A 72089-nucleotide genomic window follows, 5' to 3' on the forward strand; every position below is an offset into this window, starting at 1 on the left:
CCATCTTATTTGAAAACAATGCAATTATTTGATCTAGCCCCATCATCCTTCTAAAGCAAATTTATGCTCTTTACAGAAAAAAAAGCTGTAGCTGTGTCCAGTTTGTTAACATCTACATATTTAAGTCCAGAACCCTAATGCTTAACTGGTGATGCTGAGTCACTCTTTGGTGATCACTTGATCACAAATTAATGTCTACCTCTGTCTCTGACACTGTCCACTTAAAAAGGTCAAACTTAGGTTCAATAAAAAGTGACCCATGAAATCAGATGGATAGTGGAATAGTGGAATGTCTGATGCCACTGTGTCATGTGCAGCAGGCTTTCATGGAGTGATTAACTGAATCATGAAGTGATTGTGGACTTTCTATATACTGTGTTTGGGGTGTAGGGGTAAAGTCACCTATATTGTGAGAAAGATACTTCAGACCACCTGTTTTTGAATGATACATCTATTAATTAGTGTTCGCCACATAGCCACCCTTAGCCTAGATTATATTTTATTTAGGGAAACATTTTTGGTTACCCGTAATAAACATTCTACATTTAGGTTTTGGAGACTCCCACTTTGTACTGCATTCAGTAGTCACACCGCTGACCTGCGAGCTTCTTTTCCTAATTGTTTGAGAATACCAAGTCCAAAACAACTCTTTTCAGATGAGGTTTCTGGTCCAACTGCTTGAGGCTTCCCCTTACAGAGATTCAGGAATGATTCTGCTCTTCTGTGTGACTGCACTCAAAGAGATGCTGTCAGCATCTGACATGATAAACGTCCCCCACAACAGCACTGCCATTCTGTTACCCTAAGAAGAACCTTATATTTGCTTCTTATTTTTTATCTTCTCCCCAAAGGGCCATTCTAGATATAATCCCTCTGTGGAATGTGTTACCATTTTCCTTCATCTTTGCAACTCCATAGACCTCCTGTTCCCCATTGTTTATCTATTTGACCTACTACTGTAATGCCTAGCATTATACAGTACACTGCATCCCTATTTTATCTACATTGTTGCTCTCCTAAACTAGGTAGGCAATTATTTGTTTTATATTCCAGTCACAGATTTATGTACACCATGTTTTTGTTACTTCCAAAATATCTGAGCATTGTTCTTCAGTCAGAACTACCAGCTCAAGTAACTTTTTACCCAAGGCATAAGCAACAACACTCACTGCCTTCATTAATTTATTTTGCCTTGCCTTCTTTTTTGTATTAACATTGTATTGCTACTTAATGCCTTGTAATAATCCTGTAACATTGCTGTTTAATGCTAATTTTGTAATGAAAATTGTATAATATGTTGGAGCTTTTCTCCCCAGGCCTCTGCTGAAAAAGGGCTGTTCAGCTCAGTCGGACAATCCTGGTCAACAAATGTAAAATAAAATAAATTAAATAAATACATTTTGGCTCATCTACATGCATATTATCTTGGCTTCTTTCACCTTTTCCACTAATCTACTCCTGGGGGTTTTCCCCCAAAAGGGTCTTCTACCACCAACTAATTCTGTAAAGAAAACTCCATAGGTTCATAGGTTGGTACTAGGCTATCAGCCCTAGGGACTATACAAGCCAAGCCATAACAATTCCCTGGCTATTTCTTCCCACACTATTTACTTCCCTGGACCCCTGTCTAGCAGGGTGACTGACGTGATCCCCGGGGTGAATTTCCTTTCTCCCATCCAATCATCAAGGTTCCTTTTGAAGAGGGCCAGAGAGGCACTCTGCTTGACATGTATGGGCAATCTATTCTAGAGTCTGGGGAGTCTCTGGGTCAGGAACCTATCCCTCCAGCATGTTTTGTTTATTGTGATGACAAGGTTTAGATCCCTGGAGTGTGTGGCTCTGAGGGATTGGGATTTCTTTAAGTGTAGCATGTCCAACAGCTCTGGGTTTGACATGGCCTTGTATGTTAAGCAGAGCTCACCTCTGAGTAGAAGATATGCAACAGAGTATAGCTGGAGATTTTTAAGGTGGTCAGCACAGGGCATCTGCTTTAGGCCTGTGATTCTTTTAGTGAGGTATTTCTGCGGCCTTTCCAGTTGTTGCAGATGTCTTGAGAGGTACTTACCAAATGGGGCGTTGTATTCTATAATGGGTCTAATGAGGGATGAGTACAGTGGGACAATGACCTCCTTTTTTCTGGATGAAAAGCCCTTAGTGATGAGGTGTGCCACATAGAAGGATTTCCTGACTATTGTGGCGATGTGGTTATCGAAGGTGAGACCACTGTCCACCTGTGTCCCTAAGTCTGTTATCACACTTTCGGTGTTTAGTGTACTGCCACCTATATGGTAATTCATGGATACATGTTTTTTTCCCAAAGGGGATAACTATACATTTCTTGGCATTGAGCTTGAGCCCATGGCTCTGGCACCAAGCATCTGTTTCTGTAAGGCCCTTTTGTAGAGTATCCATATCATTTGGGGATTCAATAATGGCTCCCAGTTTGCAGTCATCTGCGAACTTTGTTAGCCAGAGTCCCTTAGTGTTGGCCTGTACTTCAGAGAAGTAGATGCTAAACAAAAGTGGTCCCAGGACTGAACCCTGAGGTACTCCACTTGTCACTTGTCTGAAGCTGGATTTGGAGTCGGCTACTTTTACAGTGTGGGTTCTATCAGTAAGCCAGTTAGCAACCCATTGGGTGACGTAGGGATTAATGCCCAGCTTAGTAAGTTTATCTATGATTCCAGAGTGGGGGATGGTGTCAAAGGCAAGGTCTAGATAGGCTGTGTGGACCACCTTACCCTTGTCCATGGCTCTAGAGACTGATTCGGAGAAGTCAGTCAGGTTCAGGAGACAAGATCGGCCCTTCGCGAACCCAAACTGGGTGAGGTCCAGTGTTTGAAGGTTGCCAATGTCTTTGTTTATAAGTTCCATGATAATATGCTCCATGGCCTTGCAGATAAGGCTTGTCAGACTGATGGGACGGTAGTTTCCAGGATCCAAGGTGGATCCCCCCTTGTGGAGTGGGATAACTGTAGCTCTGCACCACTCAGTGGGCACGAAACCTGAGGTGAGGGTATGATTAAACATGACACTTAGGTGAGGTGCCAGTTCATATTGTAGTTCATGTAGTACACAGCCCAGGATGTCATCTGGTCCCATGGATGCTGTATTCTTAGTTTTGGAGAGTGCATTTTTTACCTGTGTGACCGTTATTACCGGAATTTGGCAATCTTCCAGTATTGAGATGGGCCATTTAGGGGGTGAGAGGGGGGTGAAGTTGGCACTGAATCGATCTGCCAAGATATTGGCAATATCCTTGGGATCAGTATATTTAATGCCATTATGTTTTAGCTCAGAGCAGATCTGAGCATTGCCATTTAAATTCTTGACATAGTTATAGAATGCCTTGTGGTTGTCTTTGGAATCTTTGGCAATTTTATTTTCGTAACTAGCTTTGGAGGATTTTATGAGGGATCTCAGTTTCTTACTGAGGCTGGTAAGGGAGTTTTTTGCATCCTGGGATTTTCCTCTTTTCTGCAACAGTTTCTTCCTTTTGTTGTAAAGTTTGTTTATGGCAGGGGACCACCAGATTGGCTTCCTTTTTTTGGATGCGAGTATCTTGGTTCTATTTGGGATGGCACGATTCATGCATGAGTGGATGTGCTCGTACAGTGCCTTAGTGTAGGATTCAGCAGTTGAACTTTCAGTTCCCGTCTGCATGGGTGTTATGAAGTTTGTCACTTCTGACTTGAGTAGCATGAAGTTGGCTTTGGAGAAGTTTTTTATGGAGGTTTCCTTACTGGGGGGTGCGGTTGGGATGTGTATGTTAAAGGTGATTAGCTTATGGTCAGACCTGACTAACGAGGGGGTGACCATAGGTGTGGAGCATCGATTTCCCATGTTGGTAATGACCAGGTCTAGGATATTGGAGCCCCTGGTGGGACTATGGATTAGTTGATCCAGGGCATTGGAATTTATGAATTCCAAGAACCGTTGGGCAAAGGTGTTGGTACATGAGTAGTTTTCCCAGTTAATGGCAGGGTAGTTAAAAATCACCCAGTATTGGGGTGTTTGCTTCTATCTTAATATTTTCCAGTATGTTTAGAAAGGTGTAGTGAGAATCTTGGGTTATGGTGGGGGATCTGTAGCAAGCTACAATTTGGATTGCAGTCTTACCTCGTGTTAGTTGCACCTGGAAAATTTCAGACGCATTGTGTTGGTCAACTAGCCTATTGGTGTGAATATCCTTGGTGAATATTGACACTCCTTTAATGTTTCGGTCCTGGTTTGGTGGTCGAAAAGTGTGGTAAGAGTTGTAGCCTGGTATTGCAGGGGTGCTCTCTGGAGCCTTGAGCCATGTCTCAGTTACTGCACAGATATCGATGTTCTCCATTTTTAGGAGTGCCACGAGAGAGTGCATTTTGAGGTTTAGACTTCTAGCATTGAGTAGCATTACCTTCAGATTTTGCGTGCTTGTACCTGTTACGGTGGTGGTTTTGTCCTTTGAACTTTGCCTGAAAAAGGCACTATAGGGGTGGCAAGAGCGTTAGCCAGTAACCCGAATCCCAAGGGCGACAGGTGCAGACTATCTCTGGCAAAGCATCGTGGTCTGTCAATCATGTCGTCCCAGGCAGACAGATACTGGATCCCCTTTGAATGACACCAGAAGCTTAGCCAATTGTTGAAGTCAATCATTTTGTCCTTATATTGTGGTATCATTCTGGGCTAAGGCAGGATGCTACTCAGGGCTAGGGTCATACCTGCCTGGGCCACATGATCCGAGAGCTCTTCCATGTCTCTTTTCTCCCAGATTCTTTTTCTGACTTTTCACTTTACTAGATTAAATATTCATCAGTGAAACACATAGACCTATCATATAGGGTCCTAATTGCCCTTCCATGCCTGTTTCAGGCCATCATACTGGTATAGACTTGTATGTATCTCTCAAATAAGTCCAAAGTCCCTGTAAAGTTTAGGTTTGCACTAGCTGTAGAATAATTCATTGATCCTCCTCGTGTATACTATCTTTCATAGGTTCTCACATTCCTCTCACATACTTGTTCCCAATTTATCATTCCAGTTATCCCTTCCTATGTAGACAACAGCAAATATTCAGCTCCCTAAGCAGTGCCAATGCTCCAACAGTCCTAAAGAATTTACAGTGTGTGCTTCCCAGCTTAGTTTCTTGTTCCCTGTTTCTGTGGAACTATGAACAATGACCCAAGTAGAAATACTTTCCATGTTTGGTTGAGCTTCATGCCACATTTTCATTAATCTCTGCTTTGAAAGTATCTGTTTTTGTTGTTTCCACGGTAATGCTACTTGTGTGTGAAGCAACGCAGAAAAAATGCCACTTGTGTTGAGGTAACACAGCAGAGATGCTCTTCTGTTTCATCACCTACCCCTTCCACTGCTCACTCTTCTCCAAGTGTACCTTTTTCTAGGTAATATCTGAGGCAGTACAATTCGGCTGTTTGGCCTCTCAGTAGGACACCAGGTTCCTTGAATCCTTGATGTAAGTGAATTCTTCAGGGCCATATTGTTGAAGTGCAGATAAGTCCGAATAGCACACCTTTCCATCTCATGTTCTATTTGTGCAATAGGGCAAGGGTTTTATGTATACCTGTCTATTTATTTTTACATGGCTCGAAAGTTTTCTTTTATGAAAATGAATTATATTACGGTAATTTGTAGGTTTCTGTGTGGTACATGGCTGGCTGTCAAATTTATTATTCTTTCAGTCAAGCAGCATTTTAAATGTGTAGTATTTATTATCATATTCTCATCAGCCTTCAAAATAATTCTCACTCAAAATTAAATGTTTTATTTATTTATTTATTTATTTTTTGCTGTCCAGGTTAATCCTGCTAGAGCAGATTCTTTTTGAAAGGGAACCCAGGGACAACCCCCAAACTTACAAAGTTAGAAATACAAAACATACGCTAATAACAGGTTACAGATGATGTAATAAATGGAAGACATTAAAGTAAGAGGACTTCATATGGCAATAAACATTTGTATAAGCAGAAATACACAAGTATGAGGCAGTTAATATAAGACAATATATAAATAAGAATACTATATGGGGACATGGTGCAGTTTAATTTGAGACACTAACTTCGAAGTGTTGTCCTGCAGTTTCTTACCTGTGTTTTAAAATGGGCATTCCTGAGTAACTTTATTTTGTGTCATTTATCACATTCATATAGTTGATTCCATACAAACCTTCATTTGACAGCTGAAGGTAAAAAAAGTTAGGGCCTTCAGGTTTGGTTCTCACAGCTGCTTTTGTTGGCTGTTATTGTGTTTATATGTCAGGTTTGACAGACTCTCCCGACCTGATTTTTTTAGTTGTAGAGCTTGAATACACATGATTCTCTAGTCTGCTATGTCTGCAAATGAAAATATCATACAGAAAATGCAAGTGCAAAAAAAATTGGCACACATCTTAATTGCCGGAGTTTTAAACATTACATTTTCATGAAAAAGAATGTGAAAGAAATTTATTTGGAAAGGGAGGGGGAACACAGCTATTGAATTGTCTAAAAGATGGTTGTACGTGAGGAATGAGCACTCATTTCACAAGTGGTTGTTAACAACAGTACATGAAGGATATGACTGATCATTTTATTTATAATATCAGTTTTTAGCAATCACAGGCTACTGTTGACTGATTGCAGTGAAACTGGAAGTATGGATCAGTGTTAGGAGTGCGGGGGAAATGGGAGTTATAATTGATGTTTGTTTACAACAGTACATGAAGGATATGACTGATCATTTTATTTATAATATCAGTTTTTATCAATCACAGGCTACTGTTGACTGATTGCAGTGAAACTGGAAGTATGGATCAGTGTTAGGAGTGCGGGGGAAATGGGAATTATAATTGATGTTTGTTTTTTTAATTAATGTTCTTTGAATGAGAACATTGTATTAAATGTTAGTAAATATATGTGTGTGCATGTGCATTTACATGTGCAACCACATGCATGCATACACATAGATGCGGAGAGAGAGAGAGAAAGGATTACAGAGAGAAAAACAGAGGCACAAAAACTGGAAAGTAAAAGAGAGATAATAAAGGTTTGGGAAAAGTGTAACAGCACATTGTTTAAATCACCTGAAAAATAGAGGATTAACCTATAACATGCATTATAAATAATGTATCATATATACTAATGTGTAGGTCTCTGCTGTTGCCATCAAAGGCTAAGTGCATCCTGAATAGTAGCTGTCGCTCAGTCTGGTAACACTAAAACCCTGTACAGTATTAAGCAGTACAGATGAGAACTGCCAATAGCTCAAGAAAATTAAAATGCCTTCACTCAAACACTGCAGTTAAAGTAATATATTGTTAAACGAACACGTGATGGCATAGCTCAGATTACATAATTCATCATTTCAAAGACTGGTGGGTATTATTTATAATTTTGTTTTCACTATACATTGGATGTATTGTACATACAGACACACAGGGAGAGAGAAAGAGAGAGGACAGCTGAGAGAGGTTGAGGATCCAATGGAAAGATAGATACAGGCAGCGAGGCAGGGAGATATGCATTTTTTACTTGCAGAAAAGCTGTTGTTGCACACATAGCAGAGATATACATGACTCTATAGACAGTTAAATTGGTCTGGATTCTGAAAAACTAATGCTTAGGTGCAGGTGAAATGCATGTAGGAAACGTGGAACCATCAATTAAATAGGTAAATTTCAGTTCTTATACACCCATGAAAACTGTTTTCCCTTATAAACACAGGCATGGCCATGCTGAGTCTCACTTCAGGCTCAACATTACCCACCATGAGAGTTATAGCTGTCTTAAGCTGCTATACTGAATTTCAGAAGTGTTGCCTTCATTCTTCTTTTATTAAAGTGAAACATCCTGAACATGCACCAGTTGCACAACCAAGCACGTTTTCTGTCTGATGTCAGCATGACATTAACCACCATGCAGCCTACCACCAATTTATTAATTAGTCTTGAGGTCTCCATTAGTCACCATCTCTGTGAATCTCAAATTACGACTCAGCACTTACATATTTTCAAATCATTAATAATTTGTTTATTTATTTATTTATTTATTTTTGAAATCCAGTTCTGAAACTTCTTTTTTTTACATCTTATAGAATATGCATAACCACTATCTGGCCAAAGTACTGCACTCCGCTCTTACAGAATTATTTAAACAATATGCAGTAATTGTTTTTCTACCACACAGAGACATATACATAGGCGTACTTTGACTTAGGAGTGAGGTCCATTCCCGTCATGGTATTAGAAACCTGAAAAAGTTGGAGAAATTTAAAAAAAGGCAGTTATATGCATGATTACAGATGTATGTGCGCTTTCTTGCATGCATACATGTTAATGTTGACTTTCCCTTTAAGACTTTCTTTTGTCGTCGTATGATTAAAAAGTGGATGGAGCAAGGGGAAAGGAATCTAATATGTTTTAATATGTACACATTTTGTTTTGCATTTCTAATGTGTCAGAATGTAATATAAAGCTACTGCTGTTTATATTATTTTGAATCATTTGTAAAATAAAGAGCAATGTTAAATTAAAATATTAAAAAAAAGATGGATTGTGTAGAATTTTGTCATCTGTTCATTTTAACTGGAAAACAAGCAAACGAGAATTAATCATGTTTTAAAATTTAGGACAGTTGGGTGCATTTTCAGAATGTTTTAAATAGGTTTGATTAAAATCATGTTTTAAAAGTACGAGTGATCTTGGACAGAGAAGCAAAACATAATGACTCATGCTTAGAAACCATAAGCTGTTTTAAAAATGAATAAGCCATTTCCAGAATCAGTGGTCCAAAACTAGTATTTGTGTCTCTATCTTATAAAGACTTTTAGTTTAAAATAAATCAGCATGATATGCTTTGCATAACTATAATTCTTCTTTATCTGTTATCCTGGCACACCCAACTAACAGTATTAGCTATACATTTACAAGTAAACTGGAAAATACAACCAGAACTTCTTATATGCTATTTTAGTATTGTTCTGACTGTAAAGCTGAGATAATGCTTAAGGAATAGTATGTTTTTAAATTACTCATATGTGTCAATGGCATACCTCTCAACTGTTCAGATTTTTGCAGAATGTCCAGATTTTTGCCTGATATTTATGGTCTGTTACTCATAAAATTTGGGGTTTTGTGGCAAATCACAGAGGGTTGAAGTCACTAAATAATGACATACATTTGGGTTTCAGACTTTATATCCTTCAGGAAATGCATGCTAATGGAAATCCTATTATTTTAGCAACTTTCTAAGTTTATAAGAGCAATATTTTTTTTTTCCTATTTTTTGGACCTTTGTCCCCCCATTATTTTAGGCTTTGTCCAGATTTCTTGCAGTAAGAGGTTGAGAGATATGGCCATCGGAGCTTCTTTTTTAGCAGATAAATATGCTATGGGTGTGATGCATCCAGCCTCCTGAGGTATGAATATGGTCAGAGTCCCAGGAGGAGAACTGGAAACTCACCAAACCCAGTCAGTGACCATTAAACAACCAGAGGTTAGAGCTTTTATGTAGCAGAGGTACTACCTGCCCATACTGGACCGAGTACAAATAATGCTGAGCTGTTGAACTTCATAACTATACCTCCATATCTATATTTCACACGAAATACTGGGTTTCTCAGTACTGGCTGGTCCAGACTTTGTATGGCCTGAAAATGTGTATGTAAAGACATCCCCAGACTATTATATGTTGCCAACGTGCTGATATATCAGTGATATTCAGATCTGTTATATATCAACAGTATCACATGACCAACTTCTTGGTGGTTATAAATTCTTGTATGAGAAAGTATTGGTACAGACAAAGAAATAGTGCTTTCAAAATACATAGCCACCACTAAGTCCGAACTCTGAAACATGCCTTTTCATATTTTTATATTACAGTTAAGTCACCTGTATATATAAAAAGCTGGCGCATGCTGTGTTTGCCTTATGATCTGACCTCCTATGATGATTACTAAAAATATAATTATTGTCAATTTGAAGTTGGATAAAAACCAAGCATGCAAACAATAAATCCAGACAGAATATTATTGTTACAAACAAACCAAACTCACTGTAGCTTTATCGTGTAACAAATGAACTAGATATATTCTGATATCTGTTAAGAAACATTTGCATGTAGGTTTGTCTTTTGTATACTAATGCTAGACGTATGTTATGGACTCCAGCATTTTGGTACATCAGTATGTCATTTCTGTATACTCATGGTAGGTGTATGTTATGGATTCCAGCATTTTGGTATTTCAGTATGTCATTGAAAAGCACTATGTCAGCCTAGCTATTCTATCAGGTGAATATAACCTGAGCGCAGTTTTTGTTTGTGGGATGTCACTGCTTCTAGAAAACAGTCTTACATTTCCTTGTATGCAAATGACTACATAGCTTTATCATAAAAAGTCCATCTGCTAACACAAGTGTGCATGTGGGAATGTTATCACCCCAAGATATCCTACCATAATCTAAAGACATGCAGCAATATGGTAGTAGCATATAATGACATGATTTTAAATGGTGGTCAGTGGTCTCAACATGAGTATTACTGACCTAGAGTTGGTGTGAGTTCATACCAGTGTGTGCTGCATCCTTTGATTCCCTCATCCAACCTGTATACATACTAATACTTCCCAAGTATGTCCACTGAAAATGTTATGGTATGATGCAGTATCTTACAGTGTATGTGTGTGCGTGCATGCGCGCGCGCGTGTGTGTGCGTGCATGCGCGTGTCTGTGTGTGTGTGTGTGTGTGTGTGTGTGTGTGTGTGTGTGTGTGTGTGTGTGTGTGTGTGTGTGTATGCACATTTAGCTAGATGGTCAACACCTTAACATGTCCTTATAGTGCTCCTCTAGGCAATGCCTTTTTGGAAAATTCCCATATTTTCTGAGAAATGAAAAGTGCACAGTCATTTTTGTTCTCAATTATACTTTCCTTTCCTCAAGATTTACATTTCCAGTAGTTTGTTTTCCAGGTATATATAGACATTAAATGCTAGAATAAGACTTTTTTAGTGTGAGAAATGGAGACTGTTTTCATTATGAAACCATAAAGAGTGACACAAGGAAGCTGTCTTTTTAATTTTTTTTCTTGGAACAGAGGTTACATTTGTTATATAATTTGGTCTCTACAAGGGCATTTTCTCAGCTTATGTGTAATTCCCACTGCTACTAACCACAATATTTTGTGACTAGTGTCTCTGCATTCAAGGCCCTGGCATCACATGTCATGCATTCAACAGAAAAAAGTCATAGTCAGCTAGCCCTGATACCAAGTGTCAAGACTCCATCAGCAAAACAACTCCAAAACCTAGCTGTTATATTTTTGGTGTTTCACGGTGATACAGAACAGTTTAAATTAATATCTCAAGTAAACACTGCACGTTTAAGTAGACAGATATAAAAAGTCATATCCCTTTTGCTAGGACTGAGCAATTGATGAAAGAACCATATGTATTTTTACTGATACAAAGACAAAAATTATTATTATTATTATTATTATTATCGTTGTTGTATTTTTTATTTTTTATAATTCCTAATATTCAACAAGATGGACAGTAAAGTATCTTACTTTAGAATCTAGTTCATATAAAAGCTGCACATGTTCAGTGATCCCAGATTGCTCATGATGATGATTATTAAGATGAATTGAATGAATGCTGAAATCTACCCTTAACCTTAAACTCACAAAACCAGAAGACGGAGTTAACAGATAGTCACCTTAGATTGTAAACAGAGGAAACTTTTTTATGACTAATGCTAAGAAAATTGATTTTTTATATGTGTGGTTTATTGGGAGAGATGGGTAAAAATGCGCACTCCTGATGTCGACCTTCTATGAAGAGTTTGAATCAATAAAATTAAATTAATATAGTTCTGGTAAATGTAATGAAGTGCAATATTACACAGAATGCAATGAAGCTGATTTCACCTGTAAAACATCAATCTAGCTCACTTCTATGATTCATTGTGGTGTTGTTTCTCATGACAGTGTAATTAAACAAGTGAATAAGACTTCTTGTGAAATCCTCTGAAGCAAACTATGAATCCAAATTAACTTTCTCAACTAAGGACAACTATAAGTCATTCTTTAGTTATATCCGTAACCTAAAAGGAAAGGTCCAGATTTGTGCCAAATTGCTGGTTATTGATGCCACATATACTGAGCCTGTAGGCATAGCTAATCTGTTGGCCAAAAGGTTCTTTGAAAACTTCACTCCCCTGTCCCCACCACATGTACCCAATGACATCCCTGTCACCTGTTCCCTACCTTGTATCTCTAAAGAGCAGGTCATTAATGTCTTCTCTAAGAGCAGGAACACAGCATCTGTGGGATCTGATAACATCCCAGGCTGCATCTTCAGGGGCTCCACAAAGAATTAGCAACACCATTGGATATCCTTTTCAATCATAGTCTAAGCACCAGCTTCATCCCAGCTGAATGGAAAACAGCGACTGTTATTCCCTTGCACAAAGGTGGTGCTTCCACTGACTCCGGGAACTACAGACCTATTAGCGTGACTAGCTTTATCTGCAAGGCCATGGAGCGAATCATCATGGACCTTATCAACAAAAATATAGGTAATCTCCAGACACTCAATCCTACTCAGTTTGGATTTGTCAAAGGGAGATCATGTCTGTTAAACCTGTCATACAGCCTACCTAGACAAAGCCAGTTTGACACTATCCCACACTCAGGCATCATTGACAAACTCACCCAGCTAGGTATCAACCCTTACATCATTAGATGGGTTGCTAACTGGCTCACTGATAGAACCATACAGTAAAAACAGGGGAATCCACCTCCAACCGCAGACCTGTAACCAGTGGTGTTCCACAGGGATCAGTCCTGGGACGCTAATATTTGGAATCTATTTCTCCGAAGTACAAGCAAAAACTAAAGATCTAGGTCTGAAAAAGTTTGCTGATGACTGCAAACTGGGAGCAGTCATAGAATCTCCAAATGATGTCAGCATCCTTCAAGAGGGTTTTGCACAAACAAATGATTGGTGCCATAGTCATGGCCTTAAATTCAATGCAAAAAATGTATTATCATCCCTTTTGGTAAGGGTGGTGTTCCTGCTACCACATCAATATCAACACCTTAAGTATCCACTCAGTGGTGAGACACCTGGCCACACAGGTTGACAGTAGCCTCACCTTTGACCATCATGTCTCCACAGTGTTAAGAAGGGCATTCTATATTTCTTATTTCATAAGTAAGGGCATTTCCTCCAGAAAAAAAGAAGTTATAACCTCCCTGTACTCTTCCCTCATCAGGCCAATAATTGAGTACAACGTCCCTTTTGGTATGTACCTTTCCAAGCACCTGCAACAATTAAAGAGGCCAAAGAGTTTCCTCACAAGGAAAATTCTAGGTCTTCAGCATCTGCCCTATGTGAATTGTCTGACATCACTGTCAATTTATTCTGTTTCATATAGACTACTCAGAGGTGAATTCTGACCCTAGTTTATTGGAAATGCTGCATCTCTGTAAGTCAGATAGTACATAGGTTACTCACTCTAAACACCTTAACCTGGTATGTGACATTAATAGAACCTGCTTGAGGGACATGTTTATCTTCCAGAGGTTACTACACCTTTGGAACAGACTCCCACTTCATGTGAAACAGAGCACCTCATTGGCCCTCTTCAAATGCAATCTGGACGATTATATGGATAACCATAAATTCACCCAGGGGGTTTCACCAGTGTCCCTCCTGGACAGGGGCAATAGGTACTGATCACGGAAATAAGAGTAGAACTTGGCTAGGCTTGTAAGGGCCCTTGGGCCATTAGCCTAGTAACTTCCTATGATCCTGTAAACAAGACAAACCAAACTTTCTTTCCCAGTTACAGATTACAGTTTATTTTGTTAGATGCTTCATTCCTGTCCTTGGATTGCCTCATGGCTTCCTCTCAGTGGATCGTGTGAAAAACAATTTCAGCTGAAACAACTACCATCTCCATTTGAAGAAGCAGTAGTTGTCTTCCTAGCTTCTTCTGGGACACTAAGCTCCACAATCTATCATGAGAAGTAAGTATTGCAACACTGCAAAAAAACCTTATTTCTATCACTTACACCAATGATGTAGATTTTTGGTCACAACACCAACATTCAGGACACTTAACCAGCAATGGATTCAGATTAAACTGGACAAGTTTAAATTTGCCAATTTCTATTCCCATTTTGGAATGGTCCCATTGCTTTTAGCACAGGATTATCACTGCTGGTGCAGTTTGTATAGGTGCACTTTCTTTAGCTGTGCCATGTAAGGGATAGTATAAGTAAGGAAAGGGTGTGTGGGTTGGCAAAGCTTCCCTGCATGGTGGAAATGCATTTTTTGCTTGCTTCATTCAGCTGAGGTTTTGACAGATTGTTTCATCTCACCTCACTGCTTTGGCCATAATCACAAATGCAATATGGAGATTCATTTATGAAGCCACAGTAGTCTCACTGTTTTATAAATCAGTGCCAGTACTGTACTATCATACTAGCGGAGCCTGAAAACCATGACCCTTAACATCTTGCACCCAGGGCATTATCCCACTTTGCCATAGTTAAATTTCTATTAGGGTACAGTCATAAATGTAAAGGATCAAATGAGTGGAGAGTATGCTCAAAATAAGACCTAAGAAACAGATCCACAGTCATGAAAATAAAACATTCCTTTGTGACCTTCATTCAAGCACTCTGTTCTTTTCATTGATTGTTTCCCTTGAACACATTTTTGACACATAGTACACAATTCTTACAGTTAACATAATTTCTTTATTAAATGAATGTTATGTTAAAAACTACTGTTTTAACTGCATTCATATTATTTTTTCACCATTTTTTTAAATATTCAGTACGCCAAGGTATACTGAAATCCTGAGCAAAATATTTTTGACTGATTAGCATTTGTGACATCTTTTCTTGTTTTCTTTCTTTCTTTATTTTTTTTTCTTTTTTAATTGATAAGACGGATGGTCCGTTTAGATTCTGATGAAGTCTCTGTTATGTTATTGTGAATCAAGGTACTCGACTAATTATCATTGAAAGTGTGGTCTTTTCGTCCAAAAAAAGAATGTACTCTTTTTAAACATCCTGTTAAAATGTACTGTCAGCTGGCAGTGCTACCAGGGATCTCTGCTTTACAAGTCTTAAGTCATGATTGTATGTCGTAAAAATAGAAAAAAAAAGCAATCCATTTTGGCAACAACCCTGTAATAATTCATATTTGTTTCAGGACTATTTCAGTCTAATGATGATGTACACCTTGCCAATATCTACCCTCATGTTTTACCTCCTTTTCCAAGGAGAGAAACCAGTTAGTCCTGAGGTACATTTGAGAGCACCCATCCAGTCATCAAGGTTTAATTTGAAGGAACATTTAGAATTGTACTGTTTATTCAGAGAAAGAAGAGGCATTGGGTGATTAATCTATCTCTCCTTTGCAATCTGTTTATCTGCTTATGGATGTTCTAATCTCTGTTCAATTATTAGCCGACCTGTTTGTCTTACTGAGATACATACTTTCAAGGATGACCAAATCTCTAATGATGTGGTAGGCATGGCAGAGATTAACCATCAGGACTCTATAAGGCAGAGATACATGGGCAAAACTTTCAGTCTCTTGATAACTAAGGTTCCTAAGACCACAGATCTGTTTCTAAAAAGCTGTATATATTTTTTTTGAGTTTGTTGAGTTGTCATAGAGGGCTCAAAACAATGACTGGTCAGATCAGTGATGAATAGTGGATTATAATAACATCTATTTGGCTACTAGTTGTGCTAGTAGAAGTAGAAGAGTTTCCTGGCAACAATTGCCATATAATGAGCAAAGGAGAGGGAACTATAGACCCAAGTGTCCAGGTTCCTGACTACCTTTTCTTTTTGCACAGGTGAGTTATCTATACTGTACTCGATGTTTACTAATCAGTCATCAAGCAGGTTCTTCATTCTTAAATTCCTGAAAAGCTAGTCTGTTCAGTGTTCTTTACTTCAAGGAAAGCTATAGTTAAAGTTTTTGCAGTCCAATCCCATTTACCTAAAATACCTCTCTAACAAAATATCAGAGCAAGTTTTATTTAGCTTTATTTACCTTTTTTGTTGACTGGATTAGTCATACTTCTTCAGTGGGCTTTTTTCAAGGGAGATATGAGGTGTATTCATACTGACTAGTACATATTTGGCCAAGGCATGAAGGAGAAATTCCTCTAACTCTTTTCATTACTGTGGGACTTTTAACATCCTTATGAGATGCCACCAAATGAGCCAGAAAGCCTTAGTTTAACATCACCTCTGAAGGATGGTATAGTTGAGAGTCCAGGATCATCCCCCACCACCACCATCACCAAAACATGACTCAAAGTATGTGGGCTTAAAGTAGATCCCCCAGCCTTCTGATATGCCAACATCAGAGGTGGGTGAGATTCATCTCAGTCAAGGGATCAAGATTCATACTCTTTAAATCTTATTGTGCAGCTACTTATCAGACTGCTCACTATCGCACTTCTTTAAGTCTTCTTCTCAGTGGACCAACTGTACCATTGTCACGTCCACTGATCACATAGGATCATAAGAGGTTGCTAGACTAATGGCCCCAGTGCCCTTACAAGCCTTAGACAAGTTCAATCCCTGTTCCCAAGGGTGTCAGGTTCAAGCAGACACTAAAATCATCACCTATTGCCCCTGTCCAAGAGGGACACAGGTGGAATCCCTGGGGTGAATTTCTGGTTACCCATCCAGTCGTCCAAACTGCTCTTAAATAGGGCCAATGAGGGTCTTTGTTTAACATGAATAGTAAGCTTGTTCCAAAGGTGGGGCAACCTCTGTGAGACAGATCTCTCTCTCTCCAGCAAGTTCTGTTGATGTCACATACCAGGTTAAGGTCCTTTGAGCAAGTGACCCGTGTGCCATTTGATTTGTGAATGTGCAGCATTTCCATCAAAGCTGGGTCAGAGATTGCTCATTATGCAAGGCACAGGTCACCTCTGAGCAGTCTCTATGACTTAGAGTAAAGTGACAATGAATTCAGTCTGTCCGCATAAGACAGATCTTGAAGACCCTGAATTTTCTTCATAAAGAACTTTTGTGGTCTCTCCAATTGCTGCAGGTGTTTGGAAAGGAACATACCAAAGGGAGCATTGTACTCTATTATTGGCCTGATGAGGGAAGAGTACAGTGGGGTTATAACCTCTTTTTTTTCTGGAGGCAATGCCTTTACTTATGAGATAAGCAATATAAAATTGCATTGTGAAGACATGGTGATTAAAGTCAAGGTCACTGTCAACATGTGTACCCAGATCTCTCACCACTGACTGTGTGCTTAGGGTATTGCTATTGATGTGGTAGTTTGCAGGAACATCACCCTTGCCAAAGGGGATGATAATGCATTTTTTTGCATTAAGTTTATGACCATGACTTTAGCACCAGTCATTAGTCTAGGTAAGACCTTCTTGCAAGATGCTGACATCACTAGGGGTTTCAATGATCTCTCCCAGTTTGCAGTCATCAGCAAACTTTGTCAGCCACAGTTCTTTAGTTTTAGCCTGTACTTTGGAGAAGTAGATTCTGAACATTAGGGGTCCCAGAACCGATCCCTGTAGAATACCCATGGTTACGGGTCTGCCGGAGGACGTGGAGTCCCCTATTTTGACCGTTTGAGTTCTATCTCCAGGTTCATAATTTTTGACCATTATGTGAGTGGGATGGCCTGTTTTCTTATTGCCAAGCTCAATCAATTATCTTCCTGTTACAAAGTAAGGTATGTATACCTCTGCTCATAAATCTGTAAGGTGTAAAATTCTGTGTTATACATTTTAGTATTTGACCTATTGCTTTAGAATACTCAGTTCATAATCTTGATGTATTTAATCCAGAAATTCAAATAAATTTAATAAGCTAGAAAAAATAGTAGTTGGAGGTGTACCTATACTGTGATATAAATGAAAAGAACATGTACTCCTGCATAGCATAATTGTAGTTAATTGCATTTAATCCAAATATTATGTCACTATGACTGGAGGATTTTTTCATAATTTGACTTCAGCTTGCTTTTACGTGTGCTACCTGTTACTCTATGAAATAAATTAACTTTAGAAGTAGACCTTAAACATGTCAGATTTAGAAGAGGATTCATTAACTAGTGTTGAATAAAACATTAATGGCATTATTAAAAACTCAAAAACTCTATTTAGAAGTATTACTTTCAAATACAAAAGTGTCTGACAGAAGCATAAAAATAAACACGAGATTTTTTTCTGTTTGTTAACCATGTTAATTCAGGTGTGCTCTCTGATTAGACCAGTTGCTCAAAATCGCATACTAAGCAAATGGAATATGAGTGAGTCAAATCCAGAGCATTAATAAACATTTCCCTAACATGCCATTAATGTAATTCTCTTCACTAACTACCAAACTTCAAACACCCCCCCCCCCCTTTACAAATAGCCCCAGAGTAGGAAGACATCATCCCCGAAATTTTGATATGCGAATATGTTCCCTTTGATTCAGGGGTGTAACCAGAAATTTTGGAATTCTACTCCATCTTCCATAAATATCTCCTGCACTTCCATATAGTATATGTTTCCAGAAAGCATGCTTTTAAGTAATGAAAAAAATCCCTGAATGGCAAGCTGAAGCTAAAGAAACTTTCAGCCAAAAAAGTTGTTTAATTAAATCTAAAATTTACTAAGTTTAAAAAATAAATACTAGTACAACTCATTGCATAGTTTGTTTTTTCAATGACCCCAGATAAGTGTATGCTCTGCTGTTTCTAGGAATACTTGTAGAGTTACAGCCTCTATCCACTTCCAACCAAGAAGCCCCCATCCCTCCTGTATACCATTGTGAATAGTTGCAGTGATTCAGTTATAGCAACTGCCATCTCCTGATCTCCAGTCATTAACTGTCAGCAGCACAATTCTTGAAATGTAGAAACTGCTAATTTCAAAGAGCATGTTTAGAGAAACCTATGTTGTCATGGCAAATTCATTTCTGCCACACCATGCAAGTATTTCCTTTTTTATGAGTCTCATAGAGGTGAATAACTGCTTGATCAATACAAAATTACTCTAATCTCCATTGTGTTGTTACATTAAAAGTATATAATGTACCATATTGCAATGTACGTTTTAATAACTATCAGACCATTATTTTTCACTTATTATTTTCCATGTAGTTTTTATAATATTTAATCATCATTAGTACAGTTCAAGTCATGATGTTAGTGGACGGGATACCCCCCGTTTATCTATTGGATATAGTTTTCCGTATGATGTAAATGGGAATATCCGATCTCTGACTTGCTATGAGAGAGTTTTTAATTAATTAACAAGTGCTTAGTACTAACACAAGCACTGTTGAAGGCATATTTAAATGCTTATGGTGAATGTATTAATCTACGTTGGATATCTAAATGTACAATATTTAGCAATGTCTGACCCAACTATGCCTTTGTTTAGGATTCGCTTGATCTAAATCTTGATCATTATATATTATAATAATGAACCATATGCGATGTCATGGAATTGGTGCTCTATTTTGGTAGTAACGATTGAAAGATAAAGACGCACCTATAGCTACCTTTTCTAAAGATGGGCATTACTTCCTGTCAAATAAGATTTGCGTCTAGCAATTATGATATCAATTAAGGGAAGGTTATATACATTGTTACAAGCACAAATGAATAAACTATGAAATATTACGCATCGATGAAATAATGAATAGTATTGTTAGTTTGTCTGTTTTTAAATGGCATGTGTAATGTGACTGAATAAGGAATTTTGATGTTGTTTTAGAAAGTTAATGTTCTAAATGAATTTTAGTCAATTAACTTGGATAATTGAATTATTGCTGTTAGTGAATCATTATAAAAGGCAATGGTAGTTTTTGAAAGATTGTAACCTGATGAAGCGCAATTTTATTGCGTGAAAGCGCTTGTTCCTGTTTTATTTTCGTTTTATTTTCGTCATTAAATGCTATTTGACTCAGTTCGTGGTGGTTTCAAGCAATTTCTTCAGCAACTATCAGACCATAACATAGCCAACTGATTGCAACATGGAATTAACTTCATATCTACAGACAGAAGTACGTAAAGCCCATTTATTCTGACATACACATTTAAATTCTGTATGGCAATTTTCTAAAATCCCTTCTCAGTCATGTTCTGTCAATAGTCTGGGATCTCCATGAGCATGTGTATTCTCCTGGTTGCTATTGCAAAAGTTCAGGATCTGAAAACTCTCTGATAACAGAGTAAATATTCAAGGAGCTACAAGAACCTAAAGTTGTCACCAATTTCCAGTAACACCTTCTTTGGGCCAGATTCCAAAAGAACTTGAAGACTGGAGCAACAGACTACACCACTCAGTTACTCCATGCCTGTCCAAAACCTAAGGTTCAGACAGTCCTTATTCAGAATAATGTTAATAGGGACTACCACTGGTCTACAGAATTGGGTTTGCTGTAATAAAATACCTCAGAGTTATACAATGGCAAAGGTTGCCAATGTGCAACCCAAAACAATGGAGTAGCCAATTAGTCAAAGGGCTGTCTCATTTAAGCAACAGCCCCACTTGTATGAGGGGCTTGTAAATGCAGGCAATACATAGTGGGAGGCCAGACTGCTTGCAATAGCAAGTTTCACATACAGGTGGAGTTGCTGAGATGTCACATAGGTAGAGCTGTGGCACCTGGCCACTTTTGACCAACTTAGCAGGCCCACCAAGTCCTCAGAAAGGTCCATGCTATGCAAGGAATGAAATTTGTTATTCATTGCCATAGAACGTCTTACTACCCACTCTAAGTGTAGCAAGACTACCAGTCATTCAGTACCTCAGCATTAATTATGTTCACTCCTAGATTATCATTCCTAGGGGGTGGAAATCAGATTTGCAGTAAAAAAGCTGAATGGTGGAGGCTTTCCATAATGCTACTCCAAAACTTTTGAAATCAAGCCTATTCAAATAATGTAAACTTTGGTATAAAAATCTAATGTTAACCTAACCATTACAAAGCTGGCTTGTAATAAAGACTTGGGTACTTAGGTTCCACTGAGTTCAACAGAAAAGGAGGAATATTTACTTCCAGAGAGTTTTTTTTTTTATTATAGTACTAGACACAGCAGAGCGGCCACAGTGCTGCAGCAGTTAGCGTTGTCACCTCACAGCAAGAGGTTCTCCGATTCAACCCTCGGTTGGGGTGCCTTCTGTTTGGAGTGTGCATGTCCTCCCTGTGGTTGCGTGGATTTCCTCCGGGTACTCCGGTTTCCTCCCACACCCCAAAGAAAGTAGGTGGATTGGACACTCTAAATTGGCCCTAGGAGTGAGTGTGTGCGTGTGTGTGCCTTCTGTGGAAGGTTAGGTGCCAGGCTGGCAACTTCACACCATAAAACTCTACTGCCAATCATGAGCGGACAGATGATCCACTGTGTTGGCCCCTAACTGGGAAAAGCCAAAAGAAGAAGAAGATAGTACTAGACATAGCACTAGAAAAGTAGTACGAGCAGTTAGCATTGCCATCTCACACCAAGAGGTTTTCCGGTTTGATTCTCAGCTCGGGTGCCTTCTGTGTGGAGTCTGCATGTCTTCTCTGCGTTCACATAGGTTTCCTCTGGGTGCACCAGTTTCCTCCCACATTCTAAAGACATGCATCTGGAGCATTTCTCCCTAGGCCTCTCCTGAAAATGGGCTCTGTCCCAGTCAGAATTTCTTTGTAAATAAATGGTAAATAAATAAAATAATAAATAAATAATTACCTACAATACATACCAGGTATAAAATTGTGTAAATGTGCTATTTCATATTTTACAATGGTTCAGACAAACTAAAACTGTAATTGTTTCCTATGTTGTAAACTTCTGTAAACTACATGACAGAATTTCACATCTTATTTTAATGCTGCACTTCATTTTTTTGTTTATTAACCACGTTTTTTTCTGTTTCATCACGTTCTCTAAAACCATTTGCTGTGATGACATAAACTGTGGCAAGTTCTTAAAGATTCAACTTGTTTGCCCCATGTGGAATCTGTATGCAGATCAAGAAGGAAGTTAGAAGCCTCTTCAGGGGCATAGGGGCATAAAGCCTTAACTATAGCCCATCTGACCTGCATTCAATTAACAACTCAGGTGACCAATGGTGCGGCTTGAAGGGATGGGCATGCCCATCCTGGGTTGGAGGGTGCTCACTGATGATGCTCCTGAGGGGGAGGTATGACCGATAAGGAGAGTTGTCCTCAGATGTGGTGGTCAACAAGTAAGGAGAATGGGAAAATGGAAGTGGGTAGGGCATATAAAGGAAAAAACCCAGACAGGAGCAAAGACAGGAGAACCCCCAGGATGGCTATAGAATACACAACCAGCACCAGAAAATCCATAGTAAGCCTGAGGGTTTAGGAGACTAGCTGGTAGATCTGACATGTATGTGGGGCACTGGAGGTGGGCTAGTAAGAATGATGTGCAAGAGGGGTCAAAAAACAAAACAAACAAAAAAAAAAAAAAAAAGCAACAGTTAGAACTTAATATGTCATAAGTAACTGATTCAAGAGAGAGGAAAAAAGTACAGCAAGATGTATATTGTCACTTTATTTATTAATTTATATATTGACTATCATATGAAATGCCAGGTTAAATGAATCAGATACTGAAATCAAAACTACAGAAAGAAATATTAACAGCCTGAGATGACTGAGCATGATGAGGAAACAATGAGCATGTTGATGAAAGCGAAAGTAGAAATCACAAAAATTGGGTTGCTACTAGCAATCATTTGCAAACAGATGTAAAAGATGTGACAGTACTGACAGATTTTATTTTCCTAGTCTCAAGGATTCTTACAAACTGTGAATTGTGACCATGAAACTAAAGGTACTGCAACTCTAGATATAATATTAAAGAGCAACAGCAATACACTGTATAAAAAGATCCATATTGTTAATGTTATGTTTTTCCCAATAATAATGGGCTCTAATTAAGATTATGCTTAGAAAATCAATGCCTTTGAACTGTGGTGTTTATTTTTTTTTATTTTATGTATTTATTTATTTTTTTTCTTTGTTGTTCTAGTGTCAATGGCACAACACATAGCACACTCACCTTTGCTGCTGGGAGACAAGAACACTGTTGGTTCTATTCTTATTCCTGGTGATTGGATTGCTGACACTACAGATGTTAAACTGAGATCCCATCTGCTTGAGTTGGTGGCAGGTCAAGTGGATATAAAACATTCCATGGCACCTATCAAAAAGAGTAGAGGAAGTTCCTTATTGCACTAGCCAAATCTTGTAGTAAAAATACCACCTTGGATTTGTCCAGAAAAGAAGCCGCTAGCTTAGTGGGCCTAATCTAGTCAACAAATGATGAACAAATTACTAAGTTAGTCCCACTAGACCACTGTGCTCTTTTAGGGGAGACCAAAACTTGTATTTGTAGAGACTTGGAGAAAATGTTTAAGAACTCAATAGGGTACAAGATCAAATCAGTCAATACTTAAGGAAATAAACTCTGACTGTTCATTGGAATGCTTGGTAGCAAAACTAAGACTCAAGTCCTTGACCATATATTATGAGAAAACAAATTTCACAAGGGAAAAAATGATTCTGGGAAAAACTGAAGGCAAAAGGAGGAGGAACAGTAGAGGTTAGGATAGACAGCATTACTAAAGTAACGAATACAAACATATCAGAACTTAAATAAGAACATATAGGTTCATAGGTTGGTACTAGGCTATTGGCCCAAGGGCCTATACAAGCCTAGCCATAACATTTCCCTGGATATTTCTTCCCACAGTATTTACTTCCCTGGACCCCTGTCTAGCAGAGCAACTGATGTGATCCGTGGGGTGAATTTCCTATCTCCCATCCAATCATCAAGGTTCCTTTTGAAGAGGGCCAAAGAGGTGCTCTGCTTGACATGTATGGGCAGTCTATTCCAGAGATTGGGGAGTCTCTGAGTCAGGAACCTATCCCTCCAGCATGTTTTGTTCATTGTGATGACAAGGTTTAGATCCCTGGAGTGTATCTCTCTGAGGAATTGGGATTTCTTTAAGTGTAGAATGTCCAACAGCTCTGGATTTGACATGGCTTTGTATGTTAAGCAGAGCTCGCCTCTGAGTAGACGATATGCAACAGAGTATAGGTGGTGTTTTTTTAGATGGTCAGCATAAGGCATCTGCTTTAGGACTGTGATTCTTTTAGTGAGGTATACTTGTTAACGGGTCTACTTTAGGACCTCGAAAGTTGAATAGCTCGAATGCATATGAATCGAACCATATGCATCAAACTATTAAACAATCGAAGTCCAAAATAAAAAAAATACACAAAAAAAAAATTTAAACTAGTGTAGGCAGGAGGGCAAGCCCCCCTGTACCCCCCACAACCCCCGCTACTTAAATATACCAACTCCGAGATTGCACTATATTGAAGTAAATGGAAATCTCCACCTACGGAGATTTCCATTTACATTTTTGATGTTTTGTGCTTTCGGTGTACTCGTGTCGAGAATATCGTATTTGATATTCTCGGACTTCGAGCACATAAAGTGGATCCCTTGTTAACAATCAGGCCTGGTGTGCCAAATTCCTTGAGATCATGAAGGGATAAACTTGACTAAATGACAAACAATTATTTTAAGAGGCAACAAAACAAATTTGATGCAAGAGAAATCAATTATCTGTTTGGTCACTTTGTTAATGAAACAGAATTTCCCTTAGTTGGTTTGTGAATTTGAAAGTGGTGGAAATTTCCACTTTTTATTTCACTCATCATAACAATTTGTTTTCACTCTCAGAATCATTTTGAAATTAACTATTTTCTTTTTTCTACTCTGGAAATGAAATAAACTGTAGTGAAATTGTAAATAACTAAAGGCATTATTCTCTGATACAAGAAACTGATTCCTATTATAAAGTAGACTGAACAATTACTGATCACAATTGTTTTCAATGAAATGATGGGCTGTATTCTGACAGGGGTGTCAATCTTTTATGAAGACTGGTACTTTCAATACAAACAGTGAGATGAAAAGTGGTAAAAAAACATTTGAGTTGCTGAGATTCACAATACCGAGTCCCAGAATGTGGAGACTAAATGACAAAAAATATCCAGATTGACATTAAGTCTGAGATAAGTCTGAGATTGCCATTTCCCAGGATATTCCCTTTTCACTGAGGTATGACACTCTTGGCGCTGGTATTTATAATTTTGAGGGGTGTGAGGAGGTGTGGGGGAGTCTGCAAAAACAAGTGTGATGACCGTGCCCTGGCCCAGCAATCAGGGAGCCTCAATCCTCACCACTAACACCAGGGAGGTCATCTCCTAGAAGAGGGGAAAGGATAACTAATACACACGGTAAAGTACAATTTCCCTTAAGTGCACACAGAGCTCACAGTCAGTCTGGGTCTGGTTGCTCCCTTGCTCACCAGGTTCCCAATAAGACTCCCCACTGGCACAGCTATAGGGTCCAGGTCTCAGCCTAGCTGGGTAAGCTAAAACCTCCAGTACCCTCTCTGTCCTACCAGTGCTTCGTGTCCCTGCCCAAGTAGCCAACACAACACACACACACACACACACACACACACACTTTGAAATAAGTATCTTTAGAACTTCACAGACACTCCTGGGAAAGGCTGACACAGATTCTCCAGCTGTGCCCCTTTACCCAGACCATACGGTAGTAATCCCTGCCACCACCCAGCTAATAATATCAGCTACTAAAAGGCCCTTAAAAGGGTGTCCAATTATTACTGTGCAGTATTATTATCCAATGGTAATGTGACTATTCAGTCTAGGCTTATTTTAGAGTGGCCTATTACAATAACCTCTATAAATATGCAATGTACTCTAGAGCGTATCTCTACACAATCCAGCTACAGGTAAAGGTTTTTAAAATATTTAATAATAAATAATTAAACCACAAGACAAAACTACTACACCACAAAGATATCTAAGAGTTCAGAGATCACACAGAAACTTAAAATAATACAGTAGGACAGGTCTGATTTCAGAGAAAAATACCTAATTAATATTTAATAGCTTTAACTATTCCTACAAGAAATCACAGTGCTAAAAACTTACATGTGAGCATAAGGCAGAGTGCTGAGTTAGATATCCAAGATCAAAATGCTCCCAGTCTCTTGTGAGAAATAGTATTTAAACATTACTAGCAAACATGTCTCTAAGGCCCTCCCATTTACATAATTTTTGCCACTTAGGTTTTCCCAGTATTCATCTTGCATCATCTTAACACCTAGTCTGAGTTCTCAGGCCACAAACTGCGTTATTTAGCATTCTAACACCTGCTCAGAAACTTACAATACAAGGCATTTCACATATACACTCTAGCAGAAACCAGAGAAATAAAGCACCTTCCACATGTAAATTCTGGTCATAAACTTTAGTTTTAAAACAATGGGCATGAAACCTTCATCCAGATGCACTGGAACCGAATTCTAACATGAAAGGGTCACAACATGCTTCACTGGGCCAGTAGAGTGTAATGTTGTCACATATTTTGCAGTTCCACATTTCACAGTATTCTTTTACATTCAAGAAAACATGCCTGTATTTTACATTTATTTACAAATGCCAGAATTATATATCAAATTATATTTGACTAGGCATGCAGCCTTCACCCATCTCTCCCCAATGGTCACAACAGGTTTAAAGGAGAAAAGTTTAATTTGAATATTTGATTTTCTCCTTGCATTTTCAGTCATTTTTCAACATCTCAAAACTCAGCATTGCGAGTCCCGATATTTTAATAGGGAGCCATAGTGTTCCCTTATAATGTTTCTCCTGATGTGTAAACAGTGGAATAACATGAAATGTTAAAAAACTAATCACATATGAATTACTAAGTCCATAGTTTCCTGCCCAAGAAGGGCTACACATTCTACAAGATGCTGAACTTCAGAATTTCTTTCCTCTCACTAAAGATCCACTTGAAATCATCCACTGCATTTGCCTCTACTAGCCCCACTGAAATCGTAACCAAAGCATCTGCAGCAAATCTAGCAGTTTCTTATTTGAATGGCTCTGACTGTGTGATACACCCATTTAATTAACTAGTTTGGTGCCACCACTAATACTCAATTACATGATTTTTAGATATTTTCTAAACTGATTATATCTCCCTGCCCGCTAACTTACTTATATTTTCATCCCCCATACTTTATTAACATCCCTTTTTAGCCTACTGTCCCACCTAGGTTTTATCTTTAAACTCAATTAGTTCTACAGTTTCTTCTATCTCTCTTTCTTCCTTTATCTAGAGTTCTTTGCTTCCCTTTTCTATCTCTCAGATTTGCTCTCTGATTCACCATTCTATTATTTGTTCTTTTCATTTCCTATCTACTACAATTATTTTACTTGAAATTTATATTTTCCTGCAAAACAGCAATACAAACAATTGATACATCTTGTATTTCAACATTATTGCCTATTTTGTTTGGCCATTCTTGTATTTTTGTGTTAGTCCATACTTCTATGTTTATTACATTTCTGTCTGATATATTTGTATCCCTGTTTGGTATAACTTGATTCTTGGACTGGAGCTTTTTCCCCTGGTATCTTCTGAAAATGGTCTTTCATCTGAGTTGGATTGTCCCAGTCAGCAAGCAGATAGATAGACAGATAGATAGCTATATAGATCGATAGATGTTAGATGGATAGATAAATAGAAAGCAAGAACATTAAAAATCTTACATTTCCGTGTGCAGTAGCAGACATTTCATTTCCACTAATGTGTCACTTATTAAATAGCCATGCTACAGTGCATTCTTAAGCCAGTGTCATGAAATCAGGCCAATGTACATATCACCTATGATGTTTTACTTAAGGGACATTTGATGGTGTGTGCGTGTGTGTGTGTGTGTGTGTGTGTGTGTGTGTGTGTGTGTGTGTGTGTGTGTGTGTGTGTGTGTGTGTGTGTGTGTGTGTGATTGTAATCATCTGCCTCTCTCCTCAACATTGTTTATCTCCAGAATGTGCTTTTTTGACCTCCTGACCAACAAGCTAGGGTCCAACAATGTAATGTTCTTGCTCTAGATCTTCTGTTTACTATTTATTAGATGCTTATATCATGTAATATATATATATATATATATATATATATATATATATAAACGTAAATTATTGAACGAAAACTGTTGAAAACCAAAACTGAACAGTGGGGAAACTGTAAATTCCCAACTCACTGTACTGCGTTCTCACACAACTGAATACCAGCACTTTGTGATTAAATGAATATTTGACCAATAGTACCACGGCTCCAACAATTAAATAAACTGAGTATTGCATGGGTGCATTACATTTTATATACACACACACACACACACACACACACACACACACACACACACACACACACACACACACACATATATATATATATATATATATATATATATATATATATATATGGATCTACTTTGTTTGTTCGAAAATACGTTTCATCGAACAAAGTAGATGCTCACTTCAGCGAAAGTGCATTTCAACAAAACTGGTCACCAGATCAGCTGACTAAAAAAAATACAGAAAACATGTTATGCAGGGGGGCATGCCCCCCTGCACCCCCATGTGGGGGGCTGTGTCCCCCACAACCGCCCTACTTAAATATACCAACTCCAAAATCACACTACAGCGAGGAAAATGGAATATTCCCATTCCGCGCTGTATTGTTATCTCCGTACTTTTTTTTCGAAGTTTTGGTACTTCAAACAAGTGGTCTCGACCAAGTGGATTTCGAAGTACTGAAACTTCGTACAAACAAAGTAGACTCCCACACACACACACACACACACACACATACATATATATATATATATATATATATATATATATATATATATATAAGAACAAAACTATGAGTGTGTGTGTGTGTGCGTGTGTGTGTGTGTGTGTGTGTGTGTGTGTGTGTGTGTGTGTGTGTGAACCACTACACAAATATATTAAGACCACAGTCAAATAAGAATAGGTAAAAAGGAAACTCCATGGAAAGGTGAAAATATTAGCTACACAAACTACAGTCGCATAGCAAAATGAGCTAATTCAATATGTAGCCAGGGAGCTGTACCATTGGTGAAACAGAATCAGGGGGACTATAACCAGCCAGTTAGTTGCTGACCACATGCAGGTGAATCATAACCATAATTGGCCCTCTTAACTGTCCCTATTTATGAGGAGCATTCCTATTTTCAGACCTGATTTATCCTTGCACATGATGCACCTATTATATATTTTTTTCAAACACAAAATTTACGTTCATATAAAAGCAATCAAACTATATTAACATAACAAACATTATACTTCACATATATTGCTATATATCATATAACCTAAAAATGATTATGTAAATTATTCAATTATTGCTTTATCAAACAAGAAACATCTTCATTAAACCATCACTTACTACGTAGACAATCATATTGGACGTATGTCTTTTCACACAATTTTCTCAATCTCCCTTATCAAGTGTGATTTTTGAAGCTGTCTAGCACACAGAAAACCACACTACATGACCAACGCCCTTGTGGCAGCAATAATTTAAATAAAGAGGACACACATAACACCACATTTCCCTTTTCAGAAGCAAAAATAAATTACATTGTTCATCAGAATTTTGCAATATAGTGATTTTACATTGTTTCTTTGATGATGTCCTTACACTTACAGTTTTCCATCTTTTTTTTGTCACGTTCTGTTTTTTTCAAATGTATTTCTGACTAGTATCCCACATTAATAACACGATGTAGCTGAGGCAAAGCTAAGGGACCAATAAATCCAAAAACAATGCCTGTAGCTAAAATGCTCCCACAAAACACCAGAGCACACAACAATTAACAGAAATGTGCTTTAATTAAACAGTTAAATGCTTTCGTTCATGTCCAAACTTCTTCGGAACTAAAAATACAATGTTTTAAAACATCCTTTTATACCATCTCATCCAATAAAATAGTTAATAGAATGATTATCAACTTGATTAAAGTGCCTTAAAGCAACATCATCCTCATCATCACTGGATGAGATGGTATAAAAGGATGTTTTAAAACACTGTATTTTTGGTTCAGAAGAAGTGCGGACACGAACGGTAGCACTTAACTGTTTAATTAAAGTTCATTTACGTCAATCATCAGGTGCTGTGGCATTTTGTGGAATTATTTAAGCTAGAGGCATTGTTTTTAAATTAGTTATAACATATGTGGTATGTACATTTTATGCTAATTAGATATCTGGATTTTTGGCTGGATGTGCCTACTTTTCAAGGTCCTTTGTACCTATTTTAAATGCCTGCAGGTTAATTATATATACAGAGGTCCTTCTAGAAAATAGTTTTCCATTTGGGGGTATAAGACATCTCCCTCCCATAAGGAAAAACAACTGGGGTTGTCTACAGTGTACTGTTCTTTTTTTCTGGATTTTTTTAGGATTCTTAGCCAGTGGCTTCATTGCTCACAAGTACCAGTTTTCCCTGTAGTCTCCCTCTCTCTCTCTCTCTCTATATATATATATATATATATATATATATATATATATATATATATACATGTTATACCTGCAAGTATTTTATCACGTGGTGAAACACTGGTATACGATTGTTGGTACCGTTTATCAAATTATGTAATGGACAAAGTTCATTACATTGACTGTTACATAATTCACGAGGTTTTGACCTTCCTTCGAGTTTGTGTGGCTTTATATTAAATTACTGCTGAAGGAGAAGAGCCCACACATCAGGGAATGTGGTGTGTGATGCCTTCCCATGCAAAATTTGTGGTGCTGCAGTAGCGTTGTCGCCTCATAGTAAGACGCTGTCCGGTTCGATTCTCAGCTAGAGCGTCTTCTGCGTGGAGACATGCGAGAATGGGCGTACCTTCGTTGAAGGTTGTGCATCAGGCCTGGCGAGCCGGTATGTAAAAATCAACTGCCAATCATTAGTGGACTGGAGTTCCGCTGTGGCGACCCCTAACCGAGAAAAAGCCAAAAGACACAAAGTTTTACTTCTGGTAATCACAAATGTAACCTATTTTTACTTTTTTTGATGATTTTATTGGCAGTTAATGGTAATGTTAATCACCAGTGAGTTTGTTCGATGTTTTGTGTTTCAATCAAACTCACAGGCGATTATTCATTTTAAACTCATATAGATACATACATACATTTATTTCTTCTTTTTTAATATGATACCTTAAGGCATAATGAGATGCCTTTTAAGTATGATAACACATACCTTTTTGCTTGCTTGTTTTATTTTCACTGATTGCTCATGACTGATGATATATGAGACTACCTTCCACAGGTTAGAGGCCAAAGGGCACATGTTCATGCTTCCTGCATTCTGCTACTGTATTACCACAAGTATGCATGTCAGAGTTACTGTTGATGATTATATTAGATAGGCATTCCCACCCAAGACTGTGAAGAAAATGAGCATTGTTTATCAAGAGTTATCCAGTTAACACAGTACATAAAATAAATGAATGTCACGTGCTGCACTTTAAAAGTGAAGAGAGACAGGAGATCCTGATTTATCTTATCAAACAAGACTTTGATGGTAACAAGAAAACTGGTACTTGTCAGAATGAATCATAACCTTTGAACAAATACTCAAAAGCTTCTTTTCTTTCCTCTCTTCTTATGTGTATGTTTTGCCTCCCCTTCATAAAAGTAACTTTTTTAGCCCTATGAAAATAATCTAATCCTCTACTCATCCTATTATATCTCTGATACCTTTCCTATCTTTATCCCACCTCTTTCTCGCTTTATCCTTTCTTTTATTCTAAGCTACCTTTAAAATATTGTTCTTTTGCTCATTTCAGAAAAAAAAAATGTATATATCTTTTTTAGTTTTTTTCTGTTTACTGATTTGACTGTCTTAACTTTTATGTAGACTTATTTTTTTTACTATGTATTAAAACTAGGAGCTTTTCTCCCCAGGCCTCTACTGAAAATGGATATATATCCAGTTAGACTAGCACGGTCAACAAATATAAAATAAATAAAATAAAATAAATTATCGTAAGACCGCTATTTCATAAAACAGAGCATAAGTAGCTAGATTATTTTGACTCCATTTTAGAACCAGCTCTAAGAGCCTGAAGTAAAGCTATGTCTTGTAAAACTTAATATACACATGTTGTACTTAACAGGATATTATCTCCCCCAGACCTTTGATTTCTAAGGTGTTTGTATTTCAGACTTTTGGTTTTAGCAAAACCTGTGCATAGCCAGAGAAACCTGGCAACTCAGTGGCACTTTGTTCTCAGTAGTAGTACAAAGCTTGTTTACGAATGATTGACACAGTCATTCATAAAACTTTGTCTGGATTATAAATGATTGAGAATTGGTTTCCCGGTACAACCAGACAACTGATATCAATTCAAGCATTTCAGCAGGAGGGCAAGCTCACTCCCTTGCACTGCCCATGTGAGAGAACCCCCCTATGTATACTAACACCGCAATCATACATCAGTGGGGAAAGGAGACAGTCCTCACTGAAATACACAGCAGTCTTGAACAGTGATTTTACTGGGTTTAAAGCACATGTTAATCTACAATGAGCTGTGTTTGGGCAGTCAGCACCCAATTAACTGGTAGCGTAAACAGTACAGCTTCTGGGTGACCACCACCCACTCACAGCAGATCAACAACCCATTTCATTAACTGGTACATCATCAGCTTTAGTGGGTTGACAAGCTAGGTGGTCAGATGTGCAGTAACAACGCAGGGAGTTGAAGACACCAGTAGAACAATATATATGCTGGTATATGAGGGGTCTTAAATTTTGATAGTATAAGCTAACAATGGCTTCTTTTTCATCAGACATTGGTGTGTCAGAATCTGTATTCTTATACTGTTATTACACAGTATTTTACAAAGGAGGTTGCTGCATGTTGTAGTTTTCCTTTTTCTCTAAACACCAGTGACCATAGATTTGGCAATATAGGTTGTTGGGGAGTGCATGAGTTTCAGCCACTGCAGAAGGTCTGCACAAGAAGAGTTTCTAGATGTTAAACATGTATTTCTGTGTTTTACTGAACTTAATAAGAAAGGTTTTGATGAAACGGTATCATGGTTAGTTAATACTGTCTGACAACAAACTATTGAATAATAGTCACTTACAAGTAGTGAGTCATTTCAAACTAGACTTTAAAAACTACCAGCTAGAGACGACCATAACTAAGCATTATAATACATACCTCTAGTAGTACTGTAAGACATGATTAACAAATTAATAATGAGCTTATTTTACAAAAAAGGTTAAGTTTTGTACATGTATTTGAAGCATTGTTTGCTTCCCCAGCAAATTATCAAGATAAGATAATTTCTAACCAAGCCATTGGTCATACATGGCTGACAAAGCAACTAACCATACCTCCAATTATCCCTGAGTTTGAAAGATATTTTTGCCGTGTCACCCTGTAAAACTTTTAATTTTCAGGTAAATCATAGAGTATTATAGTTCATCAATAATTCCAGACACCAGAGTTTCACACTTTTTATTGTTAAGAGAATTCATGTTGATGTAAAACTTGTTGTTCTATAAACTTTTTAAGTGAGTTATAGTAATATTCAACAATTGTCTCTGATTTTAGGCCTTTGTCCCTCCCCCAATTATTTTTGGCTTTGTCCCTGATTCTTGGCCAAAGACGTTGAGAGCTATACAACTTACTTAACAACCTTCATACCCCCCAGCACCCCACCTGCTATACTAACTGCCAACCAAGCCAGTTGAATTTGTTAAGGGCAGATTCTGCCTATTTAACCTGCTTGACTTTCTTGAGAAGATTACTGAAGCAGTGCATGATAGCAAATCAGTACACACTGCGTATTTAGATATCACAAAGATGTTCATCACTATCCCATACTCAAGTACACTGGTTAACTATCCCAGCTAAATATTAATCCCTATGTCACTTGAATAGCAACTTGGCTAACAAACAGAAAAGAAGGGTGGGTGGCTCTACCTCCTACAAAACACCTGACATTACAAGTGTACCCCAGGATCCATTCCTTGGGTCACTCTTGTTTGGTATTTACTTCACAAAGATCAAAGCTACTGATAAAAGTATATGGTTTACCAAGTCTGCAGATGAGTGTAAACTTGGTGCCAAAATAAACTCCCCAGAGGACACCAAGATCCTCCTAGTGGGTCTTTCCCAATCCAAAAGCTGGTGTTAAAACAATGGACTAAAACTAGAAGCCAATAAATGTATAATAGTATGCTCTAGCAAACAAGAAGTCCCTTGTAACTATTATATTGACAACACGCCCCTAAAAAATGATCCAGTGACTAGGAACTGGGAATCTATGTAGACAATGAACAGTTCTTCGATAACCATCTATCCACTATTGTAAGAAAGTGCTTTTTCATTGCATAGCTTATTACTAAGGGCATGGTGTCCAGATCCAGGGATGTAATCATTCTACTGTAGTCTTCACTCATCAGGCTAATCACTGAGTATAATGTCACCTTCAGTATGTACCTGTCCAAACATTTGATACAATTCGAATGCCCACAATGCTTTCTTACTAAGAAAATCAAGGGTTTAAATCATAAAAGCTATGCAGGCCATCTCAAAGCCTCGTTCCTCTTCCCTGTATCATACACTCTACTGAGGGGTGATCTCTGACTTGTGTTCGGAGCCTCAACAGATCCTATCCTGTTAGACCTACTATAGATTCACAAGTCCAATGGGGGCATAAACCCTCAATCAAGAGATTTAACTCTCTTTGGTAGCACAAATGTAACATTGTAGAGGGACAGATATGTATCACAGAGAATACCACTTATTTGGGATTGCCTTCCTCTCCACATAAAGGAAAAGTATTTCACTTACAGAATTTAAAGTAATCTACATGAATGGATGGGTAGCCACAAATTCACACCTGGTTTACTACCCTTGTCCCACACAGATAGGGGCAATATGAAAATGCTCTGCTTATTTCTGGGTTATTTGTACTTTAAATAGAAGAGCTAAAAACTTAATGGGAATAAATATATGCAAAGCTTTTAAAAATCGTCATGGACCAGTGCTTGTTTGATTTGCTGTTCTCTACCTAATTATTCCTGATCTATTTCTGCATTTTATTTTGGATTGAAGTTATTCATTTAAGGTTTGGCTACTTCTAGTTTTCATGTTTTCTTATATTGCATTTTGTTTTGTTTTAAGATTTTTGATATTTTTAGAGTTGTAAGAGGTCTTGGTTAGGGTCAATTAGAAAAGTATTCTTTTGCAGACTAACATCCAGCTGGTTAGTAGGAGGAGCCAAGAACTAGCATTCCTCATTTAACTACAAATATTTAGTGGCATCTTTATTTAGCTGTGTTGCTTGTTGGACTTATTGTTCTCTACCTGAATATTACTGATTGCTGTCTGCATTTGATTTTGTATTGAAGTTATTCATTTAAGGATTGGTTACTTCTATTTTTTTTATCTTTTCTTATTTTGCATTTCGGTTTGTTTTAATTTTTTTTTTGTTCTTTTTGGAGTTTTAAGAGGTCTTGGATAGGGTTAGTCAGAAAAAAAATATTTTGCAGACACTGAATAACATCCAGTTAATAAGTGAGTGGAGCTTTGGAACAACATTCCTCTTTTAACAATATTCAGCAGCATCTTTAGATCTACTGCTTGTTTGACATGCTGTTATTGCCTGACTACTGCTGATCTCTGTTTGCATTTGATTTTTTTCCACCCACTCATCCTGCTGCTCTTGTACTGTTAAACTCAGTGGCTTTTGAGTTGAGCACTCCAACTATAAATCTGATTTTGGACACTCCTAACAGTCTTATCTCATCAGCTCATTCTACTATGCACTGAGAGATCAGCTGAAAAGGCCCTCATCTTATCTCTTAAACTTGAATTATTTTCTGTTTCCTACCTTCCAACTAAAAAGTGCACTTTATTCAGCTGCTTTTACTGTATTTGGCTTTTTTAGCTTTTGCTGCACTTTCTTAAAGTGTTCAATTGCATTTAATCTACTGCATTTATTACTGCTTGCTAGTAGTCTGATTACATTGTAACTGTTATTCTAAACTCCTTAGCTTTGATGTAAGCACTTAGGCTTCAAACTACTTATATTACATAAGGAAGGTTTGTGGTCTACACTCTTGTGGCAGAACAGGTAGCTTACACTCTTCTGAGTGGGGAGTTGCTGGTTGAAGGCTTATTGTGCCTGTTATTCTAAGTGTGTTTGTTCTGGTTTAAGCACTTGGGCTCCAAAACAGTTATTTTACATTAGGAAGGTTTTTGATCTACACTGTTGTGGCATTACTATCTAGACAGACTTTTTTAACTACTAGACCATCTAGTTTGTATATAACTGAGCATTGCTTATCAAGTTCCTTGTCTCATTGACCTAATCAGTATTTAAATTTCCCTCACTCCTCCCTAGTAAATCAGTAGCCATGGATATGTATTTCCCAACTCTCTCTGTGGCTAGTCTGGTTGAGATGGGAATTCTGAAGTATTGTAGTAATTGCCTTATGTACACTGACAACCCACTTACTTAACAAAACTGATAAAGTATGCAAGAGATATAAATACACTTTTAACGCTGAAAGAGAAACTCTCTCATACAACAAAAACTAATCCTATAGAGATTGTCAGTGACACCTCTGTACAGGATAAATACCCTACACATAAAACTACTTTTGATGAGGTACTTACAGGTAAATTTCCTAAGCACTAAGACTTCCTGCACAGTACAATCAAAGAAAGGGTCGTCAGCCATCACATAAACACTCTGTTAAAACACCACCCACAGGTACACATACTAACACTGTATCCATTGCCTCTACTGTTAAGCTCCAAAGGCAACCCAGTGCACAGCCAAATTTCCTGGTCATTGGTGATTCTATAGTGAGGCACACTGATGTCCCCTTCACCAGACTGAGAAAGGAGAGAGTCACTGTTAGCTGAATTTCCGAGGCTAGGATCCATCAAGTCACACAGGCATTCAGGACATTCAGTCACAAGTACCATTGTGACTCTGTCATAGTCCATGTGGGTATTAATGACATGAGATATACCACCCTTGACTATATGAAGTAAGACACGATCGACCTTGCTGGTTATGTGTCACAGGTATTGTTGAGCCTAGCACTGAGCAGCTTACTACCTTCTCCAAGTATGACGCCATACTACCAATAGAAAATGATCGGTTTTAAAAACTGGCTTAGCATCCAGTGTCAATCCGAGGGGATAAAATATTTGATGGCCTGTGAAGACATGGCTGACAGACCATGCTGCTCTGACAGACATGGTCTATACTGATCCTCTCTAGGTTTTTGAACATTGGCAAAGACCTTTTCCACCCTCATAGTGCCTTTTTTAAGCAATGCCAAACTGATAAATCTAGCAACTTAATGGAACCTATGAAGGACTATCTGAAGGTGGTACTGCTCAATGCTAGAAGTCTTAGCAAGAAACTCTACTCCCTGCAAGCCTTCCTCTCCCTGGAGAGTGTAGACATCTGTGTAGTAATGGAGACATGGTTTAAAGTTGGACAGAGTACCCCAGCAATACAAGGTTGTAAAGTGTTTCCACCTATAGATCATCTACTGCACAGGAGGGAACTAAAGGTAAAGGAGTCTCAGTCTATGTTATAAACAGCCTCACATCCAGATCAGTTAAAGTGTATGACCCACTGGAACTCATACATGTGCAACTCACCATAAACAGGGTGTCATACCATTTACTTGCAACCTATAGGTCCCCCTTCATGTTCCAGGAAACCCATATGACCTATCTCATAAGTTCATAGGTGTTCATAGGTTCATAGGCTCATACAAGGCTATCTGCCTTAGGGCATTTATAAGCCTAGCCAAAGTATGTTTGGCTTTCGCCACCCATTTTAAATTAATTTTGCTATGCCCTTTTTCGAGGTTAGTATACTGTGCCTCTGTCTAACAGTGACACAGAAGTGATACCCGGGGTAAACCTACGATCTCCCATCCACTCATCAAGATTCCTCTTGAAGAGAGTCAATGAGGGACTCTGCCTAACCTGGACTGGAATTTTATTCCAGAGTGAAGGGAGCCTCTGGGTTATGAATCTGTCCCTCCAGCATGTCCTATTTATTTCAGTGCTGAGGTTCAAGTCTCTCGAGCGTGTAACTCAATGGGATTTGGATTTTTTGAGGTGCAGCATGTCCCTTAATTCCGGGTTGGACATGGCTTTATACGTCAGGCACAGGTCGCCTCTGAGCAGGCAGTATGCCACTGAGTAGAGCTGGAGTTTCTTTAACTGTGCAGCATATGGCATCTGTTTGAGCCCTTTGATCCTCTTGGTGAGGTACTTTTGGGGTCTTTCCAGTTGCTGCAGGTGTTTGGTAAGGTACATCCCAAAAGGGGCATTGTACTTGATTATGGGCCTGATGAGGGACGAGTAAAGAGGCACGATGACCTCCCCTAATCTAGATGTGAATCCCTTCATGATTAGGTGGGCTATATAAAATGTTTATATATTATTTTATAAAAACTTTGGCCACGTGGTTGTCAAATGAGAGATTGCTATCAACTTGGGTCCCCAGGTCCCTAATTACTTCTTCTGTACTTAATGGATTTGTGGGCACTTTGTTTTTGCCAAAGGGGATGACTATACACTTTTTGGCGTTTAGCTTGAGGCCATGGCTCTGGCACCAGTTGTCAGTTTCTATGAGGCCCTTTTGGAGGATGCTTGTGTCGGCTGGAGAGTCGATTATGGCGCCCAGTTTGCAGTCATCTGCGAACTTGGTCAGCCACAGTCCTTCTGTGTTGGCCTGTACCTCCGAGAAATATATACCAAACAAGAGAGGTCCCAGGACTGAGCCTTGTGGGACGCCACTTGTAACTGGTTTGGAGTCTGACATGGCTCCAGCAATTCTAACCATGTGGGTTCTATCCTTGAGCCAGTTTGCAACCCATCTAGTGACATAGGGGTTTATATTTAAGCTGGTTTGCTTATCTATAATGCCCGAGTGGGGTATTGTATCGAAGGCTTTTGCGAGGTCCAGGTAGGCTGTGTGGACCACCTTCCCTTCGTCAATCACCTTGGTGACTGTTTCAAAGAAGTCGACCAGGTTTAAGAGGCAGGATCTGCCCTTAACAAAGCCGAACTGGGTAGGATCCAGTGTCTGTAGGTCCCCAATATCTTTATTTATGAGGTCCATGATGATCCTTTCCATAGCTTTGCAGACCAAGCTAGTCAGGCTTATGGGGCGATAGTTTCCAGGGTCCGTTGAGGTACCACCTTTGTGGAGAGGGACCACTGTTGCTGTACGCCACTCTTTGGGTACATATCCTGTAGTAAGGCTGAGCTTGAACAGTAATTTTATGTTTGGGTTTAGCTCTTCTTGGAGTTCATGTAGGACGCAGCCCGGGACACCGTCTGGTCCCATTGATGCTGTGTTTTTTGCTTTGGAGAGGGCGGCTCTTACCTGAGCATCTGAGATGTCAGGGGGGCAGCACTCTGCTGGGATAGATATTTGCCCTTTTGCTGGGGGGGGGGGGTTGCGCTGAACCTGTCAGCTAGGATGTTGGCAATGTCTGTGGGTTCGGTATATTTTTTGTCATTTTGGACTCATTCTGAGCATATCTGGGAATTCCCACCCAGGTTCCTAACATAACTAAAGAAAGCCTTGTGATTATCCTTAGTGTCTCTCGAAGCTGGCCTTAGATGGTTTTATGAGTGCCCTTAGTTTTTTGCTAATACTGATCAGAGATGCCTTCCCTTTTTGGGATTTTGCTCTATCATGTAGTAGCTTCCTCCTTCTATTGTATAGTTTGTTTATGGCTGGGGTCCACCAGACAGGACGTCTGCCTTTGGAGGATTGGGTCTTGGTTTTATTTGGGATTGCATGATCCATGCATTCCTGAAGGTGTTCATAGAATGCATTTATAAAGGATTCTGCGGTCTGGGCAGATTTTCCACAGGCCGGGGCTTTGAAGGATTCTACCTCGGTTTTGAGGAGTGTGAAATTTGCTTTAGAGAAGTTTTTACTGTGGTTTTCTGGGCAGGGGGTGGGGTCGGGATGTGAATATCCAGTGAGATCAGTTTATGGTCTGATCTTATCAGTGAGGGATACACTTCTGGTCTGGAGCATAGAGTCCCCATGTTGGTGATGATCAGGTCCAGTATGTTTTCCCTCTTGTGGGAGTGGTAACAAGTTGTTCCATAGCATTTGAGTTTATGAATTCTAGGAACCTTTGGGCTAGGGTGTTGGAGCTAGAGTAATGCTCCCAGTCTATGTTTGGGTAGTTGAAGTCGCCCAATATAATGGTGTTTGGAGAGACCTTCATATTTTCCAGTGTTCTCAGGAAGGCTGAGTGGGGTTCCTGGGTTTGGGAGGGTGATCTGTAGCAGGCTATAAACTGGAAGGCAGTTTTACCCACTGTTAGTTGCACATGGATAGTCTCTGATGCTTCGTGCTTTGCCACCAACCTGGAGGTGTGGGTATCTTTGATGAATATCGATACTCCCCATCCTTTTGTGGTTCGGTCCAAGTTTTAGGGCCAAAAAGCATGGTATGAGGTATAACCTGGTAGTGCTGGGGTGCTCTCGGGAGCCCTGAACTAGGTTTCTGTTACTGCACAGATATCGATGTTCTCCATGCTAAGGAGAGTTTCAAGTGCGTGCATCTTGAGGTTTAGACTTCTGGCGTTGAGTAGCATTACTCTTAGTTTCTTATCCCTTGTGATACCTATGGAGGTGGGTTTGTCTTTTGAGCCTTGCCTAAAAAAGGCACTATGGGGGTAGCAAGAGCCGTTGCCAATATCCGAAAGCCCAGGGGTGACAGGTGCAAGCCGTCCCTAGCAAAGCATTGTGGCTTGTCGAGCATATCATCCCAGGCTGACAGGCATTGGATCCCCTTTGAATGACACCAGTACTTAAGCCAATTGTTGAAATTGATCATCTTGTCTTCATATTGTGGCATCATTCTTGGTGAGGGTAAGATGCTACTCAAGGTCAGGGTCATACCGGCCTGGGCTACATGCTCAGAGAGCTCCTCTATGTCTCTTTTCATGTAGTCCAGAGAGGTACGTCTCAGGTCATTCACACCGGCATGGACAATGACTGAGTCATATTTGTACTTGCCTTGGAGTGACCTGAGTGCTTGTGTTATGTGGTGGATCCTAGCGCCCGACAGGCTGCTCACTGTGACCTTCTCCTTGTTCAGCCTGGTGAGCGGGACGTCAGTGTGCCTGACGATAGAGTCACCTATTACAAGTGTATCAGGTGTGTTGTTTAGCCTTAAGGGCTGTGACTGTTCGGCACACTGGCTTTGTGAGATATGTGTTGCACGTGTTTTGTTTTGGGGTAGCGGTTGCTTGGGTGTCTGCTTTGGAGGTCTCTGCTGCTTAGGCAGATCTTTATTTAGAGCCTCCGAGTATGTTTTTGTGTGATTATGTGTTTGGTTTGCTGTCGTGGTAGGTCTATGTGAGACTGGAATTGTAATGAGTGTGGTTTCCTTCTCCTCCTGACTGGTTATGCCAGTACTGAGTTGAGAGAGCTTAGCCTCCAGTTTGGCTATATGGTTGCATCTCTCACATGTGTTGGAATTTGTTGGGAGGAGGAGAGGGTTGTCTGTGTACATGAGGCAGTTGTAACATTGCCTCAAGATTCCCAGGTTCACCAGCTGGACCGGAGAGGAGATTGACAACTGACCTTTGGACATGCTAGAATAATATTGGGAATTCCTTTATAATTGAAAATAAGGGCCAATGGGGAGTGAGGGTGTAGTGCTTTTAATTTTTAGTGCTGACTTATATAATTGCTTTAGTGAGCAAGTGCCAGGTAACTTAAGTGCAATGTGTTACAGGTAACTTAAATGCAGAAACGACAAACAGTAACTTTCTTTCAAGTGAAACAAGGAAATAAATACCGTAAGCAATGCAGATATCACTAGGGATCCACAGAAGTGCTGAGAAGCCGCATTTTAGGTGGAATTAGCATTCCAGGGAAATAACAAGCAAACAAACAACAAGCATACAAACAAAGCTAGATTCAGCAGGCCTGGATCTAGTCTATGCTACAGCAAACAAGGTGTACCAATTTCAGTAAGAAACAGTTCAAATATGCAGGCACTATAAACCTTTAACCAGAAATTCCCAGCTCAGAAAGGCAGAGTCCAGCCTCTCCTCCCACAAGAGTGCAGACCACAAACCTTCTTAATGTAAAATAACTGGCCTGAAGCCCAAGTGCATAAACCAGAACTAATACACTTTAGGAATAACAGACACTGAGCTCTCAATCAGCAGTTCTCAACTTAGAAGGATGAAAGCTACCTGTCCTGCCACCATAGTGCATGCCACAAACCTTCCTAATGTAAAACAACTGGTCTGAAGCCCAAGTGCTTAATCCAAAAGACTTAGAATGATAGCTACACTTTAATCAAGTTACTACCAAGCAGTAATAAATACAATTGAATACTTTAAAGAATGCCTGGATTAGTGCTCAAGTTATACAAACAAAGCTAGATTCAGCAAGCCTGGATCTAGTCTATGCTACAGCAAACAAGGTGTACCAATTTCAGTAAGAAGCAGTTCAGATATGCATGCACTATAAGCCTTTAACCAGAAATTCCCAGCTCAGAAGGGCAGAGCCCAGCCTCTCCTCCCACAAGAGTGCAGACCACAAACCCTCTTAATGTAAAATAACTGGCCTGAAAGCCCAAGTGCTTAAACCAGAATTAATACACTTTTAGAATAACAGACACTGAGCCCTCAATCAGCAGTTCCCAACTTGGAAGGATGTAAGCTACCTGTTCTGCCACTACAGTGCAGACCACAAACCCTCTCAATGTAAAACAACTGGTCTGAAGCCCAAGTGTTGAAACTAAAAGGCTTAGAATGAGTTACAACAAGCAGTAATAAATACAATTGAGTACTTTTAAGATGACGCAAAAGCAAAATAAAGTAGGAAGAAACACAAGTACAGTAAAAGCAGATGATAATGACCACAAGGGCCTTTTTAAGCCTAGGTATTCATCCCAAATCTCTGAGAAGTACTAATACCCTTGATATGTGTAAGCATGGGCCTGGGAGATGAACCATTTATAGGTTACCTGAGTCCCTTAGAGATATAGGTGCCAAACCAGGGATGAATTTCCAGTTTCTCATCCAAGTGTCCAAGTTGCACTTGAATTGGGTTAGGGAGGAACTCTGCTTCACATGGATGGGGAGCCTGTTCCAGAGAAGTGGTAGTCTCTGGGATACATACCTATCCCTCCAGCAGGTCCTATTTATATCACAGGCAAGGTTTAAGTCTTTAGAACGGGTAATTCTGGTACTGTTTGTTTTGTGGATATGCAGGAGGTCCATCAGAGTGGGATCTGACAATGCCCCGTATGCCAGGCATAGATCTCCCCTCAAAGCCTGTAGGAGACAGAATAAAGGGATAGGGCCTTGAGGTGGTCTGCATAGCGCATTTTACTTACACCCTGTATTCTTTTAGTTAGGAATCTCTGTGGACATTCCAATTGTTGGATATACCTGGTTATGTACATACCAGTAGGGGCATTAGACTCAATGATAGGTCTGATGAATGCTGAATACAGTGGAACAATTACTTCCTTGGACTTAGATGCCATAGCTTTGTTTATACAATGTGCAACATAAAATGATTTCCTTAACACTGCAGACACGTGATGATCAAAGGCTAAATTACTATCTATGTGTGTCCCTAAGTCCTTGTCTACTGGGTCAGCTCTAAGGGATGCATTGTCAATATGATAGTTACCAGGGATGGATGACTTCCCAAAGGGTACTATTATGCAATTCTTGACATTTAGTTTTAGTTCATGGCTCTGACACCAGTTGTTTGTCTGTGTCAGCCCCTCCTGGAAAACATTTGTGTCAGTGTGAGATTCAATGTCAGCTCCTAATTTGCAATCATATGCAAATTTAGTCAGCAAGAGACCACTGACATTGGCCTTGACTTCTGAGAAATAAATGCCAAAAAGGAGCAGTCCAAGGACTGATCTCTAAGGAACTCCACATATGACTGGCCTCTTTGTAGAGATGGACTCCCAATTCTAACTTCCTGGGTCCTGTCTGTGAGCCAGTTGGCTATCCACTAGGTGACATACAGGTTTGTATCTAATCTCTTGAGTTTGTCAACAATGCCCGAGTGGGGTATTGTGTCAAATGCCTTGGCCAGGTTAAGATAGGCAGTGTAAATGATTTTGACATCATCCATTGTTTTGGTGACCTTCTCAAAGAAGTCCACCAGGTTGAGTAGGCATGATCTGCCCTTGACAAAACCAAACTGGGTTGGGTCCAGTGTCTGGAGGTTTACTATATCTCTATTGATCATCTCCATGATAATTCTTTCCATGGATTTACATATAAGACTAGTGAGACCTATGGGTCTGTAGTTTCCAAGGTCTGTAAATGTCCCACATTTATGTAGAGAGATGACTATTGCCTTTCTCCATTCATGAGGCACAAAGCCTGTTTGGAGGCTACAGTTAAATAGTAATTCCAGAGGCCTTGATAGGTCATGTTTCATGCTATTTAGAAGGCATCCTGGGATATTGTCTGGGCCCATTGATGCAGTGTTCTTAAGGATCTGTTCCCTAGTGATAGTAGGGGAAGTTATATTTAATGATATTTCCTGAGGGACGGTTGAGGAGTTGAGAGGGGTAAAGCTGGAGCTGAATTTATTAGCCAGGAGATTTGCTATATCTTCTGGCTAATTATAGGTGGCTCCATCTACAATGAGCTCTGCACACAATTGTGTATTGCCTTTGAGGTTGTAAACATAGTTAAAGAATGCTTTGTGGTTGTCCTTGGCCTGGGAGGCCAAACTTACCTCACATTTGGCTTTGGTGGACTTTATTTGTCCTCAGTGTATTAGACTCCCTCATTGTTCACCTCAATATGATATTCAAGGGGGATCTCAACTACCCCTCTACATATTGTGAATCCTACACCACTATTAATGCACAAGCCCAGCAACTCTTAATGTTTGCCAATACCAACATCCTGGAACAGCTGATCCATTCTCCTACCAAGGGTACAAGAATCCTTGACCTTGTATTCATGAAAGTGGGGGGATGATGCTCCTCACCCAATGTAATGCCTTTGCTCATCATATCTGATCATAAGGCAATCTTACTTGAAATAAAAATTAAATTTAGGGATCCAGTGAGACCAAAAACCTTTAGGAGCTATTCCAAGGCTAACCTCTCTCTACTAAGCAGAACCTTGGCTAAATTCCAAGAACCCCAAACCCAGTAAAAACTATAGCATATGCTGAACTATTTACAAAATCTCTGTATAGCCATATTGATATCTTCATACAGTGAGCTATCCCCACTCGTATTAAGAATTAAACAAACTCAAAAGACAAGCCACCTTGGTGGAATCACAGTATCAATGGTTTATACAAGGACAGAAAAAATCTTGGCCAAGCATAGGAAGAACAAAGCTATACATACTAAAAGCTCCCTGACCAATCTAAACAGGCAGCTAAGAGAGTTAGTCAATACTTCAAAGGCTAAATTTGAAGAAAAAATAGCTTCTCAGGCAAAGGACAACCTCAAAACTTTCTACAGCTATGCCCGTAAAGGGGAAATACAGAACAATGTGCAGAACTTATTGTAAATGGCATTGCCCACACTGAATCAGGGGCCATTGCCAACCTTTTGGCTCACAGGTTCAGCTCAAATTTCTCCCCCCACTCCCCCCTTGAAAGTCCAAAGGAAATGCAACATACCTCAATTCCCTCCGACCATTACTAGGAAACAGATCATCAATGCACTTTCCAAGGCCAAAAACACTACATCGATGGACCCCGATAACATCTTGAGGTGTTTAATAAATAGCATGTAACATGACCTCTCTGGTCCACTTGAATCACTTTTCAGTTGGAGCTTTCAGTAAGGTTTTGTGTCCAAGGAATGGAAGATGTCTACAGTCATTCTCCTGCACAAAGGAGATCCAACCACTGATCTGGGTAATTAAAGGAAAAGGGTACATGCAATCTGCAAATGCTGGACCCATTACAGTTTGGCTTAGTTAGAGGAAGATCATGCTGATTAAACCTGGATGGCTTTGTTGATAGGGTCACCAAAGCCTCAACCAGACCAAGACTTTTGATACAATACCCCACTCAGACATTATAGACAAGCTCACTGATTAAGGTATAAACCCTTTTATCACCCACTGGATAGCCAGCTGTCTCACTGATAGGACCTAGGTGGTCAAAATGGGTGAGGCCACCTCTGCCAAGAGGCCAGTCACTAGCAGAATCCCCCCATGGCTTGATACTGGGCTCGCTCCTTTTTGGCATCTATTTCTCTATAATGGAAGCAAATGTTGAAGGTTTATGGCTGACTGAGTTTGCAGATGATTGCAAGCTGAGGGTTATCATCAACTCCCCTACAGACATTGGCATTCTTCAAGAGGGTCTATCTCTAACAAATGATACCAAAGCCAAGGTCTTAAATCCAATGCGAAGAAATGCATAATTGTACACTTTGAGAAGTCAGCTATCCCAACTAATTACCATGTTGATAATATGCTCCTAAGAGTCAACCCAATGCTCAGGGATCTGGGTATGCACGTAGACAGTAGCCTTTCCTCCAACCACCATAAAACCAGAGTGGGATAGGAAATAATTTTAAATTGTACAATTTATAAGTAAGCGCATAGTATCTAGGTTCAAAGATGTCATTATCCCAGTGCACTCCACCATTATCAGACCAATCATAAAGTCTAGTGCTTCTTTGGTATGTAACTGACCAGGCATATGCAGCAACTACAGTGACCTCAGAGGTTCCTTTCAAAAAGAATACAAGGCATAACAAACCTGCCTTATGCAGAGCATCTTAAAGCTCTTTCCCTCTACTCAGTCTCCTACAGATTGCTGAGGGGTGATCTATGTCTGGCTTACAAGGCATCCACAAACCCCATACTTATAAATCTGCTACATATTCATAAGTCAAAGAGTACCAGAAATACAAGCTCTAGGGAACGGAATTTTGTCTCTGACTTTAACAGAACATGCTGGAGAGATAGATATATGTCCCAGAGACTGCCCCTCTTATGGAACAGGCTTCCCATCCATATGATGCTGAGTTCATCTATTACCCAGTTTAAGTGCAACTTAGACCCATGGCTGTAGAATAGGACATTTACAGTAGGCCTGGCACCCATGTCTCTTATGAGCAGAGGAAGCTTATAAATCCCTGGCCCTCAATGTCCTTTTGAAGACAGGACATCATTATTCTTTCAGGGAAATTTTGCTAGGCTTAGAAAGTCCCCCCTCCCAATAGTTAGCCTAGTAACAATCAATGAATAGACTAGCAAGTACCTGTGAGCCTATGAACTTAATGACTGCACAACAGTGGGGGGATGGAGAATATCCTCAATATAGTGAGTGTCAGATTTCATAAAAAAGTAATCCCACAATGCCTACATTGCGATATGAAGTATGAGCTATATACCTTAGAACAGATGTGATCAGATGGTTAGAATCCAATCAAATGGCCATCTGTCATTAGTTAGAATGCCATCGTGTTCACATGCTTACAGGGAATGAGGTCCTTTTCAAACTTTATTCCAAGGCATTCATTCTCAGAGTCAGTTTGCAAATGCTTGCTATAACTGAGAGCCGTTAACAAAACCATATTTATAATAATCATGTAATCATGTATTTTAGTTTAAAGGAGTACAACAGGTTTCTCTAATGTATTCCTCAACTTCACGGCCCTTTTCCTCCCTATTTACATTGTCCTCTGTAAAGCAACAACAATAAAGCATTTATAATTTTTATAATTCCCCTTACTTCTGTAACAGAAGCCTACTTCTCATACTGTGATGGTTTCACTTACAAAATGATTCTCTCACGTTTGAATAAAGCTTGCTGGAGTCACCCAATTACTGACATCATCGAGGCCAGGCAGTGCAGGTACTTTTTTTTTTTTTTAATCAGTTCCCTCCCCCAAAGTGACATCACCACAGCCGTCATCTGATTCTAACTAAAATAATAAGACCCACCCATTCTGTGATGTCATGGCTCCCTTGTCCTTCCCCCAGCCTGAGTGCTGTTCATTTTATTCAGTAGTAGTGTAGTAACACCGATGTTTGGAAACACAGAAATTTGGTATGCATACTTGTACATTCTGCACGGTAAATGATGCTTAGGTGGTGTATCGCTTGCATACTTCTCTGTTGTATTTGCACCAGATACTGCTAGTGTGCAGTGCGGGAAAAGAAAGATTAAAACATTACCCTGGTATCAGAGGTGGCAGTGCAACATATTTATAGTGGCTTAACATGAGAGTAGCTCTAAGCAAGCACCATGTGAAACCTGAACAAGCACCTAGAATTATTCAGTGCAGCTTCCACACCTTAAGTCTGAAAATGAATTCACATAATCACATGAACAGGAGTAGCTGCATATTGATGTCTAAAGGTGTATGGGCATGTCGGGTGGTTACTACACTGCAAAACCGGTATGTAATGGAGGAGATATTTGGAAGGCTTGAGCAAACACACCAGTATATTAAAGTCATAGCATCAATTGAACTGGAGGCTGGCAAATAGATTTAGTAAGGGATTTTGTCCATGCACAAATATTTTAACAGTGATTCTTTGCAGTGGCATCCATTATCTGATTCAAGGTAAGTTAACCTTGATGTCCTTTATTTAAAAAAAATCAATAAAAAATTTACTTTGTTATAAGTGACTTCTGGACACAAGAAAAAGGAAGGGGAAATATACCAATGTGTTTGTATGTACATAGACAAATCCAGGGACACTGCAAAATGTTTTTTTTTTTGCAAACCAACCAGTGGAGTAAAAACATATGAAGGCAAACACTGCATACCAACACACATTGCACATGTAAATCTCAATTTTTAACAAGATGGAAGCATGAAGTGATACCTTAACACTTAAATTAATAAAGATCTAAACTGGTTAATAGTATAAATGTTTTATTCTTTAGCTCCTTGGTGCAAGACCTTACTGGATGTGAATGCAGTCAAGTAAGGCCATGGCTATAGTGCAGCAAAAAAATGTCCCCTCTAACAAAGGAAATGCTAGAGCAAAGATTAAATTACATGACTCAAGCACCCTGCTGAGATCTGCCAATCAATGGAATTACCAGGTCAAATTACCCTCAGGACTTTGACAGCTAGGGAAGCTAAGTGTTATGGGGGAGGGGAGAAGTAAATGGACTAGAATTCATTGTCTCACAAATTAGTGCCATTTAAACTAAATTAGAAAAAAAGGCAGCAGTAAACAGCATTTTGAGTGTGTTCTGTGGCATTTGCACTGTTTCTGTTTTAAGTAGTCATCCAGCAGCAGGGAATGTTACTTACACTGTTCTATTTTACTCAGTACTTTGTACGCATGCAACATCCATGAAATGACAGGCAAACGGAGGCCTGCATTATGTAACATTTTTGAGCCAAACAATGACTTCTGGGATACTGGATGGCAACCTGATTTATCCAAACCATGTCAATATGCCAGCCTCCAGGTAGTCAGAGTCTGGAATTACATATAAAAATATTTAAAATCCTGTAAATAATTCTAGAGTGCTGTTAAAGTGCAGGAAACATCTTGCCATGATGTTTTAAACATGTTTTTTGAGTCTGTGGGTGCGGTACTTCACATTCACACTTTAATAAAAATTCTGACTATAAAGTTTTATAAAATATAACTTCTGTAAACTTAGACTAAAAAGTAACAATGCCCCCATATGTTGTAGGATGGTGTTCATGCCAGGTTACTGACATTGATTATTAAGAACACAATGCTTATAATTATTGTATTATTTGTTCATATCAGCTGGGAACAGGTGAAGACAAAGCTACATAATGGTTAAGAACTTTGCCTTATATACATAATGTGCAGATTTAATGATCACTTCCTGTCACTGCCTGTGTGGAGTTTGCATATTGTCCCTGTTACTGTGTATGGCTTCCTCCCACCTCCTAAAACATGTTGGTTGTTTCCACCTCAAGGGCAGAAGATACAGGGTTCAGACTCAACTCTCCCATTATAACTTGACAGCTATACTGATAGAATGCACCCAAAATTAATGGTGTTACGGGGAGCATCACAGACTCTAGGTGGTATCTATGAAGGGAAGTATTGCGCATACCAACTGCTTTAGCTATCAGCTGTATTGAGCACTATCCTCTAAATTGGAGGACATGGACCACAGACAGTGTGCTGCATGAGAGCTAGCCACTCAGTTATGTAAAAATTGGCTCTCGATTATTTGATCACATCAATTAATGTTACTAAATGGGGCATAGATGTTTGCTGGTGCTAAGCGGGTTGAGGACACAACCAACACAAGGAACCCATGATAAAGGTAGGAGGAGTCTGCCTGCCATTATTGGCCAATGTGTACTTGCCATAACACCTATCTGTCCTGGCTGTTGGCCAGTGTACACTTGATAGCACTGTTGAGTGAAGGATGGATTCAACACCAGTCAACCTGCCAAAAATGAACTAAGGAATGTTTCACTGAATATAAGATCACTGAGAGGATACAGCTTGGAAGTAGATTACATGTCATTAAGAAGAAGACTAGATATTCTCTGGAGCCAGGAGACAAGGTGGAAGGGCAATAGAGCAAATTCTCTTGGCCTGAGATCCAAAGTCAACTTCTCAGAGGGAGGATAGACTAGAAATGATGTGGGAGCTGTGGTGAGAATGTGTTTTCTGAAGACAGTGACAGATGTGACCAGAATTAGTGGCAGACTTATGGCAAGTAGAATCCAGTGTAAATATATCAACATATACTACTCAGCAGAGTTGTGATGGTGACAGAAAGAGGACATGCAGGTTGCAATTGCAGGACATAGTAAAGAGGGGAAAAAGGAGTTGGTTTTGATAGTAGAAGATCTGAATGCTCAAAGTGGGACAAGCAGAACAAGCTATAAGGATTACCTGATTCCGCATGGTTGCGGTAACAGCAATACTGAAGGAAAGGTAATTTCAGACTTCTGCCTAGCAAGTGGCTTAATGATGGTCAACATCTGGTTCACAAAATCACATACAAGAGTGATCAGCATGTATACAATCTCAGCCTCACTACAGGATATGTGCCCACAGAATGGCGTACAGCAACAGTGGTCCCACTCCACAAAGGTGGAGCCTCTATAGACCCTGGAAACTATCGCCCCATAAGCCTGACTAGCTTAGTCTGCAAGGCTATGGAGAGGATCATCATGGAGCTCATAAACAAAGACATTGGGGACCTACAGACACTAGATCCTACCCAGTTCAGCTTTGTCAAGGGCAGATCCTGCCTTTTGAACCTGGTTGACTTCTTCGAAACAGTCACCAAAGCCATAGATGAAGGGAAGGTAGTCCACACAGCCTATCTGGACCTTGCAAAGGCATTTGACACAATACCCCACTCGGGCATCATAAATAAGCTATCCAGCTTAAATATAAACCCCTATGTCACAAGATGGGTCGCAAACTGGCTCAAAGACAGAAGCCACAGAGTGAGAATTGCTGGAGCCATGTCCGACTTGAAACCGGTTACAAGTGGTGTCCCACAGGGTTCTGTCCTGGGACCACTCTTGTTCAGTATATACTTTTCCGAGGTACAGGCAAACGTGAGAGGACTATGGCTCACCAAGTTCACAGACGACTGCAAACTGGGCGCCATAATCAACTCTCCAGCTGACACAAACATCCTTCAAAAAGGTGTCACAGAGACAGATAACTGGTGCCAGTGCCATGGTTTAAAGCTAAATGCCAAAAAACGTATAGTCATACCCTTTGGCAAAAACAATGTGCCCACAAATTACCACATAGGCGGAAATCCATTAAGTACAGAGAAAGTTATTAGGGACCTGGGGACCCAAGTTGATAGCAATCTCTCCTTTGAAAACCACATTGCCAAAGTGGTTAGAAAGACCTTCTACATAGCCCACCTCATCACGAAGGGTTTCACATCTAGATCAAGAGAGGTAATCGTGCCCTTTATTCATCCCTCATCAGGCCCATCATAGAATACAATGCCCGTTTTGGGATGTACCTTACCCGACACCTGCAGCAATTAGAAAGACCCCAAAAGTATCTCACCAAGAGGATCAAGGGTCTCAAACAGATGCCATATGCTGCTCAGTTAAAAACTCCAGCTCTACTCAGTTGCATACCGCCTACTTGAGGCGATCTATGCCTGACATACAAAGCTATGTCAAATCCAGAATTAATGGACATGCTCCACCTCAGTAAATCTAAATCCCTTAGAACCACACGCTCGAGGGACTTGAACCTCAGCACAGAAATAAATAGAACTTGCTGGAGGGACAGGTTCATAACCCAGAGGCTCCTTTCGCTCTGGAATAGAATTCCAGTTCATGTGAGGCAGAGCACCTCACTGAATCTCTTCAAGAAGAATCTCGATAGGTGGATGGGGGATCGTAGGTTTATCCCAGGGATTACTCCCGTGTCACTATTAGACAGAGGCACAGTAAACTAAACCTTAAAAAGGGCACAGTATACTCAAATCAAGGGGTGGCGTAAGCCATACAGAATCGGGCTAGGCTTATAATTGCCCCAGGGCAGATAGCCTAGTATGAACCTATGAACCTATGAACCTATGAACATATGTAGATTTCCTCCTAGTACAGAAAGGGCATTAGGGTCATAATAAAGATTGCAAAATCATCTCTAGTGAAATGGAACCCCTTCCCCAGCATAAACCAATGTCAGCCACAATCAGCTGCAAGTAGTGGTCAGAGAAGGCTCTGAGGCAATAGAGACTAAGTTGAAGACCTGGAAATTCATTGGAGTGAAATCACAGAAGTTCAAGAAAATACTCATGGCTCTAGCAACTCAGGAAGAGGAAGAAATAGAGTGAGCTAAAGTAGAATGGCAGTGTCTCAAAACAGCGTGTTTGAATACAACAGAACGAATATATGATTGCGACAGGTATAAAACAAGGTATGTGAGGAAAGCTGATAGTGGAATGCAGAAGTCCATGAAGTTATCAAGCTGAAAGGCATGCAAGAAGAAGTGGGACAAACCAAGCTAAAAAGGAAGACTAGCTGAATAATAAATAGACTAAGAGAGTAGCCACAATGGAAAAGAGCAAGGTGTCAGAGAATCTATACCACCTTCTGTAGAGTGACTCAGCCATACCTCTCAACCTCTGAGAGAAAGAAATCTGGACAAAGCCATAAATAATGGGGGGACATAGGCCCACAAATAGTGATGATTTTTACATACTGTTCTTAGAAACTTAAAAAGTTGATGGAATAACAGGTTTTCCATTAGCATGAATTTGCTGAAGGGTATGAAGTCTGAAACTCAATCACATGTCATTATTTTCTGACTTCCATCCTCAATCATTTGCCAGAAAACCAAAAATTCATGATAAACAGACTAAAAATATCAGGCAAAAATATGAACAATCTGTGAAAATCTGCAGATGGCATAAGGAAGCTCTACCAGACTGCAAGGCAATTATGCTAGTCATAAAGGAGACCAGCAGTAATTTGTCCACTAGTCCAGAGGATATCAAGGACAGGTGGAAGGAGTACTTCAAGGAACAGAAACTGTTCTGCCAGAAGTATGTAGTGCACTAAGGAAAATGACGTCACAGAAAGTTGCAGGCTTTCTTGGCGTCAAAGCAGATATAATCAAGATGTTGAGAGTATTAGGGAAGAAATATTTCCTGAGGATACTCATCATGGTTTGGAGGGAGACAGGTGTATCTCAAACAACTGGAGGGTAAACTTTGCTATACCATTGTACAAGAACAAAGGAGTTCTACACAGCTGCAGGGAGTATAGAGGTATCAGACGTCTGTGATATACAATGAGACTGCTCAAGAGGTTGCTGAATATGCAGAACAGTAACAAGTAAGATGATAAATGATTAGCTCAGATTTATATCAGTCACACTATAGCCAAGCCAATATTTTCAGTGAAGTTTGATTACCAGAGTGACAAAGAAGTTAGAGAAGTGGAAAGAGTCCAACTGGAGATTTGTGGACATGGAGAAAGCATATGACAAGGTCCCAGAAAAGCTGATTTTCATGGTCCTCAGATGGCTCCATGTCCATGAAACATTGTTAGAATTAGTGCAGTCGATGTACTAGAATCCAATGACACAAGTGTGAACAGTGTTAGGACTCTTGATGGGTTCTGGTGTAAGTGAGTGTACATCATGGTTTAGTTCGGAGTCTAATGTTGTTCATACCGGTGATAGACTATGTTAACAAAGAGTGCAGACAGGATAGACTGAAAAAAACTGCTGACAATATGACACATACAAGCAAAGTCTAAAAAAATCTTCGGCAATAGGGGACTGGAATATAAAACCAATGGCACACAGGATGAAACTGAGAACAGACAAGACAGTGATCATAACAGCAAATGGGGAAATCACAGAAAACTAAAACTCAAGATTGAAGGGGAAAGTAGTGGAACTATTTAACAGCTTCCGGTATCTGGAAGGAGTGATAGACAAGAGGGAAAATCTGAATGTGGAGGTCAAAGGTAGAATAAAAATATCCCCATCCTACTGGCATAGAGTGTCAGGGGCAGTGTGTTACAGAAGAACAGCAAAGAACTTGAGAAGTAAGGTATACAAAACAGTGGCCTGAGCAATGATTCTGTATGGCAGATAAACCTGGGCAGGGAGGTAGATCAACTGCTTAGGTGATGGAGCTAGAGTGTTTGAGATGGGTTGTAGGACATATACTGTGGAACAAATGATGAAATGACAACATCAGAGTTGAAAATGAAATAACCCTAATTGCACTGAAGGTCAAGGAAAACAGATTGTAGTGGTCTGTTTGTTTTGTGCATGAAAGCAGAAAATTATCTGAAAAGCATATTTGAGAGAGAAAGGGAGAAGGCAAGAATAGATGAGGACATCCAACCAAGAGACAGATGGATTGGATGAGAGATGACCTCTGACAGTCAGGTATGACTGCCTGAAAGGATAGGAATGTGGCATTTAATCGAGAGGTGGCAATACTGGTGCCACATCCCCACCCAATGTAAAATGAGAAAAAAAGTGATGATGATGACGGTTGTCACTGTAATGTGCACACCCACACTGATTTTCTAGTAGCTGTTATACTCAGCTGTGTTGCTGTTCCTTGGTTCAGTATGCAGGCACTACACACTGCCTAATACACATCTGATTACCTCAGCAACGACTGCCTGTAAATCACTGCCCAATGTCCCCCCTCCTTAGGAAAAAGTAATATACAGTTAGAACTGCAGAACAAAAATGGCAGTTTATTTAGTCAGCTGTGACACCTGCCCAGCTTTCTATATGGGTACATTGTCATTACACAAGGTGATTTACCAACATATTTATAGTGTTTTTAAGAAAAATTACAAGAGTGCGGTGGCACATCATCGGAACAGCTGTGTAACAAAATTAAATTTCAAGTTTTTAATTTTTGAGTCACAAACAATGTTCAGTGCCTCACCTAAGTTCAGTCAGATGAAGTGAAATCGAAAATCCAAAAGTCACAAAAGACTGAACACTGCTGGAGTCGAACACCTTCTGTTTATTTAAAACACCAAACACATAAAAGATGAGCGCTTTCAGGCCTCTGCCCTTCATCAGATAAAGCTTCTCACATAGTCCAAACAATTTAAAATACATGTTAACCAATGAAATTCAGTTAAAAATCAATGAAAAACCCGCCTATTTTTAAGGGCGGGTTTCATGGGGATGACTTCATTGAGCCCAGGACTCCTATGTGCCATAAGTTCAACAATCCATTTAAATTCAGCTAGTTCAGTCAGCTGTTTAATGTCACCCCCTCTTTTACTCAATCTCACATTCACTATCACTCTGAATTTAAAACCATGTAAAGGATGGGCTTCCAGGTGTCTAAATAGTGCATTGTGCGTATCCCCATTCCTAATAGAAGAGAGGTGCTGTAGGATCCTGACCTTAAACATACAGTTAGTCTTGCCTACATAAAAACTGGTGCAGGAATGACACTCTGCCAAATAAACCACATTAGTGGTTCTGCAGGTGGCTCTCCCTTTCAGATTGAATGTCCTTCCTGTGACGGATGTATAAAGACACTACTTTTGTCTATATGGTTGCAGGCTTTGCAGGACCCACAAGGGAAAGTACCCTGTTTGTTTGTGGGTAAACCAGCATTATTGGTCGATCTGGTATCATTGCACAACAGTTCCTTCAAATTTCTATTCCTTTTATAACTAAAACTAGGTTTATCACCAATGATGTTTTTCAAACTCATATCACTAGTCAAGATGTTCCAATTCCCTTGAATGAGTTTACATATATCACCAACATTGCTGCCATAAGTCAACATTAGCCTAAAATCTTTATTAACCATTCTTTTGTATCCACCATCTGTGTGGGTCAATGTGTTCCCTAGCCATGGTTTATACCTATCCTTCCTGTGCCTTTTGCTAACATCCACCTTTTTATTAACCACCTGTCTATTGTAACCCCTGGTGTAAAAACATTCCTTCAGAGTGTCAACCTCTTGTTCAAACATGTCATCTTCCTTGCTTATTCTGGAAATCCTGGCTACTTGCCCTTGCACTATGTTGGAAAAAATGTGTCGTGGATGCATGCTGTCATAGGAAAGCAGAGTGTTTTTCCAACATTCTTTTCTGTATAAACCAGATGAAAAGCCTTCCTGAGTCAAGCATACCCTGACATCCAGAAAATCAACCTGTGTACATGAACTGTGAACAGTAAATTTCAGAAAAGAGGTGGTGGTATGTAGGTATGATACAAAATCCGCTAAGGAACTGTCATTGCCTCTCCAAAGAATAAAAATATCATCTACAAAACGCATATACAGTATGATATAGTCTTTCCACATCAAGTTGTTCAACACCTTGTTTCTGGGTACGGCCGCAGGCAATATGCACAGCACCTTGGTGGGCACGGGGATGGCTGTTCCGGATCCCCCGGTCCTAACTGAATCTGCCCATACTATTGTTGAGCAGGGGAGAGTACGCTCTCTCTCAATGAATGGAGGATCGCCTACTCGTCAGCTCAGCATATTTGCTGGGTCCGTTGAACAATCTGCAGTTGCTTCCACGGATGGAACTGTTACTACATCCAGCAATAAGGGGTTAGCAGATGGTCTGGATTGCACAACATATACATCTGCAGGCCGGTCTGCTGTATCCATACCTGCAGCAATGTTGGTGATATATGTAAACTCATTCAAGGGAATTGGAACATCTTGACTAGTGATATGAGTTTGAAAAACATCATTGGTGATAAACCTAGTTTTAGTTATAAAAGGAATAGAAATTTGAAGGAACTGTTGTGCAATGATACCAGATCGACCAATAATGCTGGTTTACCCACAAACAAACAGGGTACTTTTCCTTGTGGGTCCTGCAAAGCCTGCAACCATATAGACAAAAGTAGTGTCTTTATACATCCGGTCACAGGAAGGACATTCAATCTGAAAGGGAGAGCCACCTGCAGAACCACTAATGTGGTTTATTTGGCAGAGTGTCATTCCTGCACCAGTTTTTATGTAGGCAAGATTAACTGTATGTTTAAGGTCAGGATCCTACAGCACCTCTCTTCTATTAGGAATGGGGATACGCACAATGCACTATTTAGACACCTGGAAGCCCATCCTTTACATGGTTTTAAATTCAGAGTGATAGTGAATGTGAGATTGAGTAAAAGAGGGGGTGACATTAAACAGCTGACTGAACTAGCTGAATCTAAATGGATTGTTGAACTTATGGCACATAGGAGTCCTGGGCTCAATGAAGTCATCCCCATGAAACCCGCCCTTAAAAATAGGCGGGTTTTTCATTGATTTTTAACTGAATTTCATTGGTTAACATGTATTTTAAATTGTTTGGACTATGTGAGAAGCTTTATCTGATGAAGGGCAGAGGCCTGAAAGCTCATCTTTTATGTGTTTGGTGTTTTAAATAAACAGAAGGTGTTTGACTCCAGCAGTGTTCAGTCTTTTGTGACTTTTGAAGTTTTTAATTTTGGAAAAAAAATTGAGGTAAGTGTGTATGAAGGAGACTTGAGGAACTGGTTATTATACCAGAAAATCATTTGGCAGATTCATGCTGATGCTACTCGACCATGGGCCTTAATGATAACATATCCATTTCTAGTGAAGTTTAGAGGCGATTGCAGGTACTTTGAGTTAATTAGTGGTGATTGTCTAATATGTGTAGATGTTAGTTGTTAAATTATATATATATATATATATATATATATATATATATATATATATATTTTTTTATATATATATATATACTCTTTGATAGTTATTATATTTTTTATGTTTACATATGTATATTTTTATGTCCTGGTAATATTAAAATATGAATTATTGTGATATTTTTAATGTTTCAGTTTGTGTTACTTTAGTAGCATGTATTTGTTTTGTGGGGCATTTGAGAAGCATTATTTTTTAATTTGTATGTTTTTTAATGGTTTTAGAGTTCAGGATGTTTGCACTGTAATGTCCAATGGGTGGAGCCTAAGTCTTTTGACAGAATCAAATTATGTCCTCACATTGCAAACAAATGTTCATATCTCTGGAACCATATGAATTATGAAAGACGAATGGCAAACTCTTCAACACAAACTATTTTATAGTGGCAGTATTCTTCAGGTTCTAGGTCTTAAACTGAATTTGATAAGTCACAGTAAACACCGTAACTATTATGTTTGTAATATTTTGTAAACGACTTACAATGTCTTAGCAACCACTTCAATATCTCAGCAACCACTCAAGTTGCACACATACTGTCAGCAGCATTTTATTCATCTAGCTGAGAGCTTTCATATGAGGCTACAGAGTTCTGTCTGTGTTACTTGGTTGTTGAAATATTTAGGAGAATGTGAAAACGATATCTATATAAATTAATATCTTAAAAACAACAGTTAATATCTATTTACCTGCACTAGACAGGGGTCAGATATTAATGCAGTTGAGTTTGCCATTGTGTAAGCTTTAAGATGAAATTCTTTTAAAGCCTTGTACATAGCATGGTTTTGGAATTATCGATGCAAATATGAACAAGCAATGTTTGATGCCTAGAGGTGTCAGTAGGAGGTAACTGCAGATGCACCTGAAATCCCACATACAAATGTGAGGGAATAGAGGAAGTGCATTAACACACATCACCTCACCCCTGGTGAGTCCTACTTGAAGCATGCACTTTTTTAGTGTTGTGATCCTGGACACAGACCAGGGCCTTTGCTCTGAAGGCTTATTATTGCTGCATTAGTTCATTTGAGCGCTGGTTCAAGAAGCTGCAGGTGGACACAAACTAACACTTCCACTTTGTCTGATTACTTGGCATGATATGTTGGGGGTATGCTTCTGCCCCTGCACCAAGATAATGATTGTGTGTATCGATGTATTTCTTCTGTCTCGTTAGTCTGTAGGTGTATATCATCTAAATGAGCTTTTCTTGGTAACTTTAATACAGACTGGCAGCATGCACACTAGTTAAACACCCACTCACTGACCTAGCTCTTCGGTCTCATGCAACTAATCAGTTTAGTCACTACAAATAATAAAATTACCATCAGGAAGAGTGACCTTTGCAGTATACTTGCATCATATCCAAACGACTTCATATTTGCAGGCAGACCTTCTTAGCAACCACTCACTCAGCTTCAGATGTAAAAAAAAAACTCACTTGCCAGCCACACCACAATTGTAATGTATGCAGATTCAGTGAACCGGCCTTCTTAGTCAAACTGCCTTGACTTTGCAGTCAGCTTTATCAATAGAACTTTTATGCAGTCAGCTTTTTCAATAGAACATTTATCAATTTATTAAACACAATAGACCCAATCCACACAAAATGATAAAAAAAAGCAAATCAGTGCCAGTGATTACAGCAAGCATCCATAGACTCATTTGCAAATGTGACAATGTATATAACCCAGCAACGTGTTCCAAGCCTGTGCTGGTGATTTAGAGGAATAAAGCCCCCATGACCGTGGCTCAGGTGACCTAAGTGGAAATAGCATCTTAGGAGCTTGGTGACACTGACATAGAGGATTGCAGCATATAATCCTGAGACACGTATGTGCTGGGTGATTTCTGTAGTGCAGACTGGAGAAACATCAGTGTGTCGCGTCTTTTTAATGATTGTCGGCTCCTTGCCTTCACAAGGAGTGGTGCGGTGCTCATGTCCATGTCCTTTGCCATGCCGTGCTTATGCTCATGTCATATCCCACCCAGAGGATGTCACAAGGGCATGTGAGGAGGGAGGTAAAAAGGGTCTATATTACAAGATCAAAACTTTAGTTAATCGAATAACTAAAGAAAGATCTTGTAATATCGAAAGCTAAAAACCTTGAACAGCCAATTTAACACAGGGAAACACTTCCCTTGGCCACATGAAAAAAATAAACTTTTAATCCCAAATCTAGTGGAGGCCTTCTCCCCCACACTCCTGGATGTGGGGGGCTGTGCCCCCACACAACCCCAACTAAATATACCAACTTCAAGATCACTCCAAACAGGAGAAAAGGGCATAATCCACATAACAAGCAAGGGAAGTGTTTCCCTGCATTAAATCGTCCATTCAAGATTTTTAGCTTTCGATATTACAAGATCGATCTTTAGTTATTCAATCAACTAAAGTTTCAATCTTGTAATATAGACCCGGTAAAAAGTAAAAAATCTCAAATGATCACTGATGGCTGCCTACATGATGGCTCCTCCTGGCTGACCCTTGACCCTAGTCTCCTGATGAAGAGGCAATAAAGGAATGAATAGCCTGATTGGTTGGGAGGGGCCTGATGATTGGCAGGCAGTGAGTCCAAATGAACCAGATAAGATGTCACCACTTAAATACAATAACAAACCAACAAACAACTTGGTACAGGTTCTCTACATAAGTAAACAGCTTAACATATTGAATTTAGGAGTCATTAACATAACTGGTTTTCCAAGTAACATACAATTTTCTGAGTCTGTTTATAATAGTCCAGCACTGTAAGCATTGTAGAAATAATTCTTGTTTCTTTGTAAGTATGGTGTCCCACTACTCTTCTGCTGATGTTTTAATTATGTCTTGTTGGGAGCACATTCTGAGGGAGTTTCAGATTTGTGCCCCATATTACAACCATTTACCCCTACTCACAATCCAGGTCTGCAGTAAGCTTAAATTCCCAACTTCTGGTGTTTTTTAATGCTGTAATGCAATATTTTGCAATTGCAGCTACTTGTCATATGCGTAGGTAAAACACACAGTGATTTTCCTTTATGCACATGTGCTGTGAGTTAAAGAAATCATCTGAGCTACATGGTACATTAACATAATGTATTGCTGCTACATACACAGAGTTATTTCCATAAAGCATGTACTGCTGAGCATAAACAATATTTGTGGTATATGCATGCTGCATTTAAGAGAAATCCTTAAGTTCTTGCAGAACCATGGGTCGAGTCACAGTCATATATATACAAAGGCACAAAGCCCTATGTTGTGCCATTCTGCTCTGTTCTGCTGAAACCCTAACACTACCCAAATACTGTGGATATAGCCAACCTGCTGGCAGACAGGTTCAGTAAAATTTTCACCCCCTGTCCCCCCAATTAGTAATCCAAGCTATCCTCAGCACCTGCCCCCCCCCCCCACACCTTATATATAGGGGACAAGTCACTACTGCCCTCTCAAAGGCTAGAAACACAGCTTCCATGGGATCCGCTAACATCCCAGGTTGCATCCTGCATCAACTCAGGCAGGAACATGCAGCACCATTAGGCATCCAATTCGACCTAAGCCTGAGTACTGGTTTTGTCCCAGCAAAGTGGAGGACACCCACTGTCATCCCTCTGCACAAAGGTGGAGCATCCACCGATCCAGGCAATTATAAACCCTTCAGCCTAACTAGCCTGATTTGCAAGGCCATGGAATGCATTATCATGGACCACATTAACAAAGACATCAGCAGCCTCTAAACACTTAATCCCACATAGTTTGGCTTTGCCAAGGGGAGAACATGCCTGTTAAATTTGGTAGACTTCTTTGAGTCAGTCACCAAAGCCATGGACAAGGGGAAGATGGAGCACACCACCTAACTTGACCTAGCCATGGCTTTTGACACTATTACCCACTCAGGCATAACAGATTCTCCCAGATCAGTGTAAATCTATATGTGACCAGATGAGTAGCTAACTGGCTCACTGATAGAACTCACTCAGTCAAAATAGGGGAAGCTACCTCAAGCAGTAGACCCATAATGGGTGGTGTACCCCAGGGATTGGTCCTGGGGCCCCTGCTGTTTGAGTTATACTTCTCTGAGGTGCAAGCCAAAACCAGAGGTCTATGGCTGACCAAGTTTGCAGATGACTGCAAGCTGGGCACTGTCATCAACTCCCCTAGTGATGTAGACATACTACAAGAGTGTCTCACCCAGACAAATAACCGGTGTCAGAAACAAGCCTCAAACTAAACTCCAAAAAATGCATCATCATCCCCTTTGGGGAGAGTGACATCCCCACAAATTATCAAATTTATAACAATGACCTAAGCATGCATGCAGTTGTGAGGGACCTGGGCACCCAAGTTGACAGCAATCAAACATTTGACCACCATGTTGCCTCCATTGTATGGCATGCTTTCTACATGGCTCACATCATTAGTAAGGGTATTGCTTCCAAGAATAAGGAAGTCATAACTTCCCTGTATTCCTCCCTTATCAGGCCCATCATCGAGCATAACGCCCCTTTCAGTATGTGCCTTGTGAAACACATGCAGCAGCTGGAGAATTCACAGAGGTTCCTGACCAGGAGAATCCAGGGCTTCAAACATCTATCCTATACAGATAGGCTAAAAGCCCTGTCCCTCTACTCCATCTCATACAGACTCCTCAGAGGTGATCTATGTCTGGCATATAGAGCAATCTCTGACCCCACCTTAACGACATTGCTGCATATCCACAAGCCAAACTCCACTCACATGACCCACATGCAGACACTCAATTTGGTCTGCGACACTTCCTGGTGGGACAGATTTGTCTCTCAGAGACTCCCCCATCTTCATAGGTTCATAGGTTCATACTAGGCTATCTGCCCAAGGGCATTTATAAGCCTAGCCCATAGTTATGTGGCTTTCGCCACCCCTTTAGTTTGAATAAAAACTATGCCTATCATTTTTCTGTGCCTCTGTCAAGCAGTGACACTGAAGTAATCCCTGGGGTATATCTGCGATCTCCCATCCATTGGTCAAGATTCCTCTTGAACAAGGCCAGCGAGGTGCTCTGCCTCACATGTACTGGGATTTTGTTCCACAGCATAGGGAGTCTCTGGGTGATGAATCTGTCCCTCCAGCATGTTCTATTTATAACCGTGTCAAGGTTTAAGTCTCCCGCCCTTGTGGTTCTGAGGGATCTAGATTTTTGAGGTGAAGCATATTCATCAAATCTGGGTTTGACATGGCCTTATATGTCAGGCACAGGTCACCTCTGAGCAAGCGGTATGAGACTGAATAGAGCTGGAGTTCTTTCAGTCGGGCAGCATAAGACATATTTTTGAGACCCTTTATCCTTTTGGTGAGGAACTTTTGGGGCCTTTCAAGCTGCAGCAGGTGTCTGGTCAGATACATTCGAACGGGCATTGTCCTCAATCATAGGTCTAATGAGTGATGAGTACAGGGGACGATGACCTCCCTTGATCTAGATGTGAATCCCTTCATGATCAGGTGGGCGATATAGAAGGTTTTCCTAACTACTTTGGCAACATGAGTGTCAAGCGAAGGCTACTGTCAACTTGGGTCCCCAGATCCCTGATGACTTTTTCTGTGCTCAGTGGATTGCCACCTATATGGTAGCTAGGGGTAACCTTGTTTTTCCTGAAGGGTATGACTATGCATTTTTGGCGTTTAACTTCAGGCCATGGCTCTGGCACCAGTTATCCGTTTCTGTGAGGCCCTTCTGGAGGATATCTGTGTCAGATGTGTTTTCGACTATGGCCCAGTTTGCAGTCATCTGCAAACTTTGTCAGCCATAACCCTCCTGTGTTTGCTTGTACTTCAGAAAAGTAGATGCCGAACAAGAGTGGACCCAGGACTGAGCCCTGTGGGACACCACTTGTGACAGGCTTTGAGTCTGACATGGCTCCAGCAACTCTGATCCTGTGGGTTCTGTCACTTAGCCAGTTTGCAACCCATCTTGTGATGTATGGGTTTACATTCAAGCTGATGAGTTTTTCGATGATACCTGAGTGGGGTATTGTGTGAAGGCCTTTGCCAGGTCGAGGTAGGCTGTATGGACTGCCTTTCCCTCATCAATGGCCTTGGTGACTGTCTCGAAAAAGTCAACCAAGTTTAAGAGGCAGGATCTGCCTTTGACAAAGCCAAACTGGGTTGGATCCAAAGTCTGCAAGTTCCCTATGTCTTTATTTATGAGTTCCATTATGATCCTCTCCATGGCTTTGCAGATAAGGCTTGTCAAGCTAATGGGCGGTAATTTCCAGGGTCTGTGGAGGCACCGCCCTTATGAAGTGGGACCACAGTCGCCGTGCGCCACTCCTTGAGTGCGTATCCTGAGGTGAGGCTAAGATTAAACAGCTGTCCTAACTGTGGGTTTAATTCCTCGTTGAGTTCATGAAGCACACAGCCGGGGACACCATCCTGTCCCATGGATGCTGTGTTTTTTGCCTTAGTGAGGGCAGTTCTCACCTGGGCGTTGGAGATGTTTGGGGGGCTACAATCCTCTGGAATAGATATCTCTCCTTTTGGGGGGGGAGAAGTTTGCACTGAACCTGTCAGCCAGTATGTTAGCAATGTGTGTAGGTTCAGTAATTTTCACATCATTTTGAACTAATTCTGAGCATATCTGGGAGTTTCCTCCTAGGTTTCTAACAAGCTAAAGAAGGCCTTATGATTGTCTTTAGAGTCCTTGGCGATTTTTCTCTCAAAATTTGCCTTGGATGATTTTATGAGAGCTCTTAGTTTTTTACTTATAATGAGCAAAGGTGTCTTACCTTTCAAGGATTTTGCTCTATCTTGTAGTAGCTTCCTCCTTTTGTTGTAGAGCTTGTTTATGGCTGGGGTCCACCAGACTGGACGCTTGCCTTTGGTACAGAGAGTCTTAGTTTTGTTTGGGATTGCCTGATCCATGCAGTCCTGTAGGTGCTGGTAGAAGGCATTTGTAAGTGATTCAGCGGTTTGAGTAATGTTTACCACTGGCTCAGGGGCCTTAAAGGAGAACACACTAGTTTTTCGAAGTGTGAAATCGGCTTTTGAGAAGTTTTTCACTGTGGTCTTTTTTGTTTCAGGTGGGGGCGGGATGAGGACCTCCAGCGAGATTAGTTTATGATCTGATCTCACCAGTGAGGGGTATACTTCCGGTGTTGAACATTTTGATCCCATGTTCGTGATGATGAGATCAAGTATGTTTTCTCCTCTTGTGGGGATGGTGACTAGTTGTTCCATGGCATTTGAGTTTATGAACTCCAGGAATCTTTGGGTTAGAGTGTTCGGGCTTGAGTAGTGTTCCCAGTCTATATTAGGGTAGTTGAAGTCACCTAGTATGATGGTGTTTGGAGATACATTTATCCCCTCCAATGTTTTCAGGAAGGCCATGTGAGGTTCCTGAGTTTGAGAGGGTGGCCTGTAACATGCTACAAATTGCAGAGCAGTCTTGCCTATGGTTAATTGCACCTGGATGGTCTCTGATGCATCGTGCGTTGCCACCAACCTTGAGGTGTGGGTGTCCTTTATGAATATGGACCCCCCCCCCTCCTTTGTTGGTGTTGTCCGGATTTTGGGGCCGGAACGCATGATATGAGGTGAAACCTGTTAGTGCTGGGGTGCTCTCAGGAGCCTTGAACCAGGTTTCTGTCACAGCACAGACATCGATGTTCTCCATATTGAGAAGGGCCTCGAGTGCGTGCATCTTGAGATTGAGACTTCTGGCATTGAGCAGCATTACCCTTAGTTTTTTCCTTTTTGGTGTTCTAGGGTGGTAAGTTTAGAATTTGAGTCTTGCCTAAAAAAGGCACTATGGGGGTGGCAAGAGCCTTTGCCAATATCCGGAAGCCCAGGGGTGACAGGTGCAAGCCGTCCCTTGCAAAGCAGCGTGGCTGTGGAATAGACTCCCTCTCCACATCAAGCAGAGTACTTCATTATCGCTCTTTAAGAGGAACCTTGATGACTGGATGGGAAATGGAAAATACACCCCTGGGATTCCACCTGTGTCTCTGCTGGACAGGGGCATCGGGTGCTGACTTTTGGGAACATGGGATAATTTTATTGGCTAGGCTTATAAGGGTTTCAGGACTAGAAGCCTAGAAACTTGCTATGATCCTATGTTCCTATTAAAACCTGATACAGTGCAGACATAGGTGCTTTCTTATAGTGTCTGCCCCTTGAGAAGCAGTAGATAAGAAATTCAGTAAGGGGAAAGGGGTAAAATAAATAATAGCCATTTCATATCTTAATCATAAATATTTCCAAAAGGTTTGGGATCTAAATTACACCTATCCTTCAGATACTGGAAGGACGCAAAAAGCATTCCCCGTTTAGCTCCTGAGCTATGTCCCTTAACCATGGAAGACCTAGACTCTCCCACTCTGTATCCATCAAGGCCATCTACTACAACATGTGAGCATTCCCAGATGACAGCCCCTTATGCTATTATCTTAGAATGAGTCATATTCTGATATAGGGCTCAAAAGCAGACTGGGTACCATACTTTCAAAGCATGACAGACAGTGGTAAACAAATCAGCTAATTGCCCACAGGGATGTCCTGTTCAGAATCCATGCCTTTAGTCCCACCTACAGTGTGAGCAGGTTTCAACAGATTGTTTGAGAACAGCTGATTCAGTCAGAAAAGCTTTCACATACTTCCCCTAGTTTGGTGGAGTTATCACTGATTGGGGCAGGGCACTCCACAAAACTGTGTAGGGACCATTCTTTGGCCCCTGCTTCATGTGAAATTATTTATCAAGAAGATAACTTTTTAACCATTACATGCTGGGTGAGCCACTATAAGCTTAAATGTATAAAATAGCAAAGGGAACAGAAACATCTTAATGGATGCCATTTTCCTTCCATCAAGGAGAAAGCTTGCTTGTGCCAGGACTGCATCAAAATAAAAAAGCTCTCTCAAACAGGTTTCACATGTAAGACCAGAATCGTAACAAGCATACTGTGCAGAAATATCCCTTAGGATTTTTGGATTCTTAAGGCTGTAATCATAAAGGACTATTAGCACCTTTGCCTTTAGTTTACTGCTTGTTGGTTAACTGGAAAGATTTCTGTTTTTTATTGTTTCTTTTCAAGCCCGAGTCTGCTACATATTCATTAATGCCTGAAGGCAAACATTTAAAAGTATCCTGCACTTGAGTTTGTGTTATGATAACACAGTCATCTGCAAAGAACAAGATTTAGATTTCATCTGAGTGCACTGATCAGCCAAATACTCGGTCCATAAATTACAGTAGCCCATTAAGTGGTTCAATGGCCAGCAAAAAGAGTGCATGTGAGGGAGGGGACACCTTTCTTGGTGCCTCCCTGAAAACGAAACCATTACAGTAGCATGTTATTAGTCTTTTCTGAAACTGCTAGGGCACTGTACAGTGCTCAGATCACCTATATGTACTCTGATGGAAATTCAAAACCTTCCTTGATTGTCTACAGGTACACCAACCTAATAGGCTAAAATCCTTTTCAAAATCTATTATTGCTGTGGCAGTGTCAAGAAGTGATCATAACCATTGTCAGTATATTTGTATTGCATACAGATGTTCATCAGTCAGACACCCTGGAATGAAAGCTCCTTGGACTGGGACAATAATTGAGGAAAGAATGCCATTCTCCCTAATCACCAGGACTTTTGTATACAGCTTTAAATCACCATGTGTAAATTCACTGGGATATCAGACAATACCTCTGACTAACAAAGTTTGGGAACAATTGCAAAATGAAGGTTCATAGGTAGGTACTAGGCTATCGGCCCTGGGCCCTATATAAGCCTAGCCAAAAAGGTTCCCTGGCTTTTGCCACCCAAGAAAGTTATTTTCCTGTGCTCCTGTCAAGCAGTGTGCAGAAGTGATCCCTGAGATGAATTTTCTATTTCCCATCCAGTCATCATGGTTTTTCTTAAAGAGGGCCAATGAGGTGCTTTGCTTGACATGAATGGGTAGTTTGTTCCAGAGTATGGGAAGTCTCTGGGACAGGAATCTATCCCTCCAGCATGTTCTGTTTATTGTGGTGACAAGGTTTAGGTCCCTAGAGCATGTAGCTCAGAGGGAATGGGAATTCTTTAAGTGTAGCATGTCCAACATCTCTAAGTTTAACATAGCTTTGCATGTTAGGCAGAGATCACCTCTGAGTAGGCGATATGCGATGGAGTAGAGCTGGAGTTTTTTGAGACGGTTGTTGTTAAGTCACCCCATGACACTCAAGCCCTCCTACAAAATGAAAATGTAGTTAGTGATCTAGGTACTGAGGCTAATAGCTTCCTCTTTTTTGACCATCATGCAACAAAATAAATACTTAATTGCCAAAGGAATTTCATCAAGGTCTAAAGTTAATCACTCCCTTATGCTCATCATTGATCAGGCCATTTATCAAGAACAATGCCCCCTTTAGAATGTATCTCACTAAACTATATCAAACAATTCAAAAGACACCAGAGGTTCCTAATAAAAAAAAAATCACAGGTTTAAAGTCTCTGAGCTAAAAGAGATGCTGTCTCTTTGTTTACTGCACCATTAGAGACACAATTGTCCTGAATCTTCTGTTTCTCTGCAACTCCAGTATTTCCACTAGTACTAGAACCTGAGACCACAATCTTCAACAGACAAATAAAACTACGTAAAGCGACAAGTTTATAATACCGTGCCACTCATACCTCTTGAATAAACTTCCCCTGCATGTAAAGCAGTGTGACTCAACATCTTCCTTTAAACAAACTAGGTGCTTGGAGGGGTATCCACAACTTTGCTCCAAGATTGACTAGTATAGGTCTACTGGAGACAGGAGATGTGTAGTTTTTTTCCTGGGTTGTGTAATACTGTCATCATAGAATTACAAAGAATTATTAAGCTGGCAACTCACTTGAAAAGACCCGAAAGCTGACCGAGCACTAGATCTGGCTTTACGCTAAAGACTTGACAAGAGTTCTATATTCAAGCCATTAGTTCTAGGGAACTTTCACCTGAGTTATTTTATCAGCATCCCTAACAATCAGAGCCATTACCCTTTTGTATTGTTTTGTTTTCTGAAAGATACCAAGGGGCTGCACTTTGTTCCTAAACTGCACTAACCTCTTCTTAAACTGAACTCTAGAAAAAGTTTAATTTATGTATACCTTCCTCTGAAGTTATTTTCCTTGTAATCATTATGTTTGTAATGCTACCTATTCCCATGTGCCTTCTCCCTCCCTTGATCATATGTGCTAGAAGTTTGCCAGCTTTTTTTCTACTTTACCCTACAAGCTGCCTTTGCCAGACATAGCTGAACACTATCCACCCTCAGCATGCTCAGCTTCATGTGCTTCAGCTTCCAGTACTTCAAGCATTAATGAATATGCAGCAATCTCAGGCTGAGCCCTATCCACTGTCAGCATGCCCAGCTTCATGTGGTCAGCCTCCAGTCCTTCAAGCATTAATGAATCTGCACCAGTCTCAGGATGAGCCCTATCTACCCTCAGCATGCCCAGCTTCATGTGGTCAGCCTCCAGTCCTTCAAGCATTAATGAATCTGCACCAATCTCAGGCAGAACCCTATCCACCCTCAGCATGCTCAGCTTCATGCGCTTCAGCCTCCAGTCTTTCAAGCATTAATGAATCTGCAGCAATCTCAGGCCGAGCCCTATCCACTCTCAGCATGCTCAGCTTCATGTGCTTCAGCCTTCAGTCCTTAAGTGTGAATCCCTAAATATTCTCCTGCATCATTTGTCCTACGCCTACATCACATCCTCTTCCAGCTGTCTAATTCTTCATTCACATGCCTGCTTTAACTTTGACTTAGTCCCTTCAAGCAATGCCTTAGGTTCCCACTTAAAGGAGTCTTACCATGTCTGGAATGGCATACTGTCCATGGGGTTCTGGGCAACAAGCATTAAGATCCTGTCCTGAATATTTTGCAGTATACCTGGCTCTTAATAAACAGAACATCAAGTGTTTATGCCCTGCAACAATGTGAGATGGATTAGGCTCCCATTCCAAAACTACTGCCACATGATACAATTCATTATCTGTTTATAGGCCAGCCAGTAGTCTCTTTGATGAACATTCTTCTGGAGTCATATAGCTGAATTGTTCATTAAGCGACTTCAAAGCCCTCCAAATATCTACAAGTCTTATATACACAGTTTCCTGCTTTACTATTTTTCTGGGCTCTTACATAATGCTTTGATGAAGAGGAGTGTCATGACCTAATGGAATCCATATTCATGATGAAATATTCCACAATGATTATGAGACATTCCCACTCGTATCTACTTCCCCCCATAAGTCAGCAAACATTGGGGTGCATCTTAGGTAGCAGGACCCACCCTCCATGGTGCAGAATAACTCTAATAACTCTTAATAGTCACCTACACTCTTTATCTCTTTTTTTCTTTCTTTTCAAAGTTATATCTCAGTGAATGTTTACTCCTATTATGACACATCCTTTGAGTGCCACTAAAATTATGCACTGCTCCCTAACATACCATGTTCATACTAATCGTGAACGCTTCTTTGCAAACTTATACTCTTGCAGAAATATTATATCTGCCTTAGTCATCTTCATCCGATTCTTCATTCATATTACTTTACATGAGGAGGTAAATCCCCAAACATTTAATGAACAACAAATAACCATTCCAACAGGTAAGAAATTTCAGTAGTGACACAAGAAATTGAAACTCTTGCCTGTTGTAGGACAGGCAATAACTAATATTTCTGGCAGATGTTGCCAAGCAATCAAGCCCACAAAATAAACAGAAGTACCTTAAAACTAAGAGTTTAATGATGTACTACTGGTGAGCACTTTTCCAGCAATAAGCATACCATAAGTTCCAGCAGCCTTCATCTAGCACTTATCTGCCAGTCTCTTTCCCTTTCTAACTTTCAACATCCATTTTGCTTGACACTTGGTTAAAGCTTCAAGCTGGCTAATGAATCTTTTGGTCCCCTTAAGCTGACACATTACTTTCTGGGATTTCCTGGTCTTCCTATGGCCCTGGGATTGCCTGTTCATCTTTCACTGGCCACTTTAGATCACACTTCAGTCATCCATGGTCTGTGAAGAGGTGTAGATAAATAGTAGATGCCATTTTAACAAATGCATTGCTGAGTCATTGGATGAGAAACAATGACTCTTGCTCTGCCATAATTCCTGCAGGTTCACAGGGGATGGTAACTGGGTTCAAAGCCAACTTTTATAACAAAGATAGTGGACTGTAGCAAACTGTTTCCAATCTGTCATTGTCTCTGGGATAAAATCTTGGAATATCCTAACCACACACCAGCATATCAAGACTGTCTCACCCTCTTTTGCTGTCTAAAGCAGCCTATGTCTCTCCACATAGTATAACAATGGAAATATAATAAAGCATGTAAAGTATTGTATAATTTTGTATATTCTTAACCTGTTATGTAGTAGTTAGCGGAGCTTTTCTCCTCGGGCCTCCACTGAAAATGGACATGTATCCAGTTGGATTAGCCCGGTTAACAAATGTAAAATAAAATAAAATAAATAAATAAATGTAGGAGGGCCTTTGGGAGGCACTGATTTCAAAGCCCTGTGCACTCTTTCAATAGTACAAGGGTGAAACAAAGTAGTATTTAATGGCCTACTAGCTAAATTTTAAAAACTTACACATGTTGCTGCTTTCAGTTCCCCTCCTTCAAACCTTTTAAGTACCGCTTGTTCCTATATTGTCAACTTTCCATGTCCTCTGATTTTTACTAGCGTATATGGATTTCTTTCTGATTGTCTCAAGACATGACCAAGCACTCCTCAACTATGAATGCCTGCATATTAACTGTATATTTGAGAAATATGACTTTTGTGCAGTAGCTATTTATGTATTGCTTGCAGAGGGCATTTTTATTTTTGATCACTGCCATATCCTTCAAAATTTGATCCACCATATGCATAAGGTTGTCTAGTTTCCTGTTGATGTCCACTGTCGTTAAACAGCACAGGTGACCACTCACTTTATCAGCCTCTGTCATCTTTTCCAGTTTAG

Source organism: Protopterus annectens, chromosome 1.part1 (assembly GCF_019279795.1).
Source record: "Protopterus annectens isolate FY-2018-M chromosome 1.part1, PAN1.0, whole genome shotgun sequence".
NCBI classification, from domain to species: Eukaryota; Metazoa; Chordata; order Ceratodontiformes; family Protopteridae; genus Protopterus; species Protopterus annectens.